General features: G+C 35.9%; 3 protein-coding genes and 1 non-coding gene across 5 annotated transcripts; 2 read left to right on the top strand and 2 right to left on the bottom strand.

Moving 5' to 3' along the window:
• Positions 1-14,354: 14,354 nt before the first annotated feature.
• On the bottom strand, positions 14,355-33,921 carry LOC121212116 (uncharacterized). The gene is made up of 2 exons (XM_041084301.1): positions 33,772-33,921; positions 14,355-15,362 (listed from the first exon to the last, which is right to left on the bottom strand). Exons 1-2 carry the CDS (start codon positions 33,919-33,921, stop codon positions 14,355-14,357), a joined length of 1,158 nt encoding a protein of 385 aa, XP_040940235.1.
• Positions 33,922-38,455: 4,534 nt separating this feature from the next.
• LOC121217521 (small nucleolar RNA R71) lies at positions 38,456-38,561 on the bottom strand. Its single transcript, XR_005913613.1, has one exon. It is a non-coding gene; the product is annotated as a small nucleolar RNA R71 (small nucleolar RNA).
• Positions 38,562-57,870: 19,309 nt separating this feature from the next.
• LOC107925008 (probable cinnamyl alcohol dehydrogenase 9) lies at positions 57,871-61,020 on the top strand. Of its 2 annotated transcripts, none has more exons than XM_016855590.2 (5): positions 57,871-58,104; positions 58,815-58,928; positions 59,639-60,152; positions 60,371-60,524; positions 60,676-61,020. In XM_016855590.2, exons 1-5 carry the CDS (start codon positions 58,007-58,009, stop codon positions 60,873-60,875), a joined length of 1,080 nt encoding a protein of 359 aa, XP_016711079.2. In that variant the 5' UTR covers positions 57,871-58,006; the 3' UTR covers positions 60,876-61,020. The 2 variants fall into 2 exon arrangements, with proteins under 2 accessions (XP_016711079.2, XP_016711073.2); XM_016855584.2 differs by having other exon boundaries at positions 59,639-60,164.
• A 5,124-nt stretch (positions 61,021-66,144) lies between these two features.
• On the top strand, positions 66,145-67,159 carry LOC107919898 (uncharacterized). Its single transcript, XM_016849332.2, has 2 exons — positions 66,145-66,244; positions 66,729-67,159. The coding sequence occupies exons 1-2, from the start codon at positions 66,145-66,147 to the stop codon at positions 67,157-67,159; spliced, it is 531 nt and encodes a 176-aa protein (XP_016704821.2).
• Positions 67,160-72,089: the final 4,930 nt, after the last annotated feature.

Below are 72,089 nucleotides of genomic sequence, written 5' to 3'. Positions count from 1 at the left end.
CTCATGTGGTTTTTGCATACAAAGCAAAATAGAAGCAAATATTGACTCACTAGTTGTCTAATGTTTAAACTAATACTAAGCGATATTACGTGGTCAGATCGTAATACTAAAAAATAGCTTATATTAGTAAACGAACATAAACAAGTCCTTGGTCTAACTGGAAATGAGTAAATTGATTGAAAGACTAATATGTCGTTTATCAAGTCCAATTGGAGAGATGCCTAGTCTTGGGCACCAGAGTAGACGACTCCTAGAAGATAAATACATAAATGTGACTGACAGTACAGCGAACTGAACCCAAAAAGAATAGACAGTGAATCCATTTATAGATTTATTCACTTGTGACTTTCAAAGTGTAACACACCTTAATCCTGAGTAGATGACGGATTATACATGCGTGATTCATATACTTTGATGTAAGTAAAAGCTTTTGTTCAAATAGATAAGGAATTGAAAGCTGGTGTGTTAGGTTTATGACTTCTGCAATATGTAGCATCATTCACAACAGTCGAATTCATAGCCAAGTTATAGGTAAATGATATTCTCTCATTGGCATTATATGGTTGATGAAAAGTAAACGTGTCCATAGGTCGTTTGTCTTTGTTATGAATGACTTGATTACTATTTAATAGTAATTGACTTTTCATGAAGGAAAATGTAATGGTTACCATAAGAAAAAATAAGAACATATTGGGAGAGCGTGTAACACCCCATACCCAGCCTAGAAGTTTTGACCAAATTCTGGAGGTCACATTGGCCACCAAGATAACTCAAAACAAAATGTCATTTAGTTATCTTAAAACCCTTTTATAATCAATTGAAATTTCCAACAAACACTTAAAACTGTCTAATTTTCCAAGTAATTAATATACTTTAAATCAAATGTCAAAGCACAGAAACGATTAAGTTAACTTAAACCGAAAATCTCATATCGCAGTTTACTTAAACTTATTTACAAAACCAACTGAACGAGGTCAAAATACTATAGAAAACTCATTTGAATCAAACCAGAATGGAAAACTCTAAGAGCCTTCGATTTGCTGAGTTCGAGACTTATCCACTCGGTTTACCTAGAAGAGAGAAAGCTAAGGGAGTAAGCTACGAAACCTTAGGGAGAGTCTAAAACAAATGTAATTAAGCGGAGTTGAACAAATCATTAATAAATATCCTATCAGATGAGCGAATCATATCAATATCACATAACAAATATATAAAACGTATTCATGTGGGGTTACTCAAACACAAAATAACCGGGACCAAATTAATATAAGATTCCACATCAGGTTAACACATTGAGTTACATTAACAATAAAAGATAAACAAAACTTAAACAAATAAAGAATGTCAAATCCTCACCTATCTAACCTCTACACACCAACTTCGACACCCAAAACACACCAATAAAGGCATACTAGGCCCTTTCCAATCCTTACACACCAATATTTGGGTTTTGGTGGACCAATCCAACCAAATACACCTTAATGTGGTCATTTGCCACTTGATTTATTAAGCAGTCAAGCTGTTAATATTATTGCGGGTTTGCAGCCGCAATTTAGTAATGCAATTAAAACTACCAAATCAAACTTCCTTCTCTTCATAATCGTATCCCAACCACATATGTAAATGCACATGCAAAACTCACAAAAAATACGTATATTGTATTGATTTTTCTCACATTCAATTACAAAATAATAGAATCCACTAAAAGTAAGTTTTCTGATCACCATATCCAAACATTTCCATATATCAGAATATTATACACAGTATCATATAATTAACTTCAATAAATAGTCTAAAATCATATATTAGAATCACATATATGTCGAAACCATTTTTTGGTTTTGGAAAAAAACGGGCGGGGATCGACTTTTTGAAACTGAATGTGGAGTCGCCACCAATCTTTTGTTTTGGTGTGATTGGATCACGTTAATGAAATATTTTATTCCATTTAAAGCAATTTTTGCCAACGAAATTTGAGAAAATAGGTTCGGGATCCGGTTACGTACGACAAAGGATTAGCAACCTCGCCACGCCCAAAATTGGTACCGAATTGATTAAAAAATGACCTTATGTCTAAAAAATATTTTGAAATACGATTTCTTTTAAAACACTTGAATGACTCAAATTGGACGTAAAGATTCGCTTGTTTCAAAGGAGTACAGTATCACATCCAGCACGTTAGGACACGATCCTTTAAGCCCTCGAAACTATGATCAATTTCGATTTCTAAAAGCCTATATGCTAAAAATTACAAAAGGATGTCCAATTATTTAGTCCAACGAAAAACCAAAACCCAACACGGTAGGGCACGATTCCTCGAATTTCCAAACATTGAACATTGCCTTATTTTAGAATTTAGAAAACATGAGTGAAATTCTAAAGAAATATTCGATTATTTTGAACAAACGGGAAATCGAAACCCAGCACGATAGGGCACGATTTCCCAAATTTCCAAACATCAAATATTGCCTTCGTTTTAAGGGATTTTCAAATGAATAATTATAAAACCAGCTTAAAACACATTAATTTGACTTGAAATAGAATGGAATAATTAGTTTGGGATTAATAAGTTAAAAATTTCAATCGTAATATGATCGTAAATGAGAGGTGAAATTATAAGCATGTGACAACATACATGAATAATGTATTATACTTCACGAAGGATAATAGCATAAACATAAAAATGATTTAATAAATACACCAAAAACACATCAAAGAAACATATAAAAACAAACTACAGTAAGCTTCCGAATCATAAAATAATAAAATTAAGAAAGTAACACCAAAAACTAATTAACAACATGAAATAATAACATATAAAATAATGTGAAATCTATGATATACAGAACAGTATAGACACTAGGAACTAATACGATGCGCAACGATATTAAAACTATATATAAAAAATTATAAGTGAATAACACATGCAAAATTTGAAATAATTTATATATATATATAAAAAACCTAGTATATACATAACTTATTATTAAAATAGATATTATAAAAGAGGAAATTTGAGTCAAATAATGTACAAAATATTTTTTAAATGAAATATCTATTTAAAGATGACCATATACATATAATAAAAGAAAAATAATTTAAATAACATATACACTATGAAAGGATTTTAAAATGACAAAAGTGTATAATAAAAGATGTTATATATACATAAGGTTTAAAAATATGTATAACTAGATTTAAAAGAGATTATGTATATAAAGTGACATAGAATTAATAATATATATGTAGAATAAAAACTAAGTTTATCATGAACTCCATATGCATAATAATATATAAGAATATTCAAATGAAGTATTATACAATTTTTTTAAAATAATACGATAAAAAAAACTTTAAAATAAAGATTTCATATAAAAAAGGGTAAAATCATCATGAAAACTCAAAAAAGTATGCATTCACATATAAAAATAAGTATTAAGTGAATTAAAAAAGAAATGAATTATATGAATCAAAAGGACCGAATTAAAATAAAATTAAAATGAAAGGGATGATTTATAAACGAAATAAACTATTGAAATTAAAAGGAGACCAAAGCGCGATGCGCGCGAACGCACAGGGACCAAAACTGGAAATATACCAGCTCCCAAAGCGCTGCGTTTAGATGCAGGTTAAGTTGCAACAACGCGCAAATCCAAGGGATAAATTAAAAAAATAAAGAAAATGTGGACAGGGCCTAATTGAATGTTAGCGCGAAAGGGGAAGGACCAACGTGCAAATATCCCCTCTCGGCAGAAATACGCGGATCTTAGGGGCAAAGGATCGGGTCAGGTCAGATATAGGCTTGCACGGTGCTGTTTCAACGCTTATTGAACTATAACCTAAACGGTGTCGCTCCATGCTGATTAAAAGAGGAAAGTAGCCTAACAAAAACCTAAGTATTTCGGAAAAATAAAAGGGGAAATAGAAAACCCTAAGGTTTGCACCCATTCAGTCTGCTGTTTAACCATCATTCTACCACCATGAACGATGGATGATGGCCTATGGTAGTGTTCCCCTTATCCTTTCATTCAAAACCTAGCCTCAAGGCTCATCAATTTCGGCCTCAAAATCCCCTCTCAACCTTCGATGTCAGCGAAGGAGACGAGGATTCCAGTGGCTCATTCGCGAAGGTAAGCCTTCTCATTTATTTTCTTATGCTCAAAATTACTTGCAAAACCTAAAAAAATAGATCAGATTCAAAAAGAAAAAAAAATGAAGCACTCGAAATCACCTTTCAAAGTTTTGATTGCTTTTTTTCTTTGTATTCAGTATACGTATAGTGTGTGTAAAAAAATTACAATAAAAATTTCTTGGCTTTATAGCCGAAAAGAAAAAATAAAAAAAATACAATTTTTTCTATTTTTTTTCTGTATTTGCTGTTGTCCTCTTGCGTTTGGTGTGCAGGTACGGACTGTGGAGGTGCATGTACGAAGTGTACGGAGGCGTGTTCATGGCACTCAGCGTAAGGCGTACGAAGGTTGGGGCTTGGCTGCGGCGCAAGAGTAGAAACTCTAGGGTTTCTGTTTGGCTGATTGTTCGAGTAACAGGCCCTTGGAGCCTGTTTCTGTTGTGTTGGGCCATCGGGCTGGGTTTGTAGCATTTTGGGTCCATTTGAATTCTAAGTATTTGGGTTTTGGGCCATTGTAATGGTTTTGGGTCTGTAATGGGTTATGGACTTTGGACTTGGACTTAATTATTTATTAGTTTGGTTTATTATTGTTTTGTATTTTGGTTTTGGTGTGGACCCGGGCAAATTGACCCGTTTACAGCTGACCCTCTTTGCTCATTGTCGTGTAATGAGAATAGAGCAAATACTCTTACAAGGGTCAATCTTTCTCGGTCTCTGAATCTTGACTTCCATGGTGTTCCTATTTTTCCAGTAGTCCTATTGCAACTTCAGGAATATGAGACTTATATCTTTGATTTGCTCCAATGTAATTTCAGGGAGAAGAGATTTGTCATCTTCAGTTTATTCCACTATAACTTCAGGGAGATAAGACTCGCTACTTCAACTTGCTCCACTGCAACTTGCTTCGCTACAACTTCAGAGAGATAAGGTTTGCTATGATCTACTCTACTGCAACTTCAAAGAGATAAGATCTGTTTATTTATAGCTTCAATCTATTCCACTGCATCTTTAGGGAGATAAGGTTTGCGTATTTTTATCCTGCTCTACTACAACTTCAGAGAGATAAGGATCATGGTTTTGATCTATTCCACTGCAACTTCAGGGAGATAAGATCTGCTATCTTTAGTCTGCTCGACTGCAATTTTAGGGAGATAATATTTGCTATCTTCAGTCTGCTCCACTGCAACTTTAGGGAGATAAGACTTGGGTAATTTTATCCTGCTCTACTGTAACTTCAGAGAGGTAAGGATTTTGGCTTCAATCTGATCCGCTGCAACTTCAGGAAGATAAGGTTTGTGTAATTTTATCCCGCTCTACTGCAACTTCAGAGAGATAAGGATTGTGGCTTCGATCTGCTCCACTGCAACTTTAGGGAGACAAGAATTGCTATCTTTAGTCTACTCCACTGCACCTTCAGGGAGATAAGACTTGCGTATTTTGACTTAATCCAACCTATTGCAATCTCAGAGGTATAGGATTTACGATTTCACCGGTCTGTTACGCCGCTCTCTGGGGAACATAACCTGTAGAATCGATTTTATGGGACTATGTTTATGCCAAATGATTAGGATGCTTTGATCAGAATGAATTGAATGCTCCTAACTAGGTGTGTATGATATTTGCATGAATGCAGAATGTCGTGAGAATGATCCCTTTTTAATATTTGGGTTGTCATTGCTCGTTGTTCATCCCGGTTCTGTCACTGATGTGTTATCCTTTTTTCTTTGCTTGGCTAGTATCTTTGGCAAAAAATCACTATTTACTCAACTAGTTTTCTCTACTACATCTTTTAGGGAGATAGAACCTACAATTTCTTCTATCCATCCCACTGCAACTCAAGGGTGTAGGATCTGAATTTTCCCCCATCAATTTGGTCTGTTACCCTTCCTCGGGTTTTATGGCCAGATTTGTATGCCTGATGAACGTAAAGTATCATTTTTTTTAGAGTCACCTCTTTTTACACTGATCATTTTTCATCGAGATTATATCATTGACGGAATATCTCGTCTTTTTGTTCAATCACTGTTTTGGACTAAAAATCCAAAGAGATGGTCTCAACTTAAACCATTCCATTTAGATATTTCCTTAAGCTTAGTGAGTTCTAAACAACAGTCCTGTTTCAGATTCCTGTATTATTTAGGAACTTTCCAAAGTAATACGTGAAACTCCTTTTGTGAAAGTATTATTAATCCATTAATCATTATTTCAATGCAACATGCTTGCAACAAATCATAGTAATAGATAAGAATGGAATTTAATTAGGGCATAACTTGAAATGAATAAATTATCGAAGATAAAAATAAAAGTCTATTCGAGATGCATATCTTGAAAAGAAAAATATTTCAAAGGTAGCTGATTTATCATGAATAAGGTGAAGACTAGGTGCCCTTGATATCGTAGCCTGAGTCTCTCTGTACGAACTTCCTGAAGACCAATTTAAATTTGACATGTGTTTAGGAGATCAGAAGCACTTTGTTAATGCCCCAAGATGTGGCATACCCTCTCCCTTATCAATTCAGGTATAGCAAGATTATCGCCTTCCTCATCTTTGATCAACATCTGAGCCGCCCTTTGCGGGTTTTCAACTCAAATACCCTTTGGTCTCAAGGTGCCCTTTGCGGGTTTTCACCTTGGCCTCTCCCTTTTTTTTAAGAAAGGTCTCAGAGCGCCTTTGCTGGTTTTCACTTTGGCCTCTTTCCCTCTTTAAGTGTAGTACTTCTTGACATAATCCGAATTCACAGGATTGGGCAGGTTTTTCCCATCCATTTCAGCCAGAATTAATGCTCCTCCGGAGAAAGCTTTCTTCACCACATAAGGCCCCTACCAATTGGGCATCCATTTTCCTCTAAAATCCTTTTGTATGGGAAGAATCTTTTTCAGGACTAGATCTCCCTCATGAAACTCTCTTGGGTGAACCTTTTTGTCATAAGCCCACATTATTCTTTTTTGATACATCTGACCATGCTGAATAACTCTTAGCCTCTTCTCTTCAATCAAATTCAACTGATCATATCGAGACTGTATCTATTCTGCTCCATCTAGCTTCAACTTTGACAAAACTCAGAGAGAAGGTATCTCCACCTCATTGGGTAGAACTACTTCTATTCCATAGACCAATGAGAAAGGCGTTGCCCCAGTAGAAGTTTTGACAGATGTTCGATAAGAATAAAGAGCGAACGGTAACTTTTCATGCCAATCTTTGTAAGTTTCAATCATTTTCCCACAATCTTTTTAATATTTTTATTGGCTGCTTCCACTGCCCCATTCATTTTTGAGCGATATGGTGATGAATTATGGTGTCTGATCTTAAACTGACTGCAGATCTCTGCTATCGTGCTGTTATTCAAATTTAATGCATTGTCAGATATGATCCTTTCAGGCATCCCATATCGACATATAATCTCATTTTTCATTAATTTTCTCACTGCCGATTTTGTGACATTGGCATATGAGGCCGCTTCTACCCACTTGGTGAAATAGTTAATGACCACAAAGATGAATCGATGCCCATTTGAAGCCTTCGATGAAATTGACCCTATGACATCCATGCCCCACATGGAAAACGACCATGGGGAAGTCATAACATGCAAAGGAAAATGAGGTACATGAATTTTATCACCATAGATTTGAAATTTGTGACACTTCTTGGCATAATTAATGCAGTCTCCTTCCATGGTAGACCAATAATATCCAAATGTAATAATTTGTCTAGCCATTGTGAAGCCGTTAGCATGTGTTCCACAAACACCTTCGTGAGCTTCTTCCAAAATTTTCTTGGCTTCCACAATATCTACACATCTTAATAGTACTTGATCCTTTCTTCTTTTATACAGTATTTCCCCATCTAAGACGTAATCACAGGCTAGTCTTCTCAACGTCCTTTTATCATTCTCAGTTGCCTAATCAGGGTACTCACGATTTCTCACGTATCGCAATATATCTTGATACCAAGTGTGGTCATCTATCTCCTCTTCTTCCATGTTGTAACAATAAGATAGGGGCTTCACAAATACTCATCTTAATGGGTTTACATCTTCTTGTTTGCTCACATTGATCATGGAAGCCAAAGTAGCCAAAGCATCCGCCATCTAGTTCTTATCTCGCGGGAGATAATTGAAAGTAATATCATCAAACTCCTCAATTAACCCCAGCTCTATGCCTCGATAATTAATCAATTTGGAGTCTCTTATCTCCTATTCACCTTTAAGCTGGTAGATCACTAGCGCGGAATCTCCATATACTTCTAGCACCTTGATCTTGTGTTCTATGGCTGTGCGGAGTCTCATGATGCATGCTTCATATTCTGCCATATTATTTATGCAATTAAAATCCAGTTTACATGTGAATGGATAATGATCTCCATTTGTCCAACTTCGAGATTAACCAGGTCGTATGGTACAACATGTATTGCCTCAACCTCTAAGCTGTCCAGGTCAAGATGCAACACAAATTTTCAATTGGCGGATATCTCAACTCACATTTCGTGAATTTCTTACTGAGGTAATATATCGCCTTTTCTTTTCTTCCCGACTCATCATGCTGACCAAGCACACATCCCATAGAGTTATCAAACACTGCTAAATACAGTATTAACGGCCTATCTGAGCTTGGAGGTGACAGCACTGGAGGACTTGACAAGTACTTTTTAACCTTATCAAAAGCTCTCTGGCATTCATCATTCCATTCTCCTGGGTTGTGCTTTTAAAGAAGATGAAATATGGGGTCGCATTTCTCAGTTAATTGTGAAATGAATAGAGCAATGTAATTTAGTCTTCCTAAGAAGCCTCGAACTTCTTTTTGAGTACGTGGTGGAGACAATTCTTGTATAGCCCGAACTTTGTCTGAGTCAATTCCCCTTTCACTGACTATAAAGCCTAGTAGCTTTCTTGATCTAGCTCCAAAAGTACATTTCGCTAGATTAAGTTATAGCTAAAATTTTTTCAATCTCAAGAATAGCTTTCTCAACACTTTCATGTGCTCCTCAGTTAGGGATTTGACAATCATATCGTCTACATAAAATTTGATCTCTTTATGTATCATATCATGAAATAAGGTCAGCATGGCTATTTGATATGTCGCTCCAGCATTCTTCAGCCCAAACGGCATTACCTTATAACAGAACGTGCCCCACAAGGTTATGAACGTAGTCTTTCCCATGTCCTCAGGATACATCTTTATCTGATTGTATCTCGAGAAGCCATCCATGAAGGAGAACAATGAGCCCGCCGTGCTATCTACTAGAGTATCAATGTAAGGCAAGGGGGAGTTATCTTTTGGGCTAGCCTTATTTAAGTCTCTATAATCAACACACATTCATACTTTCCCATATTTTTTAGGAACATATACAATGTTGGCTACCCATTCCAAGTATTTGACCACCCGCAGGAATCCAGTATCAAATTGTTTCTTGACTTCCTCCTTTATTTTTAGCACAATGTCTGGCTTCCTCCTTCGAAGTTTCTGCTGAATCAGCTTACAATCCTCTTTTATGGGAAGGCGATATACTACAATATCGGTGCTCAACCTGGGTATATCGGTGCTCAACCTAGGTATATCTTGGTAGGACCATGCAAAGACATCTTTAGATTCTTGAAGCAACCCAACAAGGTCTCACTTTGTTTCTTCAATTATGCACGTTCCGATTCTTACAACTTTTCCTTCTTCCAAAGTGACCACCTCTACTGTGTCTTTATGCTGCAGAATTTGTTTTTCCTCTTGTTCTACCATCCTTAACAAGTCCAGAGATAGGTCACAATCTCTGTCATCTTCAAAGTCTTGAGATCCCTCTTAACATAGGTCTTGCTCAAAAAGTGATTCTGAACCAGTAGCACGTACTCGTGCCATTGATATCCAGGGACCTATTATAGGTACAAAAAATATAAAAAATGAATGAATTTAAGAATTATTGTTTGCATGGTATGATTATGAAGAATGATTGAAGAAATTTTAAAAGGACAAAGAATAATTACTCCGACGGAAAGAATAAAACAATTACTTGTGGAAAGAATGAAAGAATATTTGCTCAAAATGATAGCGAAAATGTACTTCATTAAAATAATGATGTTCGAATATGAGCCTATTTCACAATGAAATTCTTATTGACTCTAGGCTTAAAGTAACAAGATTGTTTCGAACATTACTCGGAGTAAGCTCTAAACATTACAGGAATATCTTTTGCAGTCCAGTTGCCTAGAACACTCCCAGGTTCATAAGGACGAATATCTGACAAGGTCCCCTCTTTAGTTGCTTCTTTGAATATGGCATTGATGTGCATATCCTTCAATATTTCTTTGATGTATTTTTTCTCCGACGTCCTCTGTTCGGATGAATAATCCCTCCCGATACAAAAGTCTTCGATATGTGAAGGATTATCATGGGTTCCCACTTGACTTCATCACCACTCACACGTGCCATTCTTCTTTCTTGCCTTTTCTCTAATTCCTTCTTTCTTTGTCTGGCATTTGGCCTGAACTCCAAACCAAAGCGGTCATATTTGTCCTTCAGCATAGGCACCTCAAATCTTCCTTGAAGACTCCTCCCAAGTCCCCTTCCTGGTAAAGCTCCTTTTCTAACCATCAACTGTAGACTCATCCTTGTAGTTTTGGATAATTTCGACGTCAGAATCTTACTACCCTCAGTAATGAATGTCGCATTAACAAATTCTAAAGACCGAAATGAACATTCGATTGCTTTGTCATCTGTCTCTAAATATGGTGCATCACTGCTTACAACTGCAATGATATCCTCTTCAGCATTTATCATTATCAACCGACCCTCTAATACTAACTTCAATTTCTGATACAACGATGAAGGCACTGCCCCTGTTGAATGTATCCAAGGTCTTCCTCAGAGGCATTTGTATGCGGGTTTGGTATCCATAACCAAAAAGTCCACCTCATATGTAGTTGGGCCAATCAATAAAGGTATTTCTATTCTTTCCATGACTCTTCTTTCTGTGCCATTGAATACCCACACTATATTCTGACACCCCTTCATGTGAGAGCTATCCACAGGTAATCTATTTAATGTAGACAAGGGCAATACATTCAATACCGACCCATTATCTATCAAGACTCCTAGCAATGTGTATCCTTTGCATCTGGTAGTGATGTGCAGAGCTTTAGTGGACCCCATAACTCCTGGTGGTATTTCGTCATCATTGAAGAAGATGAAATTATCAGCACTTATGTTATTAACCAGCCGATCTAACTTATTGATAGAGATGTCATTAGCCACGTACATCTCATTTAGCACTTTCATCAATGCATTTCGGTGGACCTCTAAACTTAGGAGCAAAGCTAGTATAGATATACGAGCTGGTTTTTCATGCAACTGTTCCACCATGCTATATTCACTATGTTTTAGAAATTTCAAGAATTTCTTAGCTTCCTCCTCTTTCACTAGTTCATTAATAGGCAGCTCAAACTCAATAGCTTTTCCTTTCTTTTGTTCTGCTAACGGAGCTTTTCCTTTTACAGGTTCTGTTTGGGCATTCACCAAATCATAGCGTCTTCTACTACGCGTGTGAGAACCTATATTTGGATCCTCCTTAGTTGAACTCTCATTTTCCTGGATTGTCACATTACAATCATAACTCTATGGGACCCTTTTGTTGTCCTCGTAAGAGAAAATTACTGGTTTTTAAATTAACCTTCGGTGCCATTTGAATTCTGACCTCATTTTTCAGACGTGAAATGATGACCACAGGATAATTGACCTTCGGGCTCTTCGACGTTGATTCTGACGTGCATATACACCCCTCCTCTTTGGCCTATTCATAAAATTCTATCTCCTTATTGTCCATCAAGCTCTAAATCAAAGCTCTAAACTCTTTACATTCTTGAATTTCATGCCCCTCTGCATGATGGAATTCGCAGTAGCTCTCTATCCCTTTGCCGCTTCTTTCTAGATTCGAAATAACTAATCCCTTTTTTGCCATCTCTTTCCAGACCCATTTCAAAGGAGTTTTTACTTCTGTAATGTCTGCCTTGATCTTTCTCCCCATATTTTCACTTATCGCATTTACCCTGCCATGGGCATGATTAGGCAATGGATTTTCTGCAGTGGGTGCATTATCAAACTTCACAATGCCTACTTTAATAAGTCTTTCAACTACTTTCTTCAAGGCAGTGCAGTTTTCTATTGAATGCCCTGGAATTCCTGCATGGTAGTCACATTGAGCGTTTGCATCGTACTATTTGGGGTATGGGGGTTGTAATGGCTTTAAGTAAAAAGGGGCCACCACATGTGCATTGAATAAACTTTGATACAACTCCTTATATGACATTGGGATAGGCGTAAATTGAAGTTTCTCAGTGTTTTGCTTTGTGCTAAACTCTTTTCTTAACGAACCTTGACTCCTAGTAGTCACTGCTCTCTGTTGATTAACAGTAAACGATTTTGAGTATCCTATGTTCGTATTTTTCACCACGTTTTCCTTTTTCCGCAAGGCTGGCCTTTTGGTATTCTCTCTTGCCTCTATCCTTCTACTTCTTATTGCATTCTCGATCATTTCTCCAGTCATTACCACTTCCGAGAAGCTTTTTGTGGCACTTCTCAGCATGTGTGTGATGAACGGGGCCTTCAAAGTGTTGATAAAGAGCATCGCGATTTCTTTTTCTAAAAGCGGCGGCTGAACTTGTTTGGCAACTTCTCTCCATCTTTGCGCATATTGTTTGGAACTTTCATTTGGTTTCTTCTTCATATTCTACAGAGTAATCCTATCAGGAGTCATATCTGCCACATAGCTGTACTGCTTCATGAACGCTTGGGCCAAATCTTTCCACGAACTAACCTTGGTACGACTCAGTTGATTGTACCACTTAGATGCTACCCCCACCAAACTGTCTTGGAAGCAATGAATCAGTAGTTGATTATTGTTAACATACCCAGTCATTCTTCTGCAAAACATGGTAATATGAGCTTTATTTGTTCCTGCATGTCCTTTTGCATTTGCTTTAATTTTTCAAGTCTTTTGTCCACTGACTTGGTCTTTTTCCTTGTACCGTAGGGGTGTGTACTTGGTTGGTTTTCGTTGGTTTCCAGATTATTGAAATAATTTTTAATTAATTAGAATCTTTTTTATGACCTTTAATGCATAAATGTAATGTAATGCAAATGCATGAATGCAAAGGAGACATCAATTTTGATTCGATTCCATTTAGAAAACTTTACTAGAAAATAAAATTCCTTACATAAAACTAAGTTATAAATAAGACTTCACCCTAATGCTCAGAGTCTTAATTTCCTAAGCAACGAGGCTAGGTCTTGCCTCCGATCTAACTCCAACTTCTACTTCACGCTTAGTATGTCTGCTTGTACTATTAAAGCTTGCAAGTACTTGGTTACCTCCCGAATCTGGGTTACGGCTTCTCCAATAATGTAATTCATATTTCTGACTTGGTCTTACGCATGGTGAAGCCGTTCCTTCTAACGGTCCTCACTTGCTTCGAAAAACTCAATCTGCATCTTACAGCTTTGTAATGACACTTCTAATTCTTCTACTTCTACTTCTCCTTTCATTTCTTCTACCTTACTCAAGCTTGCTCTCAACTCTATTACGATATTGCGGCTTCGGTACAGATGAAGAGACTTCTCGAGTTCTGCCACTCTAGCTCTTAATTCACCTCGTTCATTTCTGCTTTCTGACAGACTCTTCTCTAAATCCTCATTTCCTGCCTGAGCCTCTCAGAATTTTCTTTCCCATCGGTTGGCTTTTCCTCTCGAATTTCCTGGCGCCATTGTTCTGAAGTTTTACCTAACCCAGGAGTCCTCATAGATACGCTTAACTTCTTATAAACTATCTTCAAATTGTCTAGATCCTCTTCGGCCTTACTTTTCCCTTTTTTCAACTTCTCAGCTTCTGACCTCTGAAGATCTACGTCTAATCTCAAATGCATTTTTTCTTCTTCCAACTGCTCGATCCTTTTTCTAAGCTTAGAACTCTTCTTCTCGAAGTCTTGCTTTATAATTTCCAACTCTGACGAGGCGACTTGTAATTGTTCCTCCATTGGTCGGGTGCTTTCTACACTTGGTCTAGAAATACTGTCATTGACCCTTTTCTAAACCATCCATTATATTCAGGTGTCACCATGGAACCAACAGCTAACCTCTTCATCCAGTGAGTTTGCTTCCAAGCACCAGATAGTTCCCAAACTTTCTTCTTATAGTGGTCACCTTTATATGGGAATTCGCACTGAGCCAGCCCATAAGTCGTGGGTACAAACTACCTCGATTTATACTGCCTTAATGCTAGCAAAGGAATATACCCAGTGGCTCCCCAAATTCCTGACAACGGCACCCAATAAAAGTTCCCACATCGATACAGGATCTCATCAAGAACCATCCAAAAAGCTCCCCACTCTCTATCCTCTTCCTTGAGGTTTTGAAGAATTTCCATCCATTTTTCCTCTGATATATCATCTCTCTTTTGCATAGCCGCCTCCTTCTTTAACGAGGAGTAACTTTCAGAAAAGACCTGGTAGGAAACCTTATTCACTTTCCAAAAATTCTCATGAAACCACACCATCAACAGTTGCGCACACCTAATAAACCGCCCCTCACTTGTCTTCCGACACATGCTTAAGGATCTGAACATCTCAGCCAATATTGCAGGTACAGGTGTGATTCCCTTCTCAAGACGGTTGAATAAATCAGTGATTGCCTCATCCACATGCCTTAAAGCCTTAGGAAAAATTACCAATCCATAGATGCTTAAGGCAAAGATATCGACCCTCTTTCTTTCATCTGGATGTGTTAAAACCAAATCTCTCAAATTCTCCCAAGGAATACATTTACTATCCCCCTTTTGTTGAATCCGAGCAGTGACCCAAGGCTTGCTCATCCCTGAAATATTCATCAATTTCTTCACGAAAGTTTGACCATTAAAAACCTTGGCATAAGCTTTTCTAACTTGAACTTTTGGACACCTGAGCAGGGTAGTATATTCCTCCACGGTAGGTACTAAATCCACTTCCCCAAAAGTGAAACACTTGTAAGCAGAATTCCAAAATTGAACCATAACTCGGAACAAATGCTTGTCCACCCTAATATCTAGTAAGTAGGATATATCACCATAGCTTTGATAGAACAACTGTTTGGTTCCTTCATCCCAATGAGCCCATATATCTCTCAACCCTTGCAACTCATTCTGTGTTACATTAACGCAAGTAAATTTCTGCAACTCTGATGTATATCCTTCTGCCAGGCTATCCTTTTTCTCCGATTGTAACTTCTATGACCATGCATGGACGACCGCATTATCCTCAACTTTATTAAGAAATTCAATCTTCATGTTAAATCTTCTAACTTAGTAATCGAATACGAATCAACACCTCATTTAGTATGCAATGTCATGCAAAACACAATCAAAACAAAACACAAGTTAGTATCAAATATAAGTAATAAGATACAAGCAAAAAACCAAAAATAATCAGAACACAGATATGGGCAACTACTAAAGCTTAACACAGCTCTACCTAAGGGTAGCTCTTAAGGTTCGCTATATGTGGTTCGGTTCTAAAGAGAAGGTACCTGAACTAGCAGATTCCTCAATCCTCACCTATTATAGGCTTATATGGATCGAGTTTGATTCAGGGGAATACATTTCCCTATGACCATGCGGAGATGAAAATCTCACGAAATTATAGGTACCGATGTATCTCGGAAGCAATCCACTAGCCCATGCGGAGGTGAAAACCTCACGAAAATATAGTTTTTTACTCCTACTTAAAGGTATAACCACAACGGTCATGCAATGCAATGCAATATTATTCTACAAGACCCGAACCATAAAAATCATACAAACAAATGCAATCAAAAGAATCATAATTTTCAAAACAAATTTTCAATTCTTTGACAAAAAAGATAACAAATAATCAATTTTATGGCTTGACTCTCTTGTTCAGTCCCTATTGGTATCGCCAAGCTATCGAAACCATTTTTTGGTTTTGGAAAAAAAACGGGCGAGGATCGACTTTTTGAAACTGAATGTGGAGTCGCCATCAATATTTTGTTTTGGTGTGATTGGATCACTTTAATGAAATATTTTATTCCATTTAAAGCAATTTTGGCCAACGAAATTTGAGAAAATGGGTTCAGGAGCCGGTTACATACGAGGAAGGATTAGCACCCTCGCCACGCCCAAAATTGGTACCGAATTGATTAAATAATGTCCTTATGTCTAAAAAATATTTTGGAATACGATTTCTTTTAAAACACTTGAATGACTCAAATTGGACGTCAAGATTCGCTTGTTTCAACGAGTACAGTATCACATCCAGCACGTTAGGGCACGATCCTTTAAGCCCTTGAAACTACGATCAATTTCGATTTCTACAATCCTATATGCTAAAAATTACAAAAGGATGCCCAATTATTTAGTCCAACGAAAAATCGAAACCCAACACGATAGGACACGATTCCTCGAATTTCCAAACATTGAACATTGCCTTATTTTAGAATTTAGAAAACATGTGTGAAATTCTAAAGGAATATTCGATTATTTTGAACAAATAGGAAATCGAAACCCAGCATGATAGGGCATGATTTCCCGAATTTCCAAACATCAAACATTGTGTAACACCCCGAATTTGGGCCTAGAAGTATTGGGCCTTGAGTGCGGGTCCGTAAGGAGGTTGTATATAGGTATTTAATTGTGCAATGAAATAACACAATTAAATGTTTGCTTTGGTGGTTAATGGCCCTGAGAAGTGTTAGAGAAATCTTGGGTTCAAACATGGGCTTTAGCAAAAATTTTGGTATTAAGAGAAAAAAACCTAGATGCTTGGATGAGGGTTTTTAAATTATTGTGTTAAATAAATGACACAAGGAAGCTTGTAGTCTAGTGGTTGTGGTGTCATTAAGGTTGTATAGGAGCCTGGGTTCAAGCCTTGGCTCTTGCAATTTATTTTGGTTTTTTTTAAGGGAACCTAGACTTTGGCCTTTAGACCTTTTAATTAATTAGGGATAAAATATGACACAAAAAGCCTTGTGGCTTAGTAGTAAATAGCGTGTGGAGCATCTGAGGGGAGGCATGGGTTCGAATCCCATGGAAAGCAAGGAGCATTTATTTTGCTAACAAGGGGCGGCAAGAGTTGGTGTTGAATTTAAACTCTGATGTTGGAGGGATCCCACATCGGGAAGCTAATATAAGAGTGGTTGCGAAGCTGGCTTTAAATAGAGGGAACCATGAGGAGAGTAAAGGTACCTTTCTTGGCTGATCCCTTTCGCTGTATGGCGTGCTCGTTTGGGTTGGGCGTCGGCTAAGAGTGCTTGAAGCTTGGATGAACTCCAGTCGCCAATCAGGTGTGTATTTCTCACTACTCTAGCTGTAAGATGGCTACTTCGGGCCGTGATGGGCCGAAAAGGGTCATGTGGGCCCAATGGGCCTACGGGCCCAATTGGATAAGTTGTTTGATTGTGTAGTAAATATTAGACTAGGCTAGGTGAATCTCATATCTGTGGCTAGATCTGGGCTAAAAGGGCCACACGAGCGTGTGGGCCCATTCGTATTGTTATCCTTGTTTAGAATACTTTAGTTTACCAAATTACTGAAATACCTTCAAATTGTAAAATTGCCAAAGTACCCTCGATTTATAAAATTACTATTTTATCCTCGATTTATAGAATTACCGTTTTACCCTCGATTTATAGAATTGCTGTTTTACCCTTGATTTACAGAATTACTATTTTACCCTTGATTTACAAAATTACTAAAATACTCTCAGTTTACAAAATTACCAAAATACTCTCGATTAGTAAAATTACTAAAATACCCTAGTTTGTAAAATTGCTAAAATACCCTTGGTTTGTAAAATTACCAAAATACCCCTAGTTTGTAAAATTACCAAAATACCACTGGTTTGTGAAATTACCGAAATACCCTCAATTTGTAAAATTAACAAAATACCCCTGATTTACAAAGTTACAGAAATACCCTTGACTTTCTAAAAATTATGAAAATACCATTGGTTTAACAAAATTACTGAAATACCCTTGGTTTGTAGATTTACCAAAACACCTTTGTAGGATGAAATGACTAAAATACCCCTATTAGGTAAAAAGACCGTAAAGCCCCTGTAGGGTCAAGTGACCGTAATACCCCTGTATGGTAAAATGACGAATGTGCCATTATGTTCCGTATGACTGATGTGCTTAGGATTTACATATATTGATATTGGATTAGTTAAGTTTGAGTGACAGGTGGTGGTTATCGTAGGCGATTGATTTTGGAAACGTTTCAACTTCAACCCGTAACAGGTGTGTACTAACCCTCATAATAGCTTAGATTAATATTTGCTGAGAAGCCGAAATGCTAAAATACTGGTATTTTGGGAACTTGTAATGTTGCGTTTGGGTAGATGCAATAAATACGATAAGATCAGTTTTTGGATCGATGGAACATGTAAGAACTCAATTTTGTGACGATGGTAAGTTGGGCCTCAATGGGCTGAAATTGGGCCCAATGGGCTTTCGGACCCATTTGGGTAGAATTGATAGAAAATGGAATTTGGAAAAGTTACACGTTAACACAGTTAGTATTGTTGTAAAATTTGGGTTAAGTAGGCTAAATCAGCATTCGTAGGGCCCATTAGGGCTTTTGGGCCCAAAAGCTGAATTTGATAAAGTGGGTTAAAGATCATTGTTTAAACACTCGGAAATAATGATAATTGTTTTCAAAATAACACCACGCCACGATTATCCGATTTATAAAAGATTTCAACATAAATAAATTACAACTCGATTTGACCAAGTGTGGCAATGGTTGTGGGCATGCCTAGGATTGGATCCATTAGAAGAGCTTGGTACTTAAGCAGCCTTCATGGCTCACCTCCTCTGTTACGGATTCCTACCTGGTGCCCAGCTCCCATTCATTTTGTTAGCTTAACAAAAGTCGGTTTTTAAAGCACTAAAATGAAACATGGGTTTTTAACTTCAATGTGGCACATCAGATTCGGCCATAACGTCTGGGCCGGGTTTGGCGTGTTACATTTTGCCTTCGTTTTAAGGGATTTTCAAATGAATAATTATAAAACCAACTTAAAACGCATTAATTTGACTTGAAATAGAATGGAATAATTAGTTTGGGATTAATAAGTTGAAAATTTCAATCGTAATATGATTGTGAATGAGAGGTGAAATTATAAGCATGTGACAACATACATGAATAATGTATTATACTTCACGAAGGATAATAGCATAAACATAAAAACAATTTAATAAATACACCAAAAACATATCAAAGAAACATATAAAAACAAACTACAGTAAGCTTCTGAATCATAAAATAATAAAATTAAGAAAGTAACACCAAAAACTAATTAACAACATGAAATAATAACATATAAAATAATGTGAAATCTATGATATACAGAACAGTATAGACACTAGGAACTAATACGATGCGCAACGATATAAAAACTATATATAAAAAATTATAAGTGAATAACACATGCAAAATTTGAAATAATTTTTATATATAAAAAAACCTAGTATATACATAACTTATTATTAAAATAGATATTATAAAAGAGGAAATTTGAGTCAAATAATGTACAAAATATTTTTTAAATGAAATATCTATTTAAAGATGACCATATACATATAATAAAAGAAAAAAATTTAAATAACATATACACTATGAAAGGATTTTAAAATGACAAAAATGTATAATAAAAGATGTTATATATACATAAGGTTTAAAAATATGTATAACTAGATTTAAAAGAGATTATGTATATAAAGTGACATAGAATTAATAATATATATGTAGAATAGAAACTAAGTTTATCATGAACTCCATATGCATAATAATATATAAGAATATTCAAATGAAGTATTATACAAATTTTTTTTAAAAAAATAATACGATAAAAAAACTTTAAAATAAAGATTTCATATAAAAGGCGTAAAATCATCATGAAAACTCAAAAAAGTATGCATTCACATATAAAAATAAGTATTAAGTGAATTAAAAAAGAAATGAATTATACGAATCAAAAGGACCCAATTAAAATAAAATTAAAAGGGATGATTTATAAACGAAATAAACTATTGAAATTAAAATGGGACCAACGCACGATGCGCGTGAACGTATAGGGACCAAAACTGGAAATATACCAGCTCCCAAAGCGCTGCATTTAGACGCAGGTTAAGTTGCAACAAGCGCAAATCCCAAGGTTAAATTAAAAAAATAAAGAAAATGTGGACAGGGCCTAATTGAATGTTAGCGGGAAAAGGTAAGGACCAACACGCAAATATCCCCTCTCAGCAGAAATGCGCGGATCCTAGGGGCAAAGGATCGGGTCGGGTCGAATATAGGCTTGCACGGTGCCGTTTCAAGGCTTATTGAACTATAACCTAAACGGTGTCGCTCCATGCTGATTAAAAGAGGAAAGTAGCCTAAAAAAAACCTAAGTATTTCGGCAAAATAAAAGGGGAAATAGAAAACTCTAAGGTTTGCACCCATTTAGTCCACCGTTTAACCATCATTCTACCACCATGAATGATGGATGATGGCCTACGGTAGTGTTCCCCTTATCCCTTCATTCAAAACCTAGCCTCAAGGCTCATCAATTTCGGCCTCAAAATCCCCTCTCAACCTTCAATGTCGGTGAAGGCGATGAGGATTCTAGTGGCTCATTCCCGAAGTTAAGCCTTCTCTTTTATTTCCTTATGCTCAAAATTACATGCAAAACCTAGAAAAAACTAGAACAAATTCAAAAAGAAAAAAAAAGAAGCATTCGAAATCACCTTTCAAAATTTTGATTGCTTTTTTTCTTTGTATTCAGTATGCGTGTAATATGTGTGAAAAAAATTGCAATGAAAAGTTCTTGGCTTTATAGCCGAAAAGAAAAAATCAAAATAAAAAAATACAATTTTTTCTATTTTTTTCTGTATTTGTTGTTGGCCTCTTGCGTTTGGTGTGCAGGTACGGGCTGTGGAGGTGCATGTACGAAGCGTACGAAGGCGTGGTCATGGAACTCGGAGTAAGGCGTACAGAGGTTGGGGCTTGGCTGCGACGCAAGAGTGGAAACCCTAGGGTTTCTGTTTGGCTGATTGTTCGAGTAACAGGCCCTTGGAGCCTGTTTCTGTTGTGTTGGGCCATCGGGCTGCGTTTGTAGCATTTTGGGTCTGTTTTGAATTCTAAGTATCTGGGTTTTGGGTCTGTAATGGGTTATGGACTTTGGACTTGGACTTAATTATTTATTAGTTTGGTTTATTATTGTTTTGTATTTTGGTTTTGGTGTGGACCAGGGCAAATTGACCCATTTACAATATATATACAAAATTATTCTAATACGCATTCGTAGACCTACCACAACAAGCATTTGTGTCTCAAAAAATCCTACAAAGGCTTAAACGTGCAAAAGAAAACTCCAAGACCAAAACAGATCACTTAGCAAACACTAGAAAAAAATTAATGAAATAGAACCACACGGCCGTGTGGGAGGATCCAGACCGTATGACAGGGGCACACGATCGTGTGGCAGAGGGAAACGCCTATGTGATAGGGGTACTCGGTCATGTAGCTCACTATCAAATTCAATAGCAGAAGAGACACGCTCGTGTGGCCAAGGTATACGCTTGTGTGACTGAGATACAAGGCTATATAAGCAGGCCGCGTAACTCATAAACTTGCAAGGCACGAGGGAGACACGGCCATGTGATCCACCCCCGGCCATGTAACACCAAAATAACATAAATTTTAAACAGCACACGACTGTATGGACCACCCATGTGTGGTACACACCCGTGTGGCTACTTGTATGGTTAATAGACCACCCAAAAAACTGTTGTAGTTAATGTATTTTGACACTAAATCGACCCCTAAATTACATAAGTTTAAGAAACACACTTGGAAAAACGACTTCAAAGCACCAACAATCGATCGACCCACCCCAATTCAACAATTTGACACTTAATACGAGAGCACACAAGAACCTATATGTATTTTGATCGAAACCAATCATAGAAGAATTTAAAAACTAATGTGAACCTCACAAAAATGACACCTACATTTATGTAATTCAATACTTGATTGAACAAAGAACAAATTTGAGAAATGGCAATTAACAATTATATGGAAACCAAAAAGAAGGAGAGGAAAAATGAGAGACAAAAGAGAAAGAAAACCAAAGTCTAAAATTTTTGGAAGAGAGAGATTGACGAGAGAGAGGGAGTAGAGAACGTTAGAGAATTTTAGGAATTTCTCATTTTCAAAAATTAAAACAAAAATATAATACAATAAAATAAGATTTTAATAAAACTTTAACCTATCAAAATTTTCAGAATTGAAACCAAAAACAAAATAATTCTCACTTAGCACACACGAGGAATCAAACCCGAAACCTAAGGGAAAACTTACGCTTAACTACTGAACTATTAGGCTCATCATTATCTCTCAAACGTAAAAGAAAACGTAAAAGTCTACCAACAACCAATAGCCCACTTGCAAACCTTAATTCTTTCAAGCCCAATTTCAGGGTGTGACATAGCAAATTTATCCCAAAGAGATTAAGGATATCCTAAGAGGGTAACACCCTTATGACAAGGTTATTGGATGAGCACTGATCGAGTTACTTTCGTAACGGTATGCCATCTGGGAGAGCTCAATCATAATTCTATTGTGGAATAACTTCACAACTAAATGAGTTTATTATTAATAGGCAAAAAGCTGGAACATAATTATAAATCATTTGAGCTCTAATCGTATATGTCCAATCGATCTCTTTACTAGCTCATTGAAACCAGAAATGAATTGCATGTTGAATCAAATGAACAAAAATGATAGAAATTGTAATATTAGTGAAATGGGAAACATTTAGAAATTAATATGGTTTTCTCTAAATGGAAATGACCTGGAAAATGAATTTATGGATTTTTGAATTATTATTTAATTAAGTGATTAAATAATTGAAATTCAAAAATGAAAATAAATTTTTGGTCACAGTAAATCCGTTGAATGTAGAAATATTAAATATATTTTATCATAGATTTTTTACTGTTAAATTGTCATGATTTTAACGGAATTCGATTTCGATTGAGAAAATTGTTTAATTTTGAAATTAATTAATTTAAATTAATTTAATATCTTTATTTTGGGAAATAGAAAAACAAATATCACGGTAGATTGAATTATAAAGTTCTAGGTTAAAAGCCTAGGAAGTACGTGTAATTGGACCGATATAGGAATGGCACAAAAGCCCCTTATGTTTAATGTTAGGGACGACAAACCCTAGTTTGTTTAACTAGGTTGTCACCCCACCTAATATTTGTGAAACTAGGATTTTGTTCTTCTATTGAAATTCTACAATTCAATAAGAATTCAACAAGGGTTTTCACCTCTTCTCCCTATAAATAAATGGCACCGATAGGGATACATATATACAACTTTGAGATATTATTATTCTACCCGAAAATAGTCAGATTTTATTATCTAAGTATTAATTCTATTTCTCAGAATAATAATTCTATCAATTTCTATTGAAAGAGAATTTTGCTTTCCCACTAAAAGTAAAGTAAACTATTTATGGTTCTGTGTTCGATTTGAGTCATTCGAACCCACACTCGAAAAAGTTCGTGGTACGACAAAGTGGAGAAAGCTGTTCAGTTGAAAGCCAGAAACGACAAGGATCCGACTAGCTAAAAACACAAGTGCTATTTTGATAAAGGGTTTATTGATATAAATATTACAAATCGGTTCAGTTTTCAAAATTTTTATTTTTCGCTATCCAAGAAAATCTTTTTCGAACCAGTTTTTTTCAACAAAATCAATATAAGTTTGACATACTTCAGGATTCTAATAGTTTTTAGAAGTAGAGTTTTGTTTCATTTATACTTTTTATTTCTATAAATATAGAATTTGGAGAAGCATTGTAAACATTCCTATTTTGATAAATAAAATACTTTATATTTTACTCTCCCAATTTCTTTTTTCTTTACTCTTTTTATCTTTATTTCATGACACATTACTAGCATGATGATTCTTGTTAATACAAGATTTAGTTGGTAGCTAAGTTGGCCAATTCATCTTCTTTCTGATATAGGTGGTTAGAGTATGGAGAAAAAGGGGTTTCTTGTGAAAAAAGAGATAGGAAAAAGGTGGAGAGTCTTGAGAGAGAAAAACCCTTAAAGAGGGTCCTTTGAAATCTATACAAATGGGCTTTTTTTGGGTCAGATTCCAGGCCACCAGAGCAGATTTCGAGTCGGGTTATAATATATTCTATAATAATTATATAACAATTTGCCCTCCATCTTATCGAAGAAGAGTTATAAAGTGACTCTTCTAAGACAGACTTTCACACGTGCAGCGTGTAATTGAGGGCTTACTATGTAAGTTTTAACTTGAAACTTTACTGAGGAATTTTTGTTTTTTGATAGTGTGGTATAGAAGTTAAAAGGCTATTAGGGAAATGATTTCAAGGACCATGAGATTCTTAAAATTTCGTAACTCGAAGGTCGTGATCGTAAGCCAACGGACCTTGAGAATGGAGTTATGATTGTAAATCAGGAAACTCTTAATGAATTGTTCAGGATTGTAAATCAATGAACTAAAACTGTGATCATAAATCAGCAAGCTTTAAAAATGTTAGTTGTGATCGTAAATCAACAAACTATTTAAATGGATTTATGATCGTAAATCGATGAACTCTTAATGAATTTTTCATGATCGTAAACCAAAGAGTTTTAAAAATGAGAATTTTGATCGTAAATCAACGAACTATTTAAATGGTGTTGCGATCGTAAATCGACAAACTCTTAATGAATTGTTCATGATCATAAATCAATTTTCTAAAGCTGTGATCGTAAATCAACGAGCTTTAAAAATGATAACTGTGATCGTAAATCAGCAAACTATTTAAATAGAGTTGTGATCATAAATCTGTGAACTTTTCATGAATTATTCATGATTGTAAGCAGTTATCATAAATCAACGAGCTTTAAAAATGACAGTTGTAATCGTAAATTAGCAAACTGTTTAAATGGAGTTGTGATCATAAATCAACGAACTCTTAATGAATTGTTCATGATCATAAATCAATGAATTGAAGTTGTAATCATAAATCGGCAAGCTTTAAAAATGACAATTATGATCGTAAATCAGCAAACTGTTTAAATGGAGTTGCAATCATAAACCGACAAACTCTATCAACTAAAGTTGTGATCGTAAATCAACGAGCTTTAAAAATGACAGTTGTGGTCGTAAATTAGCAAAATGTTTAAATGAAGTTGTGATCATAAATCAGCGAGCGTTGAAAATGATAGTTGTGATCGTAAATTGGCGAACTACTTAAACGGAATTACAATTATAAATAAACGAACTCTTAATGAATTGTTCATGATCATAAATCAATGAGCTGAAGCTCTGATCGTAAATTAGCAAGCTTTAAATCCGATTCATGAGATTCTTAAAATCTCGCAAGCATAAGGTGGACTCTGGAGCTTGCATCTGATTAAGGTAGAGTAAGGCTTGCCTTAAATGTAAAGTGTAAATTTTAAATCATGGATCTCAAAAGAGATATAAATAATGTCGATGTTCATGGAAATAAAAAATGGTATACATTACTAATTAGTTGAGAAAATAGTGAGAAAACTAAGTCTTGCAGTGTATTAGTAACTTTGTCTTTGCATAAATTAATATAAAGGAATATATGTAAATAGAGGTGAGAATCTATGCCTTAGTTAACAAAACCTATATTGATCAAGAGTTGTAATTTGGATCGGTGTTGTTGGGTTCGGTGAGGCATTCTTCGTGGAATATTTACCCTAACAAGGTGCGTTGTAAGATACGTGTCCCTTTGTAAACAATGCTTCGCCAAATTTTCCACAATTGCCAATATTGATTCCGTCTCTAAAACTTTTAATCTTCGTCGAAATTTATTACTATTAGAAAATTTCTAACCTTTGATTGAGGTCGGCTTGAAAAAATGTAGTGACTTTCCCACTTGTAACTTATCCCTTTGACGTGCCATAGTAGAGATAAATTTGGTGAAGTGCTAAACTTAAGAAAGACATCAATAATTTTTTATATCAGATAATTATACTTTCGTTAATGTGTGCTTGAAAATGCTAAGGGACTTTGTCTTTTATACTTATCTTTGCAACACGTGAGAAAAATATTAATAATTTTTGTAATAAAAAATTATACCCTAACCTTAGTGAGTTATGCTCTAATTACAACACTTGACAAAGTTATTTTAGCACAAACACACCTTTGCCACCTTTGCCACCTCGAAAGAAAACTGATCTATATCTCAAAAACTAATAGTGAAGGGTAGGTGCAATAAACATTGGCTCGCCAACTTAAGTTAAAGGCTTGTCGAGCCTTGAGTTGGAGAGCTTATAAAGAATTTAAAAATTTGGTAAAGGATAAACCCTCTAAATTACAGATGATGAGCTATTTACATATAACACTTACTAAAATTTACATTAAAAATGGCGAAGGTATTACTTATCTTATTTGGTTTTGGAAAAATAAATAGATAGCTCTACAAACCACTAAATGTAAATAGATTCATCAGTTTTCAATGGTATGTATATCCATATTTTGTCTATTTTAATAGTGTGTACACATATGAATATGCTTCGGCAACTATCATACAATATACATGCATGACTTTTCAAGCTCATTATAATGTATGTGTATCTGAATATGAGCATACACATTCGCCAACACTGATATGCATAAATAAGTACTCATAAACATTACACATACATTCACTAAAGCCATCAACAAGAAGAAAAAATGGAAGGGAAAAGAAAATACCATTTACGATATTGACGATGAGAATTGTGTAACTAAACTAGACGTGATTTCCCTTGTCATAAGGAGATAAAAAACTAGCACTGAAAATTAGCAAAAACATAAAAGAGTATAGGTCAAAGAGTATATCATATAAGATATGTTGAAAAGAAATTGTGTGATATAGATATAAACTCTCTGTGTTCAAGTCTATTGTACTCGATCTATATGCGGGACTACTAATGATAACAAGTACACATGGCATGATCAAGTGCACAACAAAACCCCAAATTCACCAATTCTCTACTGTTACAGGCGCAACCAACAATAAAATTAACACTATATAGCAAAAGCCCTTGATTCATCATTCATCGAGAATTCTCAATAGTCTGGATATTCTTCCCATGCATATCAAGCCCCTGAATACAGATTGATCAGTGCCCCCAACAAATTAGATAAGTTTTGTCCTATGATGTTTGTAATGTACGAATGATCCCATCTTCTAAATTCTAACAGCCTCATTTGCTAGCATGCCACAAAACACAACAATAGTAACTCAATTAGATTTCCTATTTTCTTTTGGCATTTGCTCCCCTAATCTTATTTTTATCATTTTATCAAACACTTTATTTAGATCATCAACTTCTTCACACAAACATTTCTTTTTGACATTTCATTAAAAATATTCTTTGCAAACTCTAAACCATCACAACTAATCATATATGAATCAATACATTTATGACGAATAAATAGAAATCAATCAAAATTTCTGACCTATCTTACCATCCGAAATCTGAGTGCCACGATTTAGATGTAACTAGGAATAATTAGTCACCATGAGAAACACAAAAATTGAGATGTAACACCTCAAAATTTAGGGTTAAAAGTTTTAAGGTTTTTAGTTAGAGGCAATGACTAAGTTGAGTAATTGCATTTCTTTTCGTGTGTTCATGTCAGAGTGAGCTTGTTGGTTCAGTGGTGGAGTGTGTTGTTAATTTGCCTTGGTCCCGTGTTTGAATCTAGATGTGAGAAAAGAGAGATTTTTATTTTATTTTTGGGGTTTTTTAGTACAAAATTAACTTTATTTATTGTTTTCCTTTTCTCTCTTCTTTTACATCATTTCTTTTCTCTTCTATTTTGGCTATTGTGCTTTCCTTTGCATCCTACTGGTCATGCATTAAAGCTTTAATTTTGGCCTTTCAATAGAAGAATTACGTGATTAGTTGTTTAAGTTTTGAATTTTGTAAGTGCCTTCGAATTTTGATTTGGTTTCTAGATTCTTTATTGTTGTTGATAAAGGTTTTAAAGTAGTTGTGCATTTTTGAAATTGAGTTTTAGATTAGTTAAGTTGAGTAGAATCGACTGGTTTTCGGTGTTGGAATCACGTTCTAAGGTGTTTTTCTGAACTTAAAAAGGTCTTTTTTAGAAATATTGATGTTAGGAATTTGTTTCGTTGAGGAAATTCATGTTCTTCAACCTATTCTAGTGTGGTTTCATCACCACACGGATGGCCATACGGGCGTATGCCGCACACGAGTGGTTCACACGGTTGTGTGGCTATGATTTGGGGATTTTTTTCATTTTTCACGCGGCCGTGTCCCTTAGCCACATAGGCATGTGAGGTTTCCACACGGCTGTGTCTACTCTGTACCTTATTTTGACACTTTTGAATAGTCAGTTACACGAGCTACTCAGATGGCCATGTAACTAGATCACAAGAGCGTGTGTCTCTTCCACACGAGGGCGTGTCTCCTCCACGCGAGCGTGTGCAGCTTGCACACAGGCGTAGACCTCCACATGGCCTATGTACTTCCACACGGCCGGGGCATACAGCCGTGTGGCCTTATTTCGTAAATTTTTGCTATAAGTCATAAATTGACTTATGTTATGTACTACCTGACTCCAAGTTAGGCCTCTACACGTGTGTTGGGACTTTGTTTTCAGCTTAGATTTGTGTGTATTTACAAGTGTAGGGTGTATGTCAACTGGTGCTCATGCATTAAGGTGATGTGATAAATGAATATGAGGAACTTCTACTACTGTTGTTTATTAATTGCATACAAGTGATATTGACTCTGATATTGGTCCACTGATTATGTATTCTACTCTGTGAGTCTGTTAGAATATTGAGTGCACTCTGGCATTTGCATCAAAATTTGGGATTTTGGTTGTGAAGAAAAGGATGTCTGTGCTTGGTAGTTAAAATGCACAATAATCTGATAGCGGTATGTCCGTAGGTATCATATGTCAGCTCAACTGCATATTATTATTAAGCGGCTTATTTCCACATACGTGGTGTATAGGATGGATGGACCTAAGATGGTCCTATGTGGTGTGTAGAGTGGATGGGCTTGATATAGCCCATATGTGGTGTGTAGGGTGGTCGAAGTGATGTTCGATTGGTTGGGCGGGTTTTTAACCTGTTGCATTCATTTTATGTTCGGTTATAAGTATGTCTGTATGATTGTTGGGTTGGCTATGAAATAATTTGAATCTAACTTGATATTCTAGCTCCCAATAGTCTCTATATTATCTTTCTCTCTTGATGGCTATGGAAATTCTTTTTATTTCTAAGTGAAAATGGTGGATTTTTGGTGAAAGGACCAAATTATAAAGAAAAGAAAATTTCTTTCTTTCTTTTCTCTACTCACGTTGGTTGCATGAAAGATGAAGAATTCTTGTCTTCATTCTCTCCTTATATACTAAATAAAATAACAATAAAATATCTTATTAAAATATTAATAAACTAATATTTATTTATTTCATCTAAAATATCACTAACATCATCATTGCCTTCTAGATTTCTCTCTCTTTCTAATTGACCATTTTGCCCTTTATGATCTTTTAAAATTACATCATTGAGTCATTACTTAATTTGGTAAAATTATAATTTAGTCCCTCATACTTCATGACCTATTCAATTTGGTCTTAATTCATCCATTTTCCTTAGTTTCTAGATCATTCCACCCTTAAAACATTTGCACTATTGGTCCTTCTACTTTCTCATTTTTACACTTTATCCCCTTAAATTTTAAGCATTTACTCTTGGACAAAAAGCTTTTCTTACTTTTGCGATTTAATTCTTTTCTTGAATTAATATATCATAATATACTTATCAATGTTGACATAGCTCAAAATTTCCCTTTATCACTTCATTTCCTTGTTTTACTATATCAAGGATAATATCTTACTTTCTTACTGTAGTAATTTTTGGGGTATTACATAGGAAATGATATTATTCAGTTTTGTTTGGATGTTCTTAATGGAAAAAAAGATATTTCTAACCTTAAAGAAACAATGATCATTTTAATTCCCAAAATTTGTGACCCTTGTGATATCACTAACTTTCGGCCTATTAGTTTATGTAGGTTCATTTACAAAATCATCTCAAAGGTGCTGGCCAATTGACTTAAAGTGGCCCTTCCTAGTTGTATCAGTCAAAATCAAAGTGCCTTTTATCCCGGGAAGAATGATACATGATAATATGTTGATGGCGCATGAGCTTTTACATTATCTTCAAAGCTCCAAAAAGCGGCCCTAATAAAGGATTGGTTATCAAACTAGATATGAGCAAAGATATGATCGGGTGGAGTGGAATTTTCTCGAGACGGATATGAAGAAAATAGGGTTTGTTGAGAAATGGACAGACAAAATAATGGGATGCGTTCAGTCAGTAAGATATTTGGTTAAATGTAACAATATTTTAGCGGATATTATAATTCCCGATAGGGGACTCTGTCAAAGGGATCCTCTATCCCCTTATTTGTTCCTGTTTTGCATGGAAGCATTTTCGAGGATGCTTATTCATGCACAAGGTGATAATATTTTAAAAAGAATCTGGGCTAGTATGAACGACCCTAGGATTAATAATCTCTTTTTTGCCGTAACGCCCTTCTTTTTCGTGAGAAATAAAAAGAATGATGTTGAAAGTCTTATTAATATTCTGAAAGTGTTTGCTAATGTTTCAGGTCAAGAAATTAATTTTGAAAAATCTATGGTTCTTTTTAGTCCTAATTGTAACATCCCAAACCTGGCCTAGATGTTATGGTCAGATTTGGCGATGCCACATTAAAGTGTTTTTCGTAAAATAAAAATTTCGTTGAAAAAAAACTCCGTTTTGTATTAAACATCTTTGTAATCTTAATTAGTGTTTAGGCTGTCTAGTTCAATGTTTAGAACTCAAGTTATTTAGCAAAATGTTAATCATATTAAATCATAGTTACTTTTTAAAACGGGTTGTTTGTTGTGGAGGCTTTTTGAAATATGTTGCTTAGACGTGGTGTTTTGAAAAACATTTATCTTTTTGAAAACCCGTGTCCTATTACTAACAGATATAAATCATAATAATCAAAACCCAAATTAAAAGTAAAAATTAAAGAGGCCTTATTACATAATCAAATGTCCAAATTAGAAATACTAATTAAAAATTTATAATAAAAGTCCACACAGTTGTGTGGCCACCTTTGAGTCCCTCGCAGCACCGACCCGCCTAAGACTGGGGATACCTGCGCAGTTAAACAGTAGGGTGAGTTTACGAACACTCAGTGTGTAATCCCTTAACTAACAGACAGTCAAACATACAATAGGCAAATATAGTCTGGGCCTAAGCCCTTTTCAGTAATAGTCTAGTATGAGTTACGGCCTTAGCCCATTCAGTAACAATATCAGTGTGGGCCTTAGCCCATTAAGTAACAATACCAACGTGGGCTTTAGCCCAATTCAGTAACAATATCAGTGCAGCCCAACACTCCATTCGGGGATAAAATTGACCTATCATCCCTACACTCCAAAATATAGCACCGGTTGCGGCACTAAACAGTATTTGCAGCAGAGCTGCTAGTACAGTACACTTCATCCAATCATAATAAAACCATCCCCATGCAATCTGTCATGCTTCATGTCATAATATCATACATGTATGCAAAATGTCATGCTCGATTACCATCATACAAATCATAGAGGCATATCAGTCATTTTACCTCATGGGAGCATAACAGTCATTTTGTCAATTGGGATCTAGATATACTTACCGACCTAACAGTAGGTCCACAGTCGTCTCGGGTGACCCATTCAACCACAACAGTCAAGCAGTGAAAAATGGGCCCAAGGCCCATAATGCAAGCCTATGTGGGCCTACACGCCATTGGGGCCTACAAAGCCCAAAATGGCCTTGGCCGTGTGAACTACATAACCTGGCCCAACAACTTCCACCTGTCCGTGTGGTTTACTCGTGTGGGGCCCATAAGCTGGTGGGCCCACACTGCCCATTTCGGCCCAACGTGGCCCAAAACGGCCTAAGCCCATGAAAATGCTCATGGTGGCCTTTATGATCAAATACTCCTATTTATGTGTTCAGTTTACCACACGAGTGACTGCATGCTCGTGTGGGGTCGACGGTCACCTATTCCGACTTTTGTCAATTTATGATTATGGTAGTGTAATTACACGCCTTAGACGAAGATGTGCGAGTAGGCCACAAGCCCAAAGCCCAAATCTCATTTTAATACTTATCACAAAAATTTCACTAATACTTGCCTTTATCGAACTAATAAAGTTCACACCCTTAAACCGATACACGAGACCGATTACGAACTCCTTTATAGATTACCTACATTCCAAGCAAACTTATTGACTAACACAATCCACCCACATAAATTGAACCAAGCGCACAACCACTTACCGAAGGTGTAAAATCGAAACTAGGGAAGGAGGGCAATCGGTCCACTATCCCCAAAAAGATCGCTTGCTACGACAGAGGCAGAGCTAACGCAACCACACACCTAGCAATTGTCGGCAAGAAAAGAAGGTGTTAGATGAGAACTATAGATACGACAGAAAGGGAAAAGGGTGAGAAAAATCTAAATAGCAGCACTTACCACCAAGATCGACAAAGAAGAAGCAGAAGAAAGAGTCGGCACAAAGAGAGTAAATGAAAGAGAAGTATTCAGCCAACAAAGATTGAATTGAATTTGAGAGAGGAATGAAGAAGAAAGAAGAATCGATCACCCAAGGTTAAAACCGAAAGAGTTTGAAACAGAAGAAGGTAATAGATATTTGGCCAAAAGGAAAAGAACAGTTTGACAAAAGGTGTGAAGGAAAAGAAAGTTCGTGGACAATAGGGTTGGAGAGGAGAGTAAAATTGAAAGCAACTACACCCGAAAGGTACTCGAAATAGCACTACTCTGCTTCAGAAATGAAAATAAAAAGAACCATAATTTAGTAAAACCTGAAATAGAGAGAAAGGAACCAAAAGAGAAAACAATGCCGAAAGTTTTAAATAATAGCTCCTTCAGCCGAAAATCCCTGTGCACCTACTATTCCATTTCGGCACAACTCTATCACACCTCAAATTCCACTTTTTCCTCCCTTCATTCTCTCCTAGAATCTCTCCACCATAATATTCTCAACCACCCATTCAAACTCCATTGAAACACCTCTATTTTGGTCAACCTAGGACACTTTCACGGCACTTGTAGCAAAATAAAATGCTCCTTTTGCATCACCATACCTTGAACCTCAGACCCCAATGCACACTCCACAAACCACTTACCGTTAGACTAGCAGGCCTTTTTTTATCATGTTTTACTCATATTAATTTAAAAGCCTCCTAACTAACAAAAATGGTTTATTATTTAAAAACAAAACTTTTTGCAAAAGCCAAAGCTTGAACTCAAGACTTCTCAGACACTCCCAGAACACATAACCACTGAAGCAGACAGACACTTATGTCACAACCATACAAAAACAATTATTAAAGATTTGGGGCGTTACAACTCTACCCCCTAAAAAAAATTTCGGCCTTGAAATTTACCTGTCAAAACAGATTCGGGTATTGTTGTCGTATCGCCTCCTTGGGTTCCCACGTAGTCTCCTCTGAGCTGTGGTTACTCCAAAGTACCTTAACCAGTGGGATAGATTTCTTCCTTAGAACCTTTACATCACAGTCTAGAATCTGAACCAGCTCTTTCTCAAAGGTCAGATCTGGCCCAACCTCAATCTTCTCAGTCGAGATTATATGCGCAGGATTAGAGCGATAACGCCTCAGCATAGAAATGTGGAACACATCGTGAATTCGGTCCAACTTTGAAGGAAACTCAAGTTGATAGGCAACCGATCCCACACATTTTAGTATGTGGTAAGGCCCAATGAACCTAGGGCTTAGCTTGCCCTTCCGTCCAAACCTCAGTACTTTTTTCCATGGCGAGACCTTGAGAAAAAAAAAGTCCCCCACAGTATACTCAATCTCCTTACGCTTCAAATCCGCATACGACTTTTTTCTGTCAGATGCCGCATTCGGTAGATCCCGAATCAGTTTAACTTTGTCCTCGGTATCAGAAACCAACTCAGGACCCAAAACACGCCGCTCACCCAACTTGGTCCAACAATAAGGAGTACGACACCTACAACCATATAATGCCTCGTAAGGTGCCATTTGTATGCTAGACTGGTAGCTATTGTTATATGCAAACTCTACTAGCGGCAAGTTGTCCTCCCAACTACCATGTAGCTTCTTTGACTAACCATCTGTCTGAGGATGGAATGCAGTACTGAAGTCTAACCTTATACCCAGTACTTCATGTAGCTTGTTCCAAAATCGAGACGTGAAGCGAGGATCCCTATCAAATACTATAAAAACTGGTACCCCATGTAATCTCACTATCTCGGCCACATACAGTTTAGCCAGTTTCTGCAATGAGTAATCAGTACGAACTAGTATAAAATGGGCAGATTTGCTCAATCGATCCATGATAACCCATACTGAATCCTTTTTAAAAGGCGTTAAGGGCAGCCCACTTACGAAATCCATAGTTACACTCTTTCCCACTTTCAAAGTGGAATCTTGACTAGCTGAAGCAATCCTGAAGGCAATTGATGTTTTGCCTTAACCTGCTGGCAAATCAGGCATTTACTCATAAAGTTGGTAACTTCACGCTTAAGTCTTGGCCACCAATATAACTCAAAAAGGTCTCAATACATCTTATTTCCACTAGGATCCATAGCATAAGGGCTACTATACGCCTCTCGTAGTATAGACTGCCTCAGATCAGTATTTTTCATTACACAGACTCTCCCACAGAAACAGAGTACCCCTTCGCTATTCAGTCCAAAATCTGTTGTTTCATCACTCTCAATCTATTGGAATCGAGGACCCAGTGACTTATCTTCCAACTATTTACCCTTAATCTTTTCAATCCATATCGGTTTAACTTGGACTTTAGCCAACAAGCTACCATCATCAAATAAACTGATACGAGCAAACATCGCCCTCAGATCAGTCATAGCCCTACGGCTCAGTGTGTCGGCTACCACATTGGCCTTACCAGGATGGTATTCAATCTAACAGTTATAGTCTTTTCACAGTTCAATCCATCTACACTACCTAAAATTTAACTCCTTCTGATTGATGAAATACTTAAAGCTCTTATGATCCGTGTAAATAATACACTTATTACCGTACAGGTAATGCCTCCAAATTTTCAATGCGAATACCATCGCGACAAACTCCAAGTCATGCATCGGATAATTCATCTTATGCGTTTTAAGCTAGCAAGACGCATATGCCAGCACCTGACCCTCTCGCATCAACACACATCCCAAACCAATGTGTGATGTATTGCTGTAAACAGTGAACTCTTTCCCAAACTCTGGTTGTATTAAGACAGGGGCCTCAGTCAAAACTTTCTTAATTTTTTCGAAACTCTCTTACTGCGCATCAGTCCATTTAAACGGTACACCCTTACGCAGTAGTTTAGTCAGAGGTGCAGCAATCAATGAAAACCCCACAACAAAATGTTTATAATAGCCCTATAAAAATTCGAATCTCAGATACCATCTTAGGCAGCTACTAATCCAGTACAACTTTAATTTTTTGAGTATCCACCCTAATCACTTCAGCAGATACCACATGACCCAGAAATGTTACCTCTCGTAACCATAATTCACACTTACTGAATTTGGCATATAGTTGTTTCTCCCTCAAAATTTACAGAACAACTCAGAGATGTGCATCGTGTTCATCTTTAGTTTTCGAATACACTATTATCATCTATAAACACTACTATGAACCGATCTAGATAAGGCTGGAACACTCGGTTTATTAGATCTATAAAGGTCGCTAGTGCATTCGTCAGTTCAAATGGCATCACTAGGAACCCTTAATGAACATAACGAGTCCTAAACGTTGTCTTATAAAAATCAGTCTCCTTGACCCTCAGTTGATGGTACCCAGATCAGATATATATCTTAGAGAAAATCGAAGCTCCACGAAACTGGTCGAACAGATCATCAATCCTCAGTAGAGGGTACTTATTCTTAATAGTCAATTTATTCAGTTGTCGGTAGTCGATGCACATTCGCATTGATCCATCCTTCTTTTTCACAAATAAAGCCGGTAATCCCCACGGAGAGACACTAGGGCGGATGAACCTCGATCCAGTAACTCTTGAATATGAGCCTTAAGCTCCACTAGCTCATTCGGTGCCATTTAGATAAATAGTAATTTATACATATTTTTACCCCATGCTTAACACATTTTATGGATGATTTTTCCTTAGAATTGGTGAATTCGATGCTCCTAATGCCTTAATTTCATGTTTTATACTTAGGTAAGCATAGGAGAGTGAAAGGAACGAGAAATGGGCCAAAAATGAAGAAAATGGACCAACGTAAGAAATCAACACAGCCTGAACTTCCTCACACGGGTAGACCACACGGCCGTGTCAATTTGGCAGAATCAAAGCACGACTCACATGGGTAGAACACACGCCCATGTCATTCTAACAGGCTCGAGTATGGCCTGAAGTAATCGCATACGGACTTGTCCCTGCCGAGCCCAAGTTGAGTCCAATTCAGAAAAGGCTAATTTTGAGGGCTTTTAGGCATTCTAAAGCCTATAAATACACCCTAAAGGAAGAGGAAAATGAGATACAGAGAAAAGGAGGTAGGGAACTACTCAAGGGAAGCGGATTGATCCATCTTAAAAGCCGGATTCACCATCATGACTAAAGATCTCCCCTCAATTCCCCTTCAGGAGTTTTGGGTTTTCTTTATGCTTTATATTCATTATTCTTCTGAGATGTTTTCTTTTTTAGTTATGAACTAAACCCTTAAATACCTAAGGGGAATAAAACCTAAGACGAATCTTGTTATTATTTTCTGAATTGTATGATAACTATTTAATTGTTCTTAATTGTGTGTTCTTAATTCTGGTTTTGATATCACAGGATACTAATTTAAGATAAGCTCTTATTCAGAGGAGGAATAGACCCTATCTAAGAGTACATTTGTCATAATTAAGAGGAGTTGATTGCGCGCCTATACATAAGGTGACAAGATTTTACCGGATTAGGGTGAAACCTAATAAGGGGATCCATAGATCAAGTTAATGCAACCCTAGGGTGTTAATTAGAGAAAAGTCTCAATTATTCAATCTAGGGATTAGATGTTATAAGTCTTGAATAGGGATAATAACATAACTTAAGTATCTCTACGGAACAAGTTAAATGAATAAATCGTCCAATTCGGAGTCAGAATAACAAGTGAAGTTTAGGTGGATTCTTTCTTAGGTATTATCTTAATTCAATCGTTTTTTCCAAAAGTAATTACCCAATTCTACTTTCTGTGCATTCTTAGTTTAGATAATTAGTTAGTTAAAACAAAACCCCCTTATTCTTAGGCTAGATAATAAAAAGACAGCCATTACTAGTACTTTTAGTTCCTTTGGGTTCGACAATCCAGTCTTGCTAAAACTATACAACTGTTCGATAGGTACACTTGCCTACATCGTGATAATAATTATTTTCAAGAACGATTCATTATAAATATATAAAACTTACCTGTCACGAAAATCGCGATCAAGTTTTTGGCACCGTTTCCGAGGAACTAAGATATTAGGAACACTCAATTTTTATTACTTTAGCTATTTATTTTTCTTGCAAGTTAATTCTATTTTATTTTTATTATTATTTATTAATTTACTTTTTCTTTATCTTGGTAGGTTTTATAGTTTATAACTAGAAGAAACCTATCAAGATCACTACTTTTTGAAGAAGAAATCAATTGCACAGTTCGCAGAAACCAAAGAGAAATAAGGTGAAGCTTAAGATACATAGAGAACGAGCAAGAGGACGATATTTAAACCCCAAATAAGGAGATGGCTGAAAACAAGACAATCAGCTACCTTCTACGATACCCGTTGAACTAGCAAATCAAAATCCTGTTCCTCGTATTATGTATGATTATGCTAAACCTACTTTAACAGGAACTGAGTCAAGTATAATTAGGCCTGCTATTGCTGCAAATAATTTTGAGCTAAAACCTAACACTATTCAAATGATACAGCAATTTGTTCAGTTTGATGGTTTGCAGGATGAGGATCCAAATAGTCACTTGGCAAATTTCCTGAAATTCTGCGATACATTTAAAATTAATGGCGTTTCTGACAATGCCATTCGTCTTCGATTATTCCCTTTTTCACAAAGCTAAACAGTGGTTGAACTCATTACCACGAGGGTCAATTACTACTTGGGAACAAATGACCAAAAAAATTTTATTAAAATATTTTTCACCGGCTAAAATAGCCAAATTACGTAATGATATCTCTTCATTTGTATAGATGGACTTAGAAACTCTTTACGATGCATGGGAGAGATACAAGGACCTACTGCAAAAGTGTCCTCACCATGGACTACCTCTATGATTGCAAGTTCAAACATTCTACAATGGTGTGAACCCCTCGACAAGGCAAATCATTGATGCAACAGCCAGGGGAACCATCAACAACAAAACACCTGAAGAGGCTTACGAATTTATTGAAGAGATGTCACTGAATAACTATCAGTGGCAAGTCATAAGGACTAAGCCAACTAAAACAGTAGGCGTTTATAACGTCGATTTGGTTACTATGCTGTCAAACCAGGTAGAACTTCTAAATAAAAAGATTGAAGGTTTACTTGGTTCTACTCAGTTACATCCAGTAATGAGGTGCGAGACAAATAGATGAGGAGCATGCACAGAGTATCAACCCTAGCATTGAGGAGGAACAAGTCCAATATATGGGTAACAATAACTCTAGATCGCAAAATAACCCATATAGTAACACTTATAATACGGGTTGGAGGAACCATCCCAATTTCTCGTGGGGCGGTCAAGGAAATCAAAGACCACAACATCCTCCAAGTTTTCAGCAACCACTTTATCAATAGGAAAAGAAACCAAACCTTGAAGAGATGCTGTCTAAATTTATCTCGATGTCAAAAACCCGTTTCCAGAACACCGAGACAGCACTTAAAAATCAACAAGTGTCGATCCAAGGGCTCGAAACTCAGATAGGCCAGCTTTCCAAACTAATCTCTGAACGACCATAAGGTAGCTTGCCAAGTAATAATGAACCCAAACCCAAGGGAACATCTCAACACGATTAATGTTCAAGATGATGAAGGATTTGTTGATCCTGAGCCAGAACCGAAGCAATAAACTGTGGTGAGCAGAGGTCAAGGTAAGGTAGGTCATAATAAAAACAAATATGTGAATGTTGAATATAAACCTCGTGTGCCATACCCCAACGCGACAAGGAAAGACCACTCAGATGAATAATTTGGTAAATTCCTTAAACTCTTAAAAAAATTACATATTAACTTACCGTTTATTGAAGCTCTATCGCGGATGCCAAACGCAATGAAATTTTCAAAGGAGCTTTTAGAAAATAAGTGGAAGTTGGATGAGGCGTCGCATGTGGAGCTAAACACAATTTGCTCAGCTATTCTACAGAATAAACTACCCAACAAACAAAAATATCTAGGGATTTTTACGATTCCTTACTTAATTGGTAGTTTAGATGTTAATAATGCATTAGCTGATTTAGGGGCTAGTATTAATGTCATGCCCTACAAATGTTCAAACAATTAGGTCTTGGCAAAACCAAACAGACTAGGATGAGTATTCAATTAGCAGATAAAACTATAAGATTTTCTAGGGGTATTATTGAAGATGTGCTAGTTAAAATCGATAAATTTATATTTCCCGTTGACTTCATTGTTCTAGACATAGAGGAGGATAGCAACACTCCTTTGATTTTAGGACGGCCCTTTTTAGCAACTGCTAAAATGATTATTGATGTTGGCACAGGTGAGCTCACACTCCGTGTGGGAGACGAAACAATCACCATTCAAGCTCAGAATTTTGGCAACACATCGAAAATTGAAGGTGATCATCTAAACCATTCTACTAAAACTGACAATATGGTGCAACATACGTTGCAGGAAATGAGTCTGAAGGAAGTATATGAGCCATTCTCAAACAGTAGCAGAGGACCTATTCATGAAGATCGAAGGCTATAAATTGAGGATCTAGATGAATGAAGGACGCATAAACCGAGAACACACGATAAACCAAAACTACGCCAGAACGAGCTCAATACCTTCCCAAATCAACTTAAAGTTGGAGATAAAGTATTATTAGATGCCGCAGATCCTCACACTGTCACTACCAAACTGAATGAAGAAATCCCTCTTACGAAACTTAGCATTTTCCCATTCGGTACAGTCGAGGTAAGTCATCCCAAGTTCAACACTTTTAAGGTAAACCACACCCGTCTAAAACCTTATTTTGATGAGAATGATAGCAAGAATGAGGAGTATAAATTCCTCGAACCACCATGACCATTCAATGGAGAGGTAAGTCAAGCTTAGACTATAAATAAGTGCTTCTCGGGAGGCAACCTGAGCACTAACTGTATTAACTTCTTCTAATTTTAGTGTTTAACACCTAACTTACTAACGGAGCTCTTGAATACAGGTTTACCACACAGACACAGCCAAGCACACGGGCGTGCTTATGACCGTGTGGAAGCAGGGCAAAGATTTTCCCAACACAGGCTACGACAAATCTCCACGGTCGTGCGACATGGCCGTGGGCGAACCTGTCAAATTAACATGGGCGTGCGACACGCCCGTGCCAAGCAACCGTGGGCAAACCTGTTAAATTAACACGGGCATGGGAGAAGCGAACGAAGCCAAATACGGTCGTGCGACACGGCCGTGTACACCCACACGCCCAAGGGACACAGGCGTGGACAAAATGTCAGACGCGCCCAAATTCAAAATTCACGAATCACACGGGCTGAAATTGGGGAACACGGGCGCGTTCTCTGGTCGTGTGCCCCAAAATCTATAAATAGGTTGCATTATTCATTGCCTTCCTCACCCAAAAACCCTAACCCTAGCCGCTGCAAGTCCACACGCCCTCCCCACCACACCCGTGCACCACTTCCAACTCCATTTTTGATGCCCAATCTCTCTCCCTTAGCGTATATAATGTTGTTTTCACGTGGTAAAAAGGCCGTCGTCCCTGCTTCAAAGAAAAGGAGGGGAGCGTTATCTTTCACGGGTCTTACCCCGAAAATTCACCACATTTTCCTGCAATTCCCCATCAGCCCTAAGAAAAACTTTTCTAAATATTTCGGGCCCGACCTTTAATTACGGGCCGCTATATTGACTGGGCTGCAGTAGGACAAGTTCAGTTGGCTGATGCGATTCGGGCCTTCCTAACCACCGACCCTTGGGAGCTTTTCTTTGGGATCATCGAGACAATATATCTCCAGCTTACGATGGAACTATGCTCAACATTTCATCTTTAAACTGTAATGACGAATTATGATGATCCCAGCACGGTCTAATTTCACCTAGGAGGATTAGTCCGCCAGCTAAGCGTCCCAGAATTTGGTACTGCACTGGGCTTATATACGGAGGAATTCAAGGAGGAGAATAACTTATATGCTCTCAGCCGCCATATCCATCGTTCTCCTCCACGGTGCTGGGATGCACTAGTACCAAGTTCAGCCACCTATAATCCTAGCCGCTCCAAGGCATCGGCTCTCCCTCCATCTCTGAGGTACCTTCACGCCATTTTGGCTCACATGATTACAAGAAGGCGAGAGAGTACTGGCATCGTCAATACTCACGACGCCTATTTTCTATGGTGTATGTCGCACGGGCACGTCATCGATCTTGCTTATTTTGTTGCCCTCACCATTCAGCATCAGACGGAGCGGCATAAGAAGGGGGTCATCTTTATTGGCCCTTATGTTACTCGGTTGGCTCGACACCTCGGGCTTCTTCGCACCGCGGCCCAAGAACTATCCTTGACCCTCATTGGCCAGATGTTTTCACAAGATATCTCGAGGATGCTAAGCATGAGGATGATCGAAAAGCACCGAGGAACCTACCCTTCTCAATATCGTCTTGCCCAACCTACCGAGGAGGAGGCCCCGAGGGCATTATGATGATGTTCTCCCATAGCACGAGGACCCACCGTCTCAGCCACCACCACCCTCTTGTCCAGTTCATGCGGTAGCTTCATATGCTGACATTTCTGAGCACCTTACTCGTTCAAGCAACAGCGTTTTCAACGATTTGACAACATTGATGCTACTCTACAGCAGATCTGTCAGCACTTCCATATCTCATCGCCGCCCCCACTTCGCGAACCATTTAGCGATGAAGATGTTTAAAAACTTTTATTTATTATTTTATGTTTTTACTTTTATTTTATTTTAAGACTACTTTTTGTTTTTCTTTCATCTTATTTTTATTAGGATTTATAATTTTTATTTCACAATTTTGAATTCCGGCTATTTCCTACCGAGTAATCATTCTTCCTTATATATTTTCTAAAAGAGTTCCTGATGCTATCACAGTTATAAAAAGCTCCAAAGCTTACTATTACTTAGGGACTCGAAACTCCACCGGGAAAAGTTCTCCACGACTGCCATGTCCTGCTTGACCACGACCATAGCCACCACTAGATATAATATTCTTTTGGTGTAGGACTTATGGACTAATGAACCTCTACCACTGCCGGAGTATCCTTCTCCACCCTCACGCCGATTATTCTCCAAAACTCCAATTCAAGGAAATTCATTCGTCACTCAGGAAGTTTCACTTCTCTCCCTATCTTATTTTTATATTTTTATATATCTTTGTACATTGAGGGCAATGTACATCTTAAGTGTTGGGGGTATTCATTTCATGATCAGAAAAATCCCTGAATGACTGCCTTGTTCTCTTGAAAAGCTCTCATATCATATTTAGGAAAAATTTTGATTGATTTATAATTTTGATTGATATATCTTGAATTAAAACATAGGAATTTATGCATTGATTGTTTAAACTTGAAGACATTAGAGAATCAAGCATGATAAGCTGATTTTAAGAATTTAAAAATTTAGGTTGTTTCCCCAAAATTTAGGTATTACTTTGAGTTGGAATTCACAAGTTTTAAACATCAAAAAGACATAATTCTTGTGAGATTTTTGAGCCTTTTGATCATCTATTAATTCTTTCATGCTCACTTTTATTATTGCTTTGAGTGCATCAGTATTGAACTGTTATTCTAGAACTTGCTTGATTATGCATGTCAAGACCACACCATTTGATTTGATATGTCAAAATGATTAAGGCACTTAGGATTAAACCACTCATGCCATGAAAATCCTACCTCCACGATTAACCCCTAGTGAACCTCCTTGAGCCTAACAAGCCATTTTTTGTATTACCCTTAATATTAACTCCTAACCCATTATTGTTGAAATCCCTTCAATTATTTTGATCCCTATTTTTGTCGAGATTTGATTTGAATAAATTGCTTAGCTATGTCCTGTTCTTAATAGTTAGTTATTTAACTTGTTCTAAAAAAATATATATGTATACATATTAGTAGTAGTGATCTTTTAAGCCAAAGAAGTTAAATTCTATATTCTGAGAAGAAGCTATCTTGTACGCGATTAATGACTACTCATTTTTCTAGTTAGGTAATTTTTCAATTCAATCTCGATTCTAACTTTTTCTTTCAACTTGTGACCACACCCTCTAACCAAGCCTCATTACAACCCACTAAAGACCTTTTGATTGATGTATCATCTCAATTTATAGTGGGGGAGATTTGATTTTCATGCAAGCCTCTGGTAATGACTTTTCATTATTGACTATTGAGTGCTTCATTTATTGTCCTTAAACACCTCGAGTGATTTGAGAGAATCTTTAGTGAAGATGTGAAACTCTGTGACATTCTGAATCAAAGATAATTACTTAGACGAGGGAGACACCTATATTTTCATGATAAAGTGCTCAACTTGGACTGTTTGAAACTTTGATGTTCTTTTAGTTGAATTTTCAATGTATGATTACCTATGGATTATTTTGAGATATTATCGATAGTAATTATAAGTTGAGAAAATTTTATTTTGATTATTTTTTGAGAATTTTGCTTGAAGACAACTAAATGCTTAAGTGTGGGGGTATTTGATAAACCATAATTTATACATATTTTTACCCCATGCTTAACATATTTTATGGATGATTTTTCCTTAGAATTGGTGAATTCGATGCTCCTAATGCCTTAATTTCATGTTTTATACTTAGGTGAGCACAGGAGAGCGAAAGGAACGAGAAACGGGCCAAAAAAGGAGAAAATAGGCCAACATACTAAATCAACACAGCCTAGACTTCCTCACACGGGCAGACCACACGGCCGTGTTAATTTGGCAGAATCAAAGCACGACTCACACGGTAGAACACACGCTTGTACCATTCTAATAGGCTCGAGCACAGGCTGAATTAATCGCACACGGGCGTTCCCTGCGGAGCCCAAGTTGAGTCCAATTCGGAAAAGGCTAATTTTGAGGGCTTTTAGGCATTTTAAAGCCTATAAATACACCCTAAAGGAATAGGAAAAGGAGACGCGAAGGAAAGAAGGCAAGGAACTGCTCAAGGGAAGCCGATTGATCCATCTCAGAAGCCAGATTCACCATCAAGACTGAAGATCTCCCCTCAATTCCCTTTCAGGAGTTTTGGGTTTTCTTTATGTTTTGTATTCATTATTCTTCTGAAATGTTTTCCTTTTTAGTTATGAACTAAATCCCCTAAATACCTAAGGGGAATGAAACCTAAGACGAATCTTGTTATTATTTTCTGAATTGTATGATAAATATTTAACTTGTTCTTAATTGTGTGTTCTTAATTCTTGTTTTGATACCACAGGATACTAATTTAAGATAAGCTCTTATTCAGAAGAGGAATAGACCCTGTCTAAGAGTATATTTGTCATAATTAGGCAGAGTTAATTGCACGCCTAGAGATAGGGTGACAAAATTTTGCTGGATTAGGGTGAAACCTAATAAGGGGATCCATAGATCGAGTTAATGCAACCCTAGAGTGTTAATTAGAGAAAAGTCTCAATTATTCAATCTAGGGATTAGACGTTATTAGTCTTGAATAGGGATAATAATATAACTTAAGTATCTCTACGGAACAAGTTAAATGAATAAATCATCCGATTCGGAGTCAGAATAACAAGTAAAGTCTAGGTGGATTCTTCCTTAGGTATTGTCTTAATTCAATCGTTTTTTCCAAAAGTAATTACCCAATTCTACTTTCTGTGTATTCTTAGTTTAGATAATTAGTTAGTTAAAACAAAACCCTCTTATTCTTAGGCTAGATAATAAAAAGACAGTCATTACTAGTACTTTTAGTTCCTTTGGGTTCAACAATCCGGTCTTGCTAAAACTATTCTACTGTTCAATAGGTACACTTGCCTACATTGTGACAATAGTTAGTTTCAAGAATGATTTATTATAAATATATAAAACTTACCTGTCACGAAAATCGCGATCACATTCTGTAAGGGGCGATGGACATCGAAGTTGTACCAGCTAGGAGTTTTATCCCAAACTCAACTTATCGGTTTGGAGGTAACCCAGACAGTTCATTGGGAAAAATATCCGAAGAGTCCTTAACTGTTCTGATAACTTTAATAGAAGAAAACTCGGAATCATAAACTTTGATATAGGTTAGGTAGCTTCACAACCCTTTCGAACCAATTTCTCAGCCCTAAGCGTAGAAATTACATTTGACAGATAATTCCGACGCTCCCCAACTACCACTACCTCGTCACCTTCCACAGTTTTCAATACCACCCGCTTAGCAGCACAATCCTAATTCACTTGATGCTTAGCCAGCCAGTCCATGCCCAGTATTAAGTCAAATTCCCCAAAAGAGAGTTCTATCAAATCCGTCAAAAATATTGTTCCTTGAACCTCTAAAGTTACATCTCTAAACAATTTATTTACCCTCACAGACTGTCCTAGTGGACTCAACACAATTACCTCACTCGCGGTACTTTCAACCATTAAACCCAAAGTCTCAGACACAGTGCATGCTATATAAGAGTGAGTAGATCCAACATCAATCAGTGTAGTATAAGGTACATTATAGATAAAGAATGTACCCATGATAACATCTGGGATGTCTTCGTCTTCTCGGTGACGTGCAGTGTAAACCAGAGCTGGTTACCTCGCCTCCGTATGACTAGTACCTCTGCAAGGTGCTCTACGATTACGGCCCATACCATTTCCATCTCTTGCCTGACCACGGCCTCTCGGTGGCTGTTGACCACCCCTCAGTGACTATACATTACCCATACAAGTACCTTGTATCTGCTCGGGCCTCCGTAGACAATCTCTAATTTGGTGCTCTAATGATTCACATCTCAAGCATGCCCCGTTCCGTTTCCAGCACTCACCCTAATGGCGTCTCCCACAATCGGCACAGGGCTGCGGTCCAATGGCTGCAACAGGGGCCTCAACTCTGACTAGCCCTCAACTCTGACCTTTTTCTTATGCCTCAAAAAAGAACTTTAGGGCTCCAAATCCCTTTTGTTCCTACCTTTATCCTTCTCACGGTTTTTTTGTTCTGTACGCTTCACTTTTTGGCAATCTTCACCTTATCCACTAAAGCAGCAAAATCTCACTCCCTCTCTGGAGCTATCAACACTCGTAGACTATCTCTGAAGTCGTCCTCGAAACGAACGCAGCGCTCATATTCAGTTGCCACCATACCTCACGCATAGCGACTTAATCGAAAGAATTTCACCTCATATTCAGCCACTAATTTATCCCCCTAGTCAAATTAAGGAACTCTCTCCTCCGGGTATCCACATAACTAGCGCCCATATATTTTCCTTGAAAGGTAGCCTTGAAAAATTCCCAAGTCAATCGGTCGGCCTGAGTTCCCTCTTTAATAGTAAGCCACCATTGATAGGCTTCATCTCGCAGTAGTGATACTGCACCTTTCAGTTTCTGCTCAAGGGTGTAGTTGAGGTTGTCCATGATCCTCTCTATGGCCTCAATCCAATATTCAACCACATTAGGGCCAACTCCAGCTATACTCCTAAAAATCTCAGCCCCATTGGACCGGAGTCGTTCCGTAACCAACCCATGACCCATAGTACCAGTATTGGGCTCAGCGACCCTCTTTAAAATTCTCAACATAGCTTGGAATAGTGCATCATCCCTAGCCGCTCGATCGTGAGACCCAGTCTCAGCCTTAGGTGAATGCGATGCCTCTCTAAGTTCAACGTTAGGCATGTGGCCCGATGATGAAAACCCAGCCCGAGCATATCTACGGCTTCCGCCGCGGCCTCTTGTACCCCTTCCACGAGTACGTCTAGTGCTCATATCGATTTGCGTTTTATCTGTATTAGCAAATTTATGCATCAGTTTACAATTCCAGTGTTTATTACAGGATATTTTATGAAAAGCAGTTTCAGTATTTCAATGTTTGTTTTCACAGCTTGCAATCTTACTACAGTTTTAGTTTACCCTAAGCAGAGTATTTCAGTACAGTCTACTACCTACAGTAGTCTCAGTATTTCAGTTTAAATATAAAGTAGTTTTAGAGGACTTACAGAATTGGCACCAGAGACTCGGTGTACTACACCTTCAGAAAAATATTTTCAGGTATTTCAAATCATTTAAAACTGATCTTTTTCGAAATTCCAAGTTTTAAAAAAACCTAAATCCACAACTGAGTTTTGCAACCTGACTCTGATACCACTAAATGTAACACCCCAAACCCGACCTAGACATTATGGTCGAATTTGGCGATGCCACATTAAAGTGTTTTTCGTAAAATAAAAATTTTGTTAAAAAAAACCCCGTTCTGTATTAAACATCTTTGTAATCTTAGTTAGTGTTTAGGTTGTCTAGTTCAATGTTTAGAACTCAAGTTGTTTAGCAAAATGTTAATTATATTAGATCGTAGTTACCTTTTAAAACGATTGTTTGTTGTAGAAGCTTTTTGAAATATGTTGCGTAAACGTGGTGTTTTGAAAAACATTTATCTTTTTGAAAACCCGTGTCCTACTACTAACATATATAAATCATAATAATGAAAACCCAAATTAAAAGTAAAAATTAAAGAGGCCTTATTATATAACCAAATGCCCAAATTAGAAATACCAATTAAAAATTTATAATAAAAGTCCACGCAGTTGTGTGGCCCCCTTTGAGTCCCTCGCAGCACCGACCTGCCTAAGACTGGGGATTACCTGTGCAGTTAAAGAGTAGGGTGAGTTTACGAACACTCAGTGTGTAATCCCTTAACTAACAGACAGTCAAACATACAATAGGCAAATACAGTCTGGGCCTAAACCCGTTTCAGTAACAGTCCAGTATCAGTTAGGGCCTTAGCCCATTCAGTTACAACATCAGTGTGGGCCTTAGCCCAATTCAGTAACAGTATAGTGTAGAATACAAACATAAATCCTACCCAGCTAGCCTCTACACTCCACTCCGTCCAGCCCTACACTCCATGTGGGGATAAAATCGACCCACCATCCCTACACTCCGGAATATAGCACTGGTTACGGCACTAAACACTATTTGCAGCAGAGCTGCTAGTACAGTACACTTCCTCCAATCATAATAAACTCATCCCCTTGTAATATGTCATGCGTCATGTCATAATATCATACATGTATGCAAAACGTCATGCTTGGTTACCATCATACAAATCATAGTGGCATATCAGTAATTTTACCTTATAGGGGCATAACAGTCATTTCATCAATTGGGATCTAGGTAACTTACTGACCCAAAAGTAGGTCCATAGTCTTCTTGGGTGACCCATGCAACCTTAAAAGTCAAACAGTAAAAAATGGGCAAAAAACCCATAATGCGGGCTCATGTGGGCCCACACGCCTATAGGGCCCACAAAGCCCAAAAATGGCCTTGGTCGTGTGAACTACACAGCCTGGCCCAACGACCTTCACCCGTCCGTGTGGTTTACCCATGTGGTGCCCAAGCCTGTGGGGCTCACACAGCCCAATTTGTCCTAACATGGCCCAAAGCGACCTAAGCCCATGAAAACGTTCATGGTGGCCTCTACGATCAAACACCTCTATTTATGCATTCAGTTTACCACACGAGCGAGCGTACGCTCATGTAGGGTCGACGGTCACCTATTCAAGATTTTGTCGATTTACAATTATGGTAGCGTGATTACACACCTTAGACGAAGATCAAAATACTTATCGCAAAATTTTCACTAATACTTGCATTTGTCGAACTAATGAAGATCACACCCTTAAATGATACACGAGACTGATTACGAACTCCTTTATAGATTACCTACATTCCATGCGAACTTATTAACTAACACAGTACATCCACATAAATTGAACTAAACGCACAACCACTTACCGAATATATAAAACTGAAACTAGAGAATGAGGGCAATCGGTCCACTATCCCAAAAAAGATCTCCCGTTATGACATCTAAATAGCAGCACTTACCACCAAGATCAACAGAGAAGAAGCAGAAGAAAGAGTCAGAACAAAGAGGGTAAATGAAAGAGAAGTATTCGGCCAACAAAGATTGAATTGAATTTGAGAGAGGAAGGAAGAAGAAAGAACAATCGATCACCCAAGGTTAAAACTGAAAGAGTTTGAGAGAGAGAAAGGCAATAGATATTCGGCAAAAGGGAAAAGAACCATTTGAAAAGATGTGTGAAGGAAAAGAAAGTCTGTGGATAAGAGGGTTGGAGAGGAGAGTAAAATCAAAAGCAACTACACCCGAAAGGTACTCGAAATAACTATACTCGGCTTCAAAAATGAAAATAAAAAGAACCACAATTTGGCAAAACCTGAAATGGAGAAAAAAAGAGCCAAAAGAGCAGACAATTCCAGAAGTTTTAGAGAATAGCTCCTTCAACTGAAAATTTCTGTACACCTACTATTTAATTTTGGCACAACTCTATCACACCTCAAATTTCACTTTTTCCTCCCTTCACTCTCTCCTAGAATCTCTCCACCATAATCTTCTCAACTACCCATTCAAACATCTCAATTTCGGTCAACCTAGGACACTTCCACAGCACTTTTAGCAAAATAAAATGCTCTTTTTGCATCGCCAAACCTCTAACCTCATACCCCAATACACACTCCACACGCCACTTACCACTAGACTAGTAGGCCTTTTTTTTTCATGTTTTACTCATATTAATTTAAGAGCTTACTAACTAACAAAAAGGGTTTATTACTTAAAAACAAAAATTTTTACAAAAGCCCAAGCTTGAACCAAGACTTATCAGACACTCTCAGAATAGATAATCACTGAACTAGGCAGACACTTGTGTCACAACCATATAAAAACAATTATTAAAGATTTGGGGCGTTACACTAATACTCTAGGGTGCGGAGACAGATTTTTGGCAATCTTCTTGGCATGAAGGTGGTTGAGAAGCTGGGTAACTATCTTGGCCTCCCCCTTCCTATCGAAAAAAAGAAAAAAAAGTGGCTTTCCAAGAGATTAACAATAGGCTGTCATGCAGGATTAATAGTTGGACCAAGAGGATCCTTTCCTTTGGTGGCAAAGAAGTTTTCATTGAAGCGGTCCTCTAATCTATTCCAACATATACATTGTTGATTTTCTTGGCTCTCAAAGGTGTAATTGAAGAAATTCAAAAAAATTTAAGTAGAGCGTTGTGGTCGGGCAAGGAAAAGCGCAGATTCTGGACGATGCTTCTTTGGAAGACCTTGTGCCATCCTAAAGGCGTGTGAGGTCTTGGCATAAAGGATATTTAGCTATTCTATTTGGCTCTTCTTGGGCGTCAAGTGTGGAGCCTCATCAACAATAAAGATACCTTTTGTTTTAAAGTGTTATCCTCTAAGTACTTTCCCGGTGGCAATATCTTTCACTTTGAAAGAGTTAACAAAGCTTCATTTACGTTGACCAGCATTGTGGTTATGGCAGAAGCCCTCAAAGATGGTCTCGGTTGCCAAGTTGGTAGTGGTGATAGGATTAACATACGGGTTGAAAACAGGGGGTGGAAGGCTTAAATGGTGGTGCCTTTAAAGTTGATATGCTCGACTCTAATGATAGTAGTGTACGGGATCTTTGGTTTGAGGAGTATAGACGCTGAAACTTGGACAAAGTCTACAAGTTGTATGGGGAGGATTGGGGGGATAAAATTTTCAATTTGCCTATTGGGAGTGAGGGCCATGGTGACAAAACAGTATGGTTTCATAACCCTCATGGTTGTTTCACGTCAAAGTCTGCTTATTCCTGGTTATTGTTGAAGAAGATGGGGTGTGGCCCTTATAGGTTTTTTTGGAAGGCACTTTATAAACTTGATACTACTCCTAAGGTTCGGGTGTTTACTTGGCGTGTAGGGCATGGGATTCTCCCAATGAATGTTAAGATTGCTTTGATTCGACGTAGCTTTGAGCAGAGGTGTCCCAAGTATAGGGTTGAGGATGAGACCCTTATACATGACGGTTCTTTCAATAGAAGGGTGGGATGAGAATACAATCTCGAAGAAGTATAGTCGATGCATTGACTGGCTAGAAGATATGATGCAGGTTCTTGACAAGAAAGCTATGGTCGGTGTCATGACAACCTTATGGAACTCCTGGAATAATAGAAACAATTACATGTTCAGAGGAAAAGAAGAGGATGCGTAGGTTATATGGGAGAAGGCCAGTACCCTTAGCAAAGACTTTCGGATTTGTAACATGTTGAACGAGCCATTGCTTTCCCAAAACATTGCTGTTAAGAAATGGATTAAACCTCCTAAAGGGGTTGTAAAAATAAATTTCGACGCTACAGTAGGTGATAACAGAATTGGGTATGGGACAATTGTTAGGGATGATGAAGGCTTTGTGTTGGGGGTGGTCGAAGCTTTATTGAAACAATGATGTCGGTGGAAGAAGCTGAGTGCTTTGCGTTTGAGGCTAGCATTAAATTGGCGTGTCAGTTGAAAATTAAAAGGTATGTACTTTTCGAGAGGAATCACGTTGGCCTTGTTAATAAGCTAAGGAACCTAGCTACAAACGTCACCATCATCGGCGCACAAATTAAGGAGTGTAAAGATGCCTTCAATAATTTCAATTTTGCTGATTTAATTTGGACCAAACGGTCTTGTAACACTATTGTTGATTTAATATGTACAAAAATATGTAACGAGGCTAAAACTTGGTTTTTTGATATGGACTACCCGGTGAAAATCCATAATGCTGTAATTTGTGGTGTTATGTAATAAATGAGTTGACCCTTGTGGTCGTTTTTTTGTTAAAAAAAAATACATTGTCTTTTACTCTCCTAATTTATTTATTCTTTACTCTTTTTATCTTTTATTTCATAACAATTTCCCTCTTTTCATTATTAAAAGTTATTAGGGATTAAATTTCAACTATATACTCACTCCATTTTTCTTCTCTTCAGGTTCCTTTTTAACTTCTATTTTTTGAAAAAAAATTGTTATTCCGTTCACACTTCTTTTAATCTTCCAGTATTGATTAATTATTAAAAAAAGTATTATTTAAATTGGTAGTAATATCTATACCACTATAGATGAAAGAAAGGCCCTAAAGATCTTTACCGTTTCACGTTATAGTGCTGAAGTTACACTTTTGGCTCAAAATTTTAAAATTTAATTTTTTATAGGTATAATTTAATTTTATATTTTTTATAATGTTATTATTTAATCTAAATAGTTAATGATGTTAACTATTCCGATTAAAATGTTTATGTCATATTTTCTTTAAGAATATTATTCTAAAAAAATTTATCATAATAAGTTCGAATGTACGCTTTTAGGAAAAATCAACATCAAAATTTTAACCAAAGTAGTTATATTGTTAATTTTTTGGATTAACAATATCATTTTAATAGTATAGAGATCAAATTTTATCTAAAAACAATATAAGAGCTAAATTTCAAATTTAAACATGATAAAGGGATTAAAGCTATAACATGACATAAAGACAATTTATACCTAAAACTAATTATAGGGACTAAATTTCATATTTAAGCGTGGTAAAATGATCAAAACTATAATATAATTAAATACAATCTACACCTAACACATTTGTCCTTAATATATAGTACAATAAAAAAAATATTTGACAATATACAATCTATTTTTTTTATGAATTCATATATTGCATATTCAACTATTAAAATTTAATATTTGATATCGATTCATAGTGCTTGGAAATATCAGCCATACAATATTAATTATCCAATGACATTTCTTATGTGACACATGTCATAGCCTTTTGTAATTTTATTTTTAAAGTTATATAATAATGTTCAAATTTCATTTTTCAAATCTTTATGCTACGTTTAATTTTGAGATTTATTTTCTATACTTAATTTTTGAAATTTGGAGCGTTTACTTTTACAATGTCATTAGTTAGTTTAAATAACTAAAATGCTTACTTTAACACCATTAAAATTTTCTATCAAATTTAAGTACATTATAATATCGTTTTTTATTACATGACTATTAAATAAGTATTTAAAAAGAATAAAAAATTTACACCAACGAATTTAATAAATAAAAAAAACTTAATGATGTTAATAAATAAATATAAATTTTTATATCCAAAAAGTAGAACTAAATTCATGAAAATAAAAATATATGAATTAAATTTTAAATTTATGAAAAATATAAAAAATATTGAATCATATTTTAAAATTTAATTATTTATATAATAAAAAATAATTAATCCAACACGAAATATATATCAAAACCATTCTAGTTTGATTAAATGTAGACTTCTTTAGTATTTGTCCAAACACGAAATATTAGACTAAAAGAAATTGTTTTGGGCGAAAACTAATGCCCATATACTAAAAAGAATGGGCTTTAGCTCCAACACTCCAGGCCCAGTCCAAACTGGCCTAACCTGTTTTCCTTTTAAATATTATATATAATTTTATATTATTAATTAGGGTAATTACATTAATAGTCCCTAAACTTCATTTAAAATTATATTTTAATTACTAAACTTTTAAAAATATTATCGGATTGTTACATTTTGGTTACTCATTCACTAACTTTTGTACCTCATACGAAATGATGACGTAACACGTTAATTCAATAGATTAATAATTAAATTGACACTTAAAGTGTAGTTGAAATATCAATTTATTATTTTTCAAATATTTCTTAACAATAATTCTAAAAAATGTCTAAAAATATCAGAAAATTCATTAAAAAATTTTAAATTTTATTTTATTTTTAAATTATAATCATACCATTTTAAAAAAAAATCACAAAGCGAGCTTATAATATATAAAATAATTGAGGATATTTCAAGTTTGAAATTTATTTAAATAATCATTTAAATTTAATTTTAAATGATTTGGTCTGCACGTCTACTTGCAAGTATGTATCCAATCTGTTGCAAGCTATTTTATTTATTTATTTTTAAATATTGTTTTATATTGAACAAAGCTCACACAATACTTAGAATAGTTGATGATGTTAGAAACCTAAAAAAAAAAACTTAATTAAAGTTAAACATATATCAATAAACTAAATGATGTATCTAAAAAGAGTTTGATCGATATATTTACTCATGATGAATTTATCTGTGGGTCGGGTAATACCAATGCCTAATTTTAAAAAAAAAATTAAAGCCTAGGATGAGTCCACTCCACCCTATCTAAAAAACACATATTATTGCTTTAAAATAATAAGATTTTTAAAAATATATTATTTTATATTATTTATATGTATTTATAATTAAATTCAAATAAAAATATTTTATTATTTCTTAAACAATAAAACAAGCCACTTGAGCAAGTCAAGCCTGAGCTTGGGCCTAGACCTGGACAAGCGTTAGTCTAGTCTTTGGCTCCTTCTAATGATCTTCGGTATAGATGTGGTGGTTCGAGAGAGGATACTGTGCATGACATCTATGATTGTCCTTTCTTGAGGTACTGATTTTAAGTGGTATTGACAATTAACTTATTGTGTGCTTCTTTTTGTAGGGTGATTGATTGACTGGAGTTTGCTACGAGGAAGCTTGAGAAGGAGGTTTCACAAGCCTTTTATTGTTCCTATGGCAGCTCTGGAAAGCAAGGAATTTTGGGATCATTCAAAGAAAGACTATCTCCACAAGATGCTTTGATTCATGCTTGCACTCTCCATAAGGGCTTCAGGGTGCATAGCCTCTTATGCGTATCGTTGCTGCTTAGGGGATCAAGTACTGAAAGGTAGGAGGCCTTAAATGGAGAGCATTTCAAGATCAATGTCGATGTGGAATGGTGGGCTAAGAAGCAAGCGGCGACCTTTGGAGCAGCGATTCGTGACTCTAAGGACATGATGCGCGCAGGGTGTGCTTGACAGCTTGATGGTGCATTTGGTGCTCTTTCACCAGAGGCACTTACTATTGTGAACATCCTCAAGATGATTAGGGATTTGGACTTTCATGACATCATTGTTGAGTCGGACTAATAGTAATAGTTTGGACTTGTTCGTTTATTGTCGAATCATTGAGGAGGGCCATAGTTTGTGTGATTGATTTCGTTTTGTTTTGCTCATTGTGTGACTAATGGTGCTGACCATACTCTAACCCAATGGGCCTTCAAATGAGAATATGAACATTTCTTTCAGTTTAGATTATCTAGATAAATACATCGGCTTCTGTTGAATGATATTCGGCTGACTTAAAAATCTTATAGTAACTGTATGAACCTCTGTACTACAGTATTAACCGAAACACATAAAAAATTTAACAGCAACTAAACTTAAACTCTTTGATATCCACTGCCGTGATTTAACCACAAAAGTCCCACTTTTATTTTGATTTCAAAAAGTGGCCTCTAAACTGTGTTTGTTTTCTTCAAAGCCATAAACTGTGTTTTGATATAACCAAACATGAGTGGTTGGGTCAAACTCAACCAACCAAAGATTTTGGATTGGCTAGCCCAATTTGAAAATGGCAAATATTGGGTTAATTTTCTTTTGCTAGCCAAAAGTATCTAGTATTACCATTAATCATCAAACAAACTTGGTAAACAACAATTTCGGAAACACAGATTCCGACATTAAACCAACCAAATCAAGATATATTTGAAACATTAGAATAGATTCGATCCGACCCATAATGTAATAAGCGTTACTAAATTAGTATTCTAATATATCTCCTCGATGCACATTAATTAATTAGATGATAACATCACCATGTGACGGTGAGGGTAGTGAAAAAGTTGGGTGTGGGAAGCAATTATAAACCATTAAAAACTGCATTTAAGATTTCAACTACCCACTTTAAAAAGAAAACAATGATTTCAACTGCCCACTTTATCTGGATACTAATGACCATTCCTACAAGGGAAGCTATTAATGCAATGTTCATAATCCCATATAAATATATCATTTCTATTTAATTTTGATATAAAATTTTTTAATGATTACATGTGCTTCTCTACATTTTTATTTTCTAAAATTTATACATCTTGATACTTCAAGATAAGAATGTTTTTTTTTTAGTTTGAATTCAGTTTTTGTGAGTTGATTTGAACAAAATTCATAATTAATTAATAATATTAGTAACTAACTTTCATCAAATCAACTTAAAATCTAAAAAAAAACACAAATATTAGATTGTATTTAACAAGTTAAACATAAAATTAAATAAATTCACTATTGATACTAAAATTATTCTTTTAAAATATATAAAAATTCAAATATGATAATATTAGTAATTAACTTTCAATAAATTAATCCTAAAACTTGATTTGGACACTAGAATATTAATATTGTTACTTTTAGTATTAAAATATATAACTTTTAACAAATATAATACCATATTGGGCTTGAAAAAACATAAGTAGACATCTCTCATTACCCTTTTCATAGATGGCAATATACTCCTTGTGTCGCAAACACAACTTCTCAATCACCTTCTTGATGACATTGATGTTGGACTTTGTGTTATGGGGAAGTTTCATTTTAAATAGTTTTGTAAATTTTATAAATGTTAAGAGTTAGATTTATTCAATTTTTTAAAATTTAAGTTAAAATGATAAATTTTATAAACATTGAGAGCTGAATTTGTTATTAGACCAATAACAAATTTACATAAACACTTCGTCAAATTTCAAATGACTGTTAACTTCGGTGACAAAAAAATTTGATTTCAGATAATTTAATGACTAAATAAAAAAATTAAAAATTTAATAATCAAAATAAATATAAGTAATAGTTTAGTGACTATTTATGTACTTTATCCCAAAATTTATCTATTAACAAGAGATTCCACTTATTTGCACCAACGAATTCTAAAAATTATATTTTCTTAAAAAAAACCCGAAAAATAGGAAATTAAAGGAATAATAGATCATGTAAAAAGGATTGAATTTGAAAGGAGGCTTTGTGAACAACGTAAATATGAAGGCATTTCATAAAAGGCAAATTAAATATTAACTCGATTGGTATAGGTATTGTTATCAATACATGAATATATGAAGTTAAGTACATTAAAATACATTGGAGAGTAATTATAGAAAGTTCTAATTATTGTATTCAAAAATTAATATCTCGTATAATTTTTTGTAATATTAATTATGATTTGAGATGTTTTGATATTCAATTAAATTTAAAATTGAATTTAGTTTAAATTTATCTTTTAAAAAATTATATTAGTAATATAATTAAAGTATAAATATAAATATAAATATAAATATAAATCCTGAACTTATAAAATCGAATTATTATAATATAAGATGTCAAAATATTAAATCACAAATGTAATTTCTAATTTTTAATATTCGCGTTACTCTAATTCAAGTTGTTACTTAAAAATATCGAATCCCACACCTTTCGAATATAGGAGATTAATTAAATAAATATCTAAAAATTCAAAAATACTTAATGCACCCACAAAACATGAGTAAATGCAGTGGCAGACCTGGCTAGTAGTGCCTATGTCCCTTCTATATATTTTGTCACCCACTCACTGGTTTTAGTTGTACTCATCAACCAAAACACAGCAAAAAAGAAAAATGGCAAAATCAGCGGAGGAAGAGAACCAACAAGAAGCTTTTGGTTGGGCTGCTACTGATAATTCTGGAATCCTCTCCCCTTTCAATTTTTCCAGAAGGTAATTCCATATATCTCTTACTTATTTCTTTCTTTGCTATTTTCTGCCCCATTTTTTTGCTTTTTACTCAACGTATGTTTTTGGCTAGTTTTCACGTGCGTGTTGTGGTTGATTACTAAATGCAACGTTTGATCGATGAAAAATATAAACTTGACTGTTGATTAGTAATAAAAAGAATATGAAAAAGATGGAACTTTTTTATTTTTTAATAGATAAATCCTGTGTTAGTGACTTAGTTTATTATTTGACCTTTATTAAATTTATCCCTACACGTTTTTTCATGCAAAAGGATAAAAATAAAATGGAAAATTCATGTAAAAAGATGTGCCGTTGAAGAAGTAGCTCATGCACTAGCTAGTTATGGCGCCATGGAGCGATCTATATATGAAAAGAAAGAAGGGCCTTTCTGGGTTTTGTGCAACTATTAATGGAATATCTAGTTCGCAATCTTGACTTTTTTTTCTTTTTCTTTTTTTTTTTTGGTACACTTATTTAATCTCTTTGATGACTCTAGCAGGAAGGTGAGCCAACAACCATTTGGACTAACCAATTTCAATTTTATGCTCTATTTGTTAGGAGAGAGTTTTTTATTTACCTCATTGGTATCCAGCATGAGGATTATGATATTAACAAAACAGTTTATTCCTTTACCCTATATGTATATTTGGTGTGATCGTGGTTGTTACAAATTTCATTTCAATATTTTGCAGGGAAAATGGTGATGATGATGTCACTTTAAAAATTCTTTACTGTGGAGTGTGCCATTCAGACCTACATACTTTGAGAAATGAATGGGGTTTCACCTTTTACCCTGTTGTTCCTGGGTATGATACATAATCTTATATGGTAACATGTATTGTGAATTATGAGCCTAATCTGCAGTGATCAAGGAATTAGCTATAGTGTGTTTTGATGTGGTAATGTTTCTTCTTTCTTCATATCATGTAATTTCCGATAAGAAGCCTCGATCTTTAAGTAAACTTTGTGTTATCTAGATGCCCTAAGGTAGCTCTTGAATAGTATTAGAACCAGCCATGTTAAGTAAATATGTCTTCTTAAATTGTGCAAAGCAATTCCTATAAACTTGTTTAACCTCAATAGCACTCCCATGCATTACTGATTTTCTGTAATATCGTCTTTAAATTGTTCTTCATACTATCAAAGCATAACATTTTATCGGATGCATCTTATAATTTTCTTCGTCAAAAGAAATTGGGGGTCCTGCTATGAAATAAGCTTGGCTGCCAACAACCATGCAGTCTGCAATGTTGGTTGAGGATTCCTGTTTCTCCATGTAAAAGAGAGTTGAGCTGACCAAGCAGGCCTAGAGTAGTTGCTAACTGTTTATCTATCGTATTAATATTGTTACGTCTTTTCCTTTCCTTTGAAGCATTGAGAACTGATTAAGAACTTTTTGGTTGAGTTGCTAGTTAAATGGTTTTATCGAGTATAGTGCTATCGTTTGATGGACATTGTCATCTTCCTAGTCCATCTTACTGGAACGTGCGAAAATAATGCATGCTTTGTCGCACAGGCATGAAATTTCAGGTGTTGTGACCAAAGTGGGGAAGAATGTGACAAAATTCAATATTGGCGACCGGGTTGGGGTTGGGGTTTTGGTTGGTTCCTGCAAGACATGTGAATGCTGCGAGCAGGACCTGGAGAACTACTGCCCTCGTATAATATTTACCTACAACTCTTACAATCCAGATGGGACAAAAAATTATGGTGGTTATTCGGATATGATTGTGGTTGACCAGCGCTATGTGCTACGGTTTCCTGATAACTTGCCACTGGATGCGGGTGCACCATTGTTATGTGCAGGGATCACAGTGTACAGCCCTATGAAGTATTATGGAATGACCGAGGCAGGCAAGCATCTAGGTGTTGCTGGACTTGGTGGGCTTGGTCATGTTGCTGTGAAGATCGGTAAGGCCTTTGGATTGAAAGTCACTGTCATTAGTAGCTCCCCACAGAAGGAGTCTGAAGCAATCAATAGACTTGGTGCTGACTCATTCCTTGTTTCTAACGATCCGGCAAAAATGAAGGTACACAAGAAGGTGACTTAGGCCTCTAAATGCCTCAGAGTTTGAACGGTTCAATCATGATCCAACACTGAAGCAGCTGGTTCGATTATGAACTGCTCTTTCAGCTGTTGGCAGACATTTTGTCTAAAAGTTTCATTGTTCGATTATGAAGTGCTTACTAGCACTTCAATGCTTATAAATTGTAATGGTTTAATCTAATTTGTGCTTACTCTTTGCAGTCAGCTATTGGTACCATGGACTATATCATTGACACAGTGTCTGCGGTCCATCCCCTACTTCCACTGCTTAGTCTGCTGAAGGTGAATGGAAAATTGGTCACTGTGGGATTGCCTAATAAGCCACTCGAATTGCCTGTTTTTCCTTTAGTCATGGGTAAACTTCCCTCTTTATAGGCCTTAAATTCCACCAAAACATTTACAAAATAAAGTTATATATATAATTCCCATATCAGAACTTTGCATTGGTAATGAAGGTAATCACCTATTGGCTGCTGTGAACTTGGCTTGATTATTTTGGCTTACAGGACGGAAGCTTATTGGAGGAAGTGATGTTGGAGGGATGAAAGAAACTCAGGAGATGCTAGACTTCTGTGCTAAGCACAATATCACTGCAGATATCGAGCTGATTCGGATAGAGGAAATCAATACGGCCATGGAAAGGCTTGCTAAATCTGATGTCAGATACCGTTTTGTGATCGATGTGGCAAATTCCTTGTCACAGTAGGGTTCATTGTGAAGGAACTAGTCCAGTAAGTTTAAAGATTATGATCTTAATGGAGAAGAGAAAACAGATGAACTTTGATGGCTTGGGACTTGTAATGCTATATAATAATCATTTATATGAGATCATTTTGTGGTGTTCTGCTTCATGTTATCATTGTTGGTCGGATGGAATCTTTATTTTAACCTCACTATTATTTTTGCAGTCAATAAAAGGAAATAGTTGCCTAATGAAAATAAACAAATTTCATTGCCTTGTGCCGTGCGACTAGGAGTCTTTCCATTTTAACCCACTTTTTATTTGCTTCAACAATGATAATTACCTTCAACGGATGATGTTGCAATAAATCACCACCATCTAAATTACTAACTCTTGCATTCTTCTATCTCAAATAAAAGGTATGTTATTTCGGTTGATTAAAAGCTGAAAAAGTTTATCTCAATCCAGTGTGTTGCTTCGGTAAGTTCAAAATTGCAAGTGATGCCCATTCTTTTGGATTTGAGTTGAAAAATTTAATAGTCTAATCAATTTTGAGATTACTATATGTTTTTTCATTCTAAGTCATAATTATTCAAGAGTGCAACATACAAAATTTTAATAATGTTTGAATTAGGTCAGTTCGATCAAATTGAAAATCGATTGGTAAAGCAATATGAAGAATAAATAAAAATTGTTTGGATTGGAAATTGAGAATACCCGCGGTTGGACCATGAACTGCGAGCCGAAAAACCTGGATGGTCTAATTTTAAAAATTTTGGGTTAGATCAGCCAGGGCCAGCCGAAAAGTCCAAACGGCCCAAAATCACCAAAGTCCACAATATTTTTGAAATTCAGCCCCCCCAAAAAAAGCGAAAAAATTAATTTAAAAAAAAATGATCAACAAGTCCTACACTATTCGATTGTCCTTAGGCCTAAAGACTAAGTCCCAACACTCCCACTCCAAGTCTCCCCCACAAAGATACGAAAACAACCTCGCTCACTGTGCTGGCTGCTTGTTCTGCTCCAGATTGCCATTCACAGTCTTACACCTCCCCGCCGTCCACCTGGAGCCTGGAGGTGAGAGTGAGACTTCTCTCTCTTTTTAAAGCTTAATAGTTAATGGTTAATACTTGGGTTTTTGGCTTTGCTTATTATGGGTTATTATTTGTTAATGCTTTAATATTATGTTAGTGACTTAGTACTGTTAGCTTAGCTTGTTAACTCAAAATGTTAGGGGTTGATTAGTTATATTTTATATTTTTAAAGAAATATCATTTTTTTTATTTTTCCATTTGAACAATCTTCTCGATCGAGTCGTTCTAAATTTAATCCTGCTTGAGCATATGTGGTGGAAGGGAGAGCCAATGCTCAAAAGAAGAGGCTCACATGTACATTTTGTGCCAAACTTGTTAAAAGTGTAGGTATACAAAGAATGAAAATGCATCTTGCTGGTAGAAGGGGTGTTATAGTATGTAATTACACATGTGATTAATGTATGATTAGTCAGGTGGTTAGTGAGAATATCTGCCACTTGATCACAGGCAGGAACTTCGCCAACAACCAAATCACCACTAGCCACTTTTTCCCGAACAAAAAACAAATCAAGTTCAACATGTTTGAACTTGGAGTGCAGAACCAGATTAGCTGCAACAGCAACGGCACTAGAATTATCGCACCATACAGTCGGAGGATCAATCGAGCTTAGTTTTAACTCCGTCAATAGAGAGACCAGCCAAGCAACATCACTGGTGGTTGCTACTAAACTGAGGTATTTAGCCTCTGCCGAAGACCGAGAAACAACTTGTTGTTTCTTAGAACACCAAGATATAGGTGTGTGACCAAAGTAGATACAATATCTCGTAGTAGATCGACGATCATCAAAATCAAGTCCCCAATTTGCATTGTCATAACCAACCAAAGATAGTCTATCAGATCTTCGAAAAACCAGTCCATGAGAAAGAGTACTACGTAAATACCGTAAAATTCATTTTAATGCTACCATATGTAGTGTAGTTGGAGCATGCATGAACTGACACACCCGATTAACAGCATATGCAATACCTGCTGAGTTAACACGATATACTGAAGAGCTCCAGCAAGACTACAATATTTAGCTGGATCAGCAAGATAATCACCCTCATCCTTTGACAACATAGAAGAACTCACCATTGGTGTATGAACACTTTTGGCATTAGACATAGAACTCCGTTCAAGAAGCTCCCGAATGTACTTGCGCTGACATAAGTGAAGATTGCAAGAGTTAGATCTACTGACTTCAATCCCTAAAAAATAATGGAGATCACCCATATCCTTTAGAGCAAACTTGTTGTGTAGCTGCTGAACAAAATAATTTATTTCGTCAGATGAACTGCCGGTGATAACAATATCATGCACATAGACAAGAACATAAAGAGTGTAGTCAAAAGAAGATCCAACAAACATCGAAGCATCTGATTTCAACAACATAAAACCAGTAGAAACAAGGAACTATTTTAACTTGTCAAACTAGGCCTGAGGAGCTTGCCGTAAGCCATATAAAGCTTTAGTCAGATAACACACCAGCTTTTCACCATTTGAACCATGTTGCACAAATTCTAGATGTTGCTGCATAAACACGTCATCAGTTAGAACGCCATTCAAAAAGGCATTATTGACGTCAACTTGCCGGAGGGACAAACCCTTGGTCATAGCAACAGAGAGGATGGCTCAAATAGTAGCAGGTTTGACTACGAGACTGAACGTCTCTTTAAAATCACAGCCAGGTACCTGTGAACAGTCCTTGGCCACCAACCGTGCCTTCCGGCGGTTAATCGTCCCATCAGGATTCTTCTTTATCTTAAATAACCACTTGTAACCAATCACTTTTCGGCCAGGAGGGAGGGGACGAAGCTCTCATGTAGAGTTAGTTATTAATGCATCAAATTCAGCTTGAACAACTAAACACCAGTCTGAATGAGCAAGTGCCTCCTCAACAGAACTTGGCTCAACCTCAACGTTGTCTGCACACAAAGCTTTAGGTTTAAAGATACCAACTTTAGTCCCAGTAACCATAGCATGAGTATTAGTAGTAGACACAGTAGAAACAATAACATTCTCAATAGGAATAGCTGCAGTAGAGATATCCTCCTCTCAGACAACAGTCCCTGATTCATTTAACAAATTTATGGAACGACGTTGGGAAGCACTACACGTAACAGAGGAATCATGCGGATCAGTTTCACCATTATGACTTGCTAGAGAAACCCCAGTTGTAGGCTCAGAACGCAAACGAGTTTCCCTAGTGGTAAAAGACCAAACAACATGTACATACTTAGTATTACCCAGAGACGTATGATTACCGGTAGAAGTAGAGAGCGGAAACAAAAATTGATTTTCACAAAAAAACAACATGCCTAAAGACAATTACCTTACCATCTGGCGTTAAACAATAATAACCTTTATGATGTGCGCTATACCCCAGAAACGTAGATGGCTGTGACCGAAACTTAAGCTTGTGTTTAACAAATGGACGTAAGTATGGAAAACAGAAGCAACCAAACACTCTGAGATGATCATAAGTTGGTTCGCGACCAAACAGACTTTGATACGGGGATCGTCCTTTCAGAACAGGAGTAGATAATCGATTAATGAGATGGGCTGCACTGCAGAACGCATAGCCCCAGTACTTCATTGGTAAATTAGCCTGAGTCAGAAGAGTAAGACCAGTCTCCACAATGTGTCTGTGTTTACACTCAGCGATACCATTCTACTCAGACATGTGAGGGCAGGAAACACGATGAAGTATCACCTGACAAGTTAGAGCTGATGAAAGAGCACGGAACTCACCTCCCCAATCACTTTGAAACTTCTTAATGCACTTCCCGAAATGAGTGAGAATCATCTTCTGAAATTGACCAAAACACTCTACTGCTTGAGATTTGTGACTTATCAGATACACCCAGGTAAAACAACTAGTCATGCCAATGAAATAAACATAATACAAATTCCCTTCATAGGTAACAGTGGCCGAGACCCACAAATCAGAAACAACCAATTCAAACAAATCAACATACTCAGTACTAGAATGAGAAAAAGGCAATTTATGCGATTTTCCTTTCTGACATGCAACACAAACATTATCAAGATGACTTTTATTTACAATAATCTGACATTTTTCTAGAACAACTTTACAGTATTATGAGCAGGATGACCCAGCCTTTTATGCCACAAACTAAAAACATCATCAGCTGTAGAGGAACCTTGAACAACAGTACTGTGAACAGATAGAGACAAAACACTCGAACCTGCCGAAAACTGGTAGAGCCCATCACGAACTTGGCCCCGTATTAAGGTTTCCTGTGTCTGGATGTCCTTAATCACACAATACGAGGGGCGAAATTCAAAAAATACATTGTTAGTAGTAGCAAACTTAGACACAGATAACAAATTTTTTAGAATGCTTGGCACACATAGCACATTCGAGAGATGTAGTAATTTCTTCTTCGTAGGAATAGTTGTACTCCCAATGGATGAAATTTCAGTGGATACCGCATTACCCATTAAAAGAGAAGAGTTACCTGTATATGGGGTGGAGCCATGTAAATCCGAAGTATTTCGGCACACGTGATGAGTAGCCCCCGAGTTTGGGCACCACGACGTGCTTCCTACCGGCAACGGAACATAAGAATCAGAAGGATTAAAATTGGAGTCATACGCTGTAGCGTCAGAATAATCAGAAGCATGTAACTCAGGAAGCCCGTGGGGAAGCCCAACAAACTGAGACAAGTCATACGGAGACAAGTCAACACTAAACACACGAGCACGCGGTTTTGTCCGCCACAGGGCCTCAGGAACAGTCTGCAAAAATCTGTCAATATCAACACAATTAGCAGAGGGCCCAGGTACAAATTGACCATCAGTTTGACGAGATTGAACTGACCCACTAGGCCCACATGGCCTAGAAGTCACCTTACTATACGAATGGCCCAAGTAATCATCACTAAACTGTGGGCCCAAAACATTTCTTCCAATATTAAACTCACGCCCATAAGGTCCAGAATAAGAATTTGGGCCATCAATATCACGCTGTCCATTACCATTTTGAACAAATGGATTTGATCCATTATGAGCAACAAAGATCAATAAACATGTATATGGACAGATTTCAAGATGAGCAATAAAGATCAATATTCCTTGAATAGTTCTTTTTCATTTCCTCTAAGTTTTCACTTCAAGAGTCTGTTAGTTTACTAGTGTTCTATCAAGGGGTGATGTTGGGCCATGCAAGAAAGTGTCTTTAGATGTGCAGTACCGCATGGAAGAAAACTTAGCTGAATATGAAGTTCACGAAAGAGAGAATGAAACAGTAAGAGAAGCATCAAATTCATTCCGGCGTAGTGTGCATCAATTTGAAGGTGACGTGCCAGAACAGCAAGATGTTAAAATCTTAGTGAAGGCAATAGCGTGACAAGCAAAAAGAAAAAGAAAACGGCTTGCAAATATTGCTTTTTATTTTTCTAGTGGGGCAACTGTCGACTCACAACCCACTATCAAGGCTGCATTAAAAGCAAAGAAAGGTGGCATCAAGTGTACATGACAATGGCTCGATTTTTTTTAATGATTCTTGTATCCCAATCAATGCTTCACATTCATATTATTATCAAAGGGATTGGAATACAAAGCTCCGTCATGCATTGCAAACCAGTCTACAAAACGACTTAAAGAGGTAATTACAATTGCCTGTTAATTCCTATAAAAGCATTTGTGCGAAGTGTGGATGCGCCATAATGGGAGAGGGGTGAAAAGATATGAGACAAAGGTCATTTGTCAATTTTAAAGTGTATTGCTCTAAAGAATTATGCTTCATCAAATCCATTGATGCATCTGATTTGATTTCAGATGCCAAAACTCTATGCAAAATGTTCTCGGAGATTGTGGAAATTGTTGATCTGAGCAATGTGCTGCAGCTAATTGCAAATAATACTGGAAATAATAAAGTGGTTGGGAGATTACTTAACTGGAAGTATCCGAACATCTTATGGTCACCACGTGCAACACATTGTATCAATTTGATTTTGAAGGATATTGGTAAAATATCCCATGTTGAGTGTGGTTTTTCTATTACCGTTTTTGTGTATAATCATAAATGGACTTTGAGTTGGTTAAGAAGAAGAGAAGGGTGGACAAAGATTTGTCGTCCTACTGAGACACGTTTTGTTACTACTTTTATTGCTTTGAAGAGTTTGCATGATCATAAGTGTGATTTGCAAGCCATGGTCACTTCTAGAAAGCTTATTGCTTGGAATGGCTCCAAAACGACCAAGGCATAGAATGTTCAAAATATTATTTTGGACAATAAGTTTTGGAATAATTGCTTGGTGGTTATGAAAATTGTTGGTCCATTTTTACGGTTGTTGAGGCTTTTGGATTCAAATGAGAAACTTGCTTTGGGTTATGTTTATGATGGAATGCTTAGAGCAAGCAAAGCCATTAGAGAAAACTTTCGGCACAAGCGGAAGATTGTACGAGCGTTACACTTCGATTTTGGAAGAGAGATGGGGGCACCAAATGCGTCAAGATATCCATGCATCTGCATATTGGTTGAATCCAACATTTCAATATGAGGCCAAGAACCAATGTCAAGACGTAGCTGTCATGGAAGGATTTCTATTAATTCTTGTCAATAAACATATTTCAAGTGGCAGAAGATTGGTCAAAGAGTGTTGTTTTTTTTCGAGAGCATAATGGTAATTTTGGAAGAGAGTTCACATTTATTTATAGCTAAACTAGAAGGCCATGTAAAAAAAAAGTTATCTACTATGTTACTTATCTATTTATATAATTGTAAATTTGTAATATATTATCTAATATATTTGTTTTCCTAGACGAGTGGTGGAGGTTCTTTGGTCATGGTGCTCCAAATTTGCAAAAGCTAGCTCTAAGACTTTTGAGCCAAGCTGTTACATCTTCCGATTGTGAACGAAATTGGGTTGTGTTTGAAAGAATACACACAAAGTGAAGAAATAGATTGAAGCACCAAAGGTTGAATGAACTTGTCTTTGTGCATTACAATCTCCCTTCGAAAAATAGGCAAGTTCTCTAGTGCATTGTGAATTTTTTATTTAGTTGTGTTGAGTGAAATATTTAAATTTTACTACATTACTTTAATTTGTAAAATTTTTAACAAGAACATATTTTTAGATCCTATTAATTTTGAGTGTATTGACAAAATCGGCACTGGGATCATTTAGGATAAAAGTTTGGCACAACCTAACTTGCACATTGAAGAGTTAGAAAATATGATGGGTGAAGCCTAACTTGTTCATAGGTGGCCCGGCCCGGCCCGAAGGCCTGCCCTAAATGTGAAAAGGTTCGAGCAAAAAAATAGACTCGAAAAATGGATTTAGACAAAAAAAAATAAAAAATTAGCTGGGCTTTAAGTAAGGTATTTTTAGTTCGGGCCCGACCTGACCCGACCTGAATTCACTAAAGGACAAAAAAACTATTACGTAAAATGATAATTATAAGAGAGAAAAAAATGAAAAGATGAGTGATGAATTTAAAATTTCAATTAGTCAGTGTATATGTATACATATATGTATGTATATGATCACTATTTCATATATAGTTATGTGTATGATCACAAGATAATTTTCTGGACTATAATAAAATGCTAAGCTTGGTGTCACAATTCAAGTGATACCAACTCATTTGGTAAAAATATGAAAATGCCGAAGTTATTTTTTTAATATAGACTATAGAGATAATTTTATCATTTAAATATTTATAAAATAAATTAACTTTATCCGATACTCTTAAATTAACTACGTAAATAATCATTTTCTCAATTCAAACTAGAGGTGTGCATGGGCCGGGCTACCCGGCCTGACCCGAAGGCCCGCCCGAAATGTGAGAGGATTTGGGCAAAAATATAGGCCCGAAAAATGGGCTTGGACAAAAAAATAAGGCCCGTTTAAAAAATGGGCCAGGCCTCGGGTAAGGTATTTTTAGCTCAGGCCGGCCCGGCCCGAATCACTAAAGGACAAAAAAAATCTGCATATTTTTTTTTTATTTTTGAATGTTATTTTCTTGTTGTTTTCTCCCTATTTTGCTACCATTTTACTATTATGTTGCTATTATTTTGTTGTTATTGTTTAGATATTGTATAAAATTTATTTTATTGTTAATTTTCTTATTATTTTAAAGGCATTTGTTAATTTTTATTATTATTTTAGAAGCATTTGCTTGTTAAGTTGCATTTATCTTAGTGTTATTTAAGTCTAAATATTTTTTAAAATTTATTTTTAATTTGTTGGAAAATATTTATTTTGATATTTTTTGTATTTTTGATGTATTATATATATTTAAAAATAATATAAAAAATTAATACGGGAGGGCCGGGCCGGGCCCGGGTTTTAGTATTTTTATCCGGGTCGGGCTTGGACAAAATTTTAGGCCCATTTTTTGGGCCCGGCCCGGCCCGAGCCCAATAAATGGACATAATGTTTTAGTTGAGCCCGGCCCAAACCCAGCCTGGCCTGGCCCATGAACACCTTTAATTCAAACTACTTATTTGTTTTTTTTGTTTTTATCCATGTAACTTCTAATTATTAGAGAAAAAAAAGTGATCCACTTTTATTCTAAATATTATTATTTCTTAGCATGTAAAATTTATATATGAATTATTTTTTAAAATGTAAAATTATATATAATTTATTATTTTTTTTATATGTGTGATAAATTCTAGTCACTAATTAATTATGTTTTTTTTATATATATATTTTTTATATAAGCCTGTTAAAGGGCCAGATTGTTCACACAATCTTAGGGTGCACTCGAAATGTTGAAGAGTTTGAACAAAGATATAAGGCTCGGAAAATGGGCCAGGGCAAAAAAATTATTCTCGTTGTAAAATTTGAGTTAGGTTTGGGCTTCAAAATTCAAAGATCGAGCCCAGCCTATTTTCTATTTTCTAATATATAAATATTTATTTTATATTTATATAATATGTAATTTATATAAAATAAAATATATAATACTATAATATAAACATTAGTTGATATGTTTAGTTATCTTTGATTAAAATTTAATAAAAAAGATTCACTGAAAAATAAAAAAATATATATTAAACTAAAAATAATTTATTTTAAATGAATTAAAAATAATACGGATGAGCTTAAAATAGGCTTGGGTTATCCATTTTCAAATATGAGCGAACTTAGACAAAACTTAAGTCTCATATTTTGAGTCAGGTTGAATTTAGGCAAGTATAAAGTGTGTTAATATCACTACATAGGCCTAACCCATGTACATCTCTATTTGAAGATTAGGGTTTTGTTTAATTCATATATAAATACATATGTATATTATCACTAGTTTATATATAGATATGCATGCATATGAAATAACTTTAAAATTTAAAGATAATAACTTAAAATTATTTTAAATTTTATTTTAAATAGCATTTATTACCTTCTATTCTATGTATAAATGTTAAAATTGAAAAAAAAAGTTGTTTTGTCTTTTCCCACCGAGTTGGTGTCCAGTTGACTCAATCATAAGTTTTATATAAGTATGAAGCATACAATATTTTTCTTCCTTATTTTACTTTTTTTAAAAAACTTAATTTAAACAATTTCTTTTGAGATTTTTTTTGAATATATCTAATTTAAATTTTCAATTAAACTAGTATATATGCATATGATCATTGGTTCATAGTTACCAGAACTAAACTGGACTGTCAAATGAATCAAGAATTGATTGTCCAATGGATCCATCTAATACCATAAAATCAGTAAAAATCAATTGAACCACTAAAAACCGATTAGATAAATTAAAAACTAGTTGAATTAAAATGAATGTTTATATTTCTTCCTATTTTTCTTAAATTTTTTCTAATTTTATTTATGAATTTTTAAAATTTTTTTGACTTTTTATAAAAAAATTCATAATTGAACCAAGATCAATTGGTTGAATTGAAAATTAGTGGTTAATTTGATAGATTTGGTTCCTATTTAATTTTCACCGCATTGCATATATTATCCATCATATATTCACATTATCACTGTGCATGTATGTATGTAATCACTAGTTAAAATATTAAAAGATAACACTCTCTTGATTTTAAATTTCAAACATAACATAGAACTCTTAGTTACCATAATTTGTGCATATGGTTTTGTTTATGATTTGTTAATTAGGTTTAAATTATTCGTTGTAAAACTTGTTTCTATTTTAGTTGTTAATGTTGTGTAAGATTATTAACTCGTGAATCAAAATAAATTTGAATTTTAATTGTCTTAAATATTTTACATGCCTTTATTCATAACTTAATTTTAGGTTACCTAAGTTTTATTTTTGGCATAATTGTAATAAATACCCTCAACGTTTATGGGTTTTTTGGGTTTTAGCTAATAACCTTTTTATTTTTTTTGATTGACACCCTTAATATTATGATTTTTTTTAGAAGTCAATCCAATTTTAACGGTAAACGTGAGTTGACCGTCAATCAAACTGCAGGTCAACAAAATAGCCTATATGGCATGCTACATAAACACGATGTCATAAATGATGTCATCTATAAAAAATGTGTTTTGAGTGCAACAAAATAAATGAAAACTAATAGCGAAATAAAAAAAAACAAAAAAAAATTCTTCTACTAAACAAAAATAAAAAATTTCTTCTACATAAAATAGATCGTCAAATAAATAGTAAATACTAATGAAAACTAACAGCGAAAAAAAAAGATAATTTAATTAGTACCTTGTTAAAGTTTAGTTGAGTACCCTAATGATGTGGAAAATTGTAGAAGTAATCACGCATCTCCAACGACGACCTGAACTCCTTTGGACCAAGCCGAACACGACCCGAATACGGTGACTCATCCGAATTCTTCTCCAACCTTTCTTTCTTTACGGGTGTAACACCCCCAACCCATATCTGTCACCGGAACAGGGTTACAGAGCGTTACCGAAAACTTTCAGAACATTTTCATATAATTCATGCAAGTTACTATTCATTAATCGAGATTTATTCAGATCGTCCCTTAAATAGACCCTCGAGGCTCAATATGAGCTTTGGAATTGAGTTGGGACTTAATCGAAAACTCTAAGAATTTTTCGCGACATTTCAAAAATTTTCCAAGTTATAGGGCTCACACTCCCGTGTGGTCCAAGGAACACGCCTGTGTGACCCTAGGACATGCCAGTGCTACAGGCTATGTTCGAAGATAGGTAGCTCTCTGACTTGCGCCACACGGCT

This window comes from Gossypium hirsutum, chromosome A02 (assembly GCF_007990345.1).
Source record: "Gossypium hirsutum isolate 1008001.06 chromosome A02, Gossypium_hirsutum_v2.1, whole genome shotgun sequence".
Lineage (NCBI taxonomy): Eukaryota > Viridiplantae > Streptophyta > Magnoliopsida > Malvales > Malvaceae > Gossypium > Gossypium hirsutum.
Note: the sequence above shows the minus strand (reverse complement) of the source record. Positions and strands in the feature narration are given on the sequence as shown.

Excerpts from the sequence above, each read along its gene's own strand:
- LOC121212116 (XM_041084301.1), bottom strand. The coding sequence starts at position 33,921 with ATGCTGAGGCGTTATCGCTCTAATCCTGCGCATATAATCTCGACTGAG. Across the intron at positions 15,363-33,771 it reads AATCTATCCCACTGGTTAAG|AAGTTACAATCGGAGAAAAA; the intron begins GTACTTTGGAGT and ends GCATGGTCATAG.
- LOC107925008 (XM_016855584.2), top strand. The coding sequence starts at position 58,007 with ATGGCAAAATCAGCGGAGGAAGAGAACCAACAAGAAGCTTTTGGTTGG. Across the intron at positions 60,165-60,370 it reads AAATGAAGGTACACAAGAAG|TCAGCTATTGGTACCATGGA; the intron begins GTGACTTAGGCC and ends TACTCTTTGCAG. Across the intron at positions 60,525-60,675 it reads TGTTTTTCCTTTAGTCATGG|GACGGAAGCTTATTGGAGGA; the intron begins GTAAACTTCCCT and ends TTTGGCTTACAG.
- LOC107919898 (XM_016849332.2), top strand. The coding sequence starts at position 66,145 with ATGGAAGAAAACTTAGCTGAATATGAAGTTCACGAAAGAGAGAATGAA. Across the intron at positions 66,245-66,728 it reads TAGTGTGCATCAATTTGAAG|ATGCCAAAACTCTATGCAAA; the intron begins GTGACGTGCCAG and ends ATTTGATTTCAG.